The 72,089-nt window shown below is 39.4% G+C and overlaps 2 long non-coding RNA genes across 2 annotated transcripts; both read right to left on the bottom strand.

Moving 5' to 3' along the window:
- Positions 1-17,367: 17,367 nt before the first annotated feature.
- LOC122000183 lies at positions 17,368-18,173 on the bottom strand. Its single transcript, XR_006117006.1, has 3 exons — positions 18,032-18,173; positions 17,740-17,962; positions 17,368-17,427 (listed from the first exon to the last, which is right to left on the bottom strand). It is a non-coding gene; the product is annotated as an uncharacterized LOC122000183 (long non-coding RNA).
- Positions 18,174-24,394: 6,221 nt separating this feature from the next.
- On the bottom strand, positions 24,395-25,448 carry LOC122000184. The gene is made up of 3 exons (XR_006117007.1): positions 25,059-25,448; positions 24,767-24,989; positions 24,395-24,454 (listed from the first exon to the last, which is right to left on the bottom strand). It is a non-coding gene; the product is annotated as an uncharacterized LOC122000184 (long non-coding RNA).
- Positions 25,449-72,089: the final 46,641 nt, after the last annotated feature.

Raw genomic sequence — 72,089 nt, forward strand, 5'->3', positions numbered from 1 at the left:
TGATGAAGAACGACCCGAGCTCCCAAAGTGAAACATATCCATCAGCTCAATATGGTGAGTCTTCTCCTTCTCTCGAAGATTAGAGAGGTTTTGTCGAAGATCGGAGACCTCCTGTCGAAGATTCATCATAGACTCCTCAAGTCTGGTAACTCTATCGTCTAGAGTAGAGCTGGAGGTGTAGGTAGTCCTAAAAGATCAGCAATGATATCAAGTATCTCTACCTCCTTTCCTAGAGTTAGGTTAGGCTAAGGCTGGGCAGTGAGGTTAGGCTGAGGCTAGGCTGCAGGGTTAGGCTGATGCTAAGCCCCTCTCCTCTAAGATAGGACACTCTGATCATCTATATGGATACCAGCTAAGGAGTACAGGTTCCTAGTTCCTACTATGTCAAACTCATTTAGGACTCTAACATCACTCGTGGTGACATCAATACCTAATGATACTAAGAAGGAGGTCAAAATATGACAATAAGGCATATGGACCCGTTGGGTAGTGGTAATACCTCTAACTAGGGCAGTGGGGTCAAAATGATGGTATGAAATATATGCAAACTAATGTATAGGTCCAGCCTCTGACATAATACATAAAGAAGGAATGAATGAAATGAGCGCATCATGGCTACATCCCGGGTAGTCAAAGGTAGAATGCACATGACTAGGACCCTATAGAGGACATAGTCCTGGATCCTAAGGGTGACAGATCTAAACTGGGTCAGCATTGTCTCCCAAACAATATGAATATATCATACTGAGAGTGGTATGTAAACAAGGATCACCAAATAGTAGATCCTAGGGGTAGCACAAACAAGGACATGGAGAGGGTCGTAATCCTAAAAAGTCTCTAATGATAGTAGGAGATAGCGTAATGTCCATACTGGTGACCCTAGAAGTGTATGTAAAATTATTAACTTTAACTAAGTTGGTATATAGTTCAGCACACAGACTAATGTTTATGGAACTAGAATAGTACACTAAATTATGCAGCCTATAGTAGTCAATAACCTCTACCCTGTTGGTGCAATTTCCCCTAGGTCAAGGTTGACCAGGTTGACTAACCTTGATTGGCTCAAGCCCGAGTCTTGATGTTTGAATTTTGATATTTGATAATGTATGGAGATTTCAGGTGCAATTATCTGTTTGGGGAGATTATTGGTGTAATTCTCCTCTGGTCAAGGTTTAACTAGTTTGATGTGAAGAAGAGTCAAATATGTCAAGGTTGACCATATATTTGACTAGGAAGTCCTAACTGGAGGTTAGGCAAGGATAAGTCGAACGGGAAGGTTGGAAAAAGATGAAAATCCAAGTGGGTCAGTGTTGACTGAAAACTTGGTGTGGAAAATCTTGGTGAATGAAGACAGGTAGTTGTGAAACCCCTAGTGAGTGAAGCTAGGTAGATGGAAAATCCTGATGAGTGAAGTCAGGTGAAAAGTTCTGGTGAGTGAAGCCAGGTGAAAAGCCCTGGTGAGTGAAACCAGGTGAAAAGTCCCAGTGAGTGAAGCTAGGTAGAAGGGAAGCCCTAGTGAGTAAAGCTAGATAGAAGGGATGTCCTGGTGAGTGAAGTCAGGCAGTGAAAATCTAGGGGGGTCAAGATTGATTAGACACCTAGTATTTGGAAGTCCAAGTGGGTCATGGAGGACCAAATACTTGGCATGAGATGAAAAGTCCAAGTGAGTCAAGGTTGACCAGATACTTGGCACAAGGAGAAAAGTCTAAGTGGATCAAAGGATTGACCAGACACTTGGTGACAAATTCCTAGCAGGTCAAGGTTGACCAGATGATAGGCAATGAGAAGTTCCAACAGATCATGGTTGACCGGATGTTGAAAACAAGAATAATAAGCTTGAGTGAAGCTAGTTAGGGTTGGTCAATCAATTAGGTGATCGATTAAACCAAAGCCCAATCGATCAGTAGATCAATTAGGAAAGTCTTGTGAGCAAGGGCAATCCAATCAATCAGTTGATCAATTGGGAACCATTCTCACGAGAGCATAGTGTGCTCCCCGCTACTCTAATCGATCAGGCGATCAATTTGGGAGGTTTTCTCGTGATGGATGTGAGGCACCCAAAATCGATTGGTCAATCGATTCTGGAGAAATCTACCAGAGCACAAAGGATCTCTGAATTGATCAGTCGATCGATCAAAGACTCCTGAATCTATTGGTCAATCGATCGGGATATGACCATTGAGTAGGTTGCGAGGTTTGGATGGTTGGGATCACACAGATCTGGCATGGCAATCAATTGGGAGGATGCCCAATCGATTGGGAGCCCTAGAAGCGTAGATATAAAGGCGATGGTGAGGTTCAAACAATATAGTGCTTACACTATTTCATCTCCACTACTGTTTGCCAGACTTCAAGCTTGGAAGATAAGTGTTGTTGTATTTTCCAACTGATCCAGAGGCATCTTCATCAACAAGAGATCAAGCAAGAGGAGGTTTTTTATTTGTATTCCTTTACTTCTTGTTTCGAATTATATCTTGTTGTTTGAGTTGTACAAGGTTTCTCCACCTCTGGATTGTTCCGAGAAGGGGTGTTTTTGATAGTAGAGAGTGTGCTCATGTATGGATCTTTAGATTAGTCACCTCATCTTGAGGTGGATAATTCTCTTGTTAGTATTGGAAGCTTACTTGGAGTTTATCCACTGCAAAATCAACATCTACAAAGCAAGTGAGTGAGAGAGATGAGCTATTCATCCCCCTCCCCTCTAGCTCCGAAGTGTCCCAACAAGTGGTATCAGAGTGATGCCACTCTTCACTAGACACATTGTCAGAAGGGCAATGAGCTAGAGGAAGAAGAAGAAGTTGAAGTCCTAATTTCAACAAGATAAAGGCTATCATCAAAAGGGAGCTCAACTTCAAGATAGAATTCCGAGTGTGACTCAGATTCGACACAAGGATAACTTCGCCATTCACATCAACAAGTTTCAATCTTTAGAAATCAAGCATAAAAAATTTCTTCATAATGGAGATAGAGCAATGGTTTGCTCTAATGGAGGGATTTGAGGCTCCAACAGATAGCAAAGGCAAAATCCTCAAGAAAAACAAATGGAGTGAGGAACAAATTCAAAGAAGCGAGGCAAATAATAAAGTGACCAAATTGTTGGTCAATCTATTGTCAGGCAACATCTTGATTCAAATTGGGGAATATCAAGATGCTAAGGAGTTTTTGGAGTAAATTGGCGAAGATCCATGAAGAGCCCTCCACTACAACAAATCAAGAAGAATCCAAAGAGGGCAACTCGTTGGATCAAGAAGAAGAGGACTCCGAAGTTGCGAGGTGTTCAACATCGAAAGAAAGTGAAGAAGAGTCATCCTCAAGAGGGCATGAAGATAAAGGCAAGGGAGTGTACTTGTTGTTTCATGTGCATGAGGATGAAGATGAAGAAGCCTCCACCTCTAGGATTGAGGGAGAGCTTTATTCATTGACCCCGAAGCAAGAAGAGACCTCTACCTTCAGATCAAATGAAGAGGAAGATGATGCGACCTCCAAAAATCAAGAAAAATCAAACAAAGGATCATGTGTCACCCCTACAAGCAAAGGTATAAAATTTTCAAATTTCAAAAATAAAGATCATATCATTTATTTTGAGTGTAGGGAAAAAGGGCACTACAAGAGTAAGTGCCTCAAATTGGCCAAGAAAAAGGATCAAGTGGCACCAAAAGGTAAGGAAAAGCCCAAGAAAGTTTACCCCGCAGTACGCAAAGGCAAGGGACACATCGTGTGTTTCTTATGCAATCAAAAAGGACATTATCAAAGTCAATTCCCTAAGGGGAAGAAATCAACTAATAGCCAAGGAGGAAGTTTCATTCATGGAGGAGCCTCCAAGAACAAATTTAAGGTACCACCAGTTAGTGGTAATTCTTTTAATCATAATAAAAAGCATGTTAGCTCTAATTTGTATCATTTTAATGCAATTTATCATGAAAACATAAAGCATGATAATTAAAGAAAAATATGTAGTGTATCATGCTAAAAGTACTGTACCTAAGGCTAGGAAGGTAGATAATAATTTAGGCAAGAACTCTAAGGATTTTAAATATTTACCTAAAATAAAAATACTCAAGAAAAATCTAAATCTAAGGATTTAAGGAATGAAAACCAAGCCTTGAGGTCAAGACTTGATAGATTGGAGAAGACCCTAAAAAGAATTGAAAATATTCTTAAGGGATCAAATGAGCATAACCTAGGTTTAAGAAGACAAGAGTCATCCAATGGCCATAGAGGTTTGGGTTACAAACCTAAAGATAAGAAGGATGTACCTTCTTATCATAGAGTTCAACATAGCTATGGAACTAACCCTAGGTCTACGAGTCATGTCAAGGTTTCAAGGGAGGTCATCCCTAGAAGCAACCTTGAAAAGACCAATGTGGCTAAGACTGTCACAAGGGATGCTATCCCTAGAGTTGACCTAGAGGAGTCAACCATGACTAAGGCTTCTAAGAAGCCTAGGAAGGTCATTAGGAAGGTATTAAGTGAAGCTATCCCTAGTGAATCCTAGAACACCCAAGGAGCATCAATCAGTTTTGGATTCCCAAGAGTGTGTTCTCTACATTCTATATAGGTCTAGAGAGTGTCAACTTTAATTGGAATGGTAGTTAACATAACATTAAAGAAGTTGACATTTTCAAGGTAGTTGTATTCCTTGAAAATGAGAAAGATTAAGTGTTTACTCTTTGGAAGAATAAAATGTGACAAAATTTAAGGATAAAGCCAAAAGAAATACCAAGTCAGGATTGTGGTATTTTCTTGGGTGATTAGGGCAACCTAGGATTAGGTTTAATTTAGCAAATAATTAGGGATACTTAGATAAATAATCTAGGTATATCATTTATGCTAAATTGTCGTGATTGTTTGCCATCATATGCCATGATATCATATTTGCATCCATACTTATTATAAAAAATAAAAATACCATGTCATGTAATACATATATCATATAGCAATAGTATACTTTCTTTTGAAAATTATTCATTTTGATGTATGTCATAAATTATCATACATCATTTTAAAATTATTTATAACTAAAAACAATGACATTAATCAACAAGTGACATCCTAGCAATTTTATCCCTTAGTTTATGGTAAAATCAATATTTACATCTCACAAGGACTATAGGTTGACTTGTATATGTTTTAGTGCACATTAGATACAAGTGAGATGTTAGGATGGTAAATAAAACTTAAGATGTTGAGATAGTGTATCTTTTTGAGTTATAGTTTTATTTAAACACATAGATTATGTGTTATCTAATCATTAGGAAAGCTAGTGTACAAGTCATGTGTATTTAGACCAAAGAACATGGTTGGAAATTGATTTTAAAAATCTTTTTAAAATACTTTTGGAAAACCTTGGTGAAGATTATTTTTTAATAGGAATTATCATTGTATAGTTAGACATAAACTAGAGCAAAATATTAAAGTTTTCAAGTTTACTACAGTTTTTAAAAATAGGATGTATTTTCATAGAAAACTATTTTTTTTCCTGATACAATATGACATAAGTCTACATGAATTTTCATAATTTTTAAAATTTTATAAAATTATTTAGGAATTTTTAAATTTTAGCTAAAATTTAATTTTAGGAAATTAGAAACCCAATCAATCGGTCGATCGATTGGGGGAGTTCAATCGATCAAGCGATCGATTGAACTAGATTTTTTCACGAACAGAAGCTCGTGGAATTGATCAGTCGATCGATTAACCCTTGCCTTGATCGATCAGTTGATCGATTCAAGAGCATTTTCCACGAACAGAAACTCGCTGAATCGATCAGTTAATCGATTGAAGCAGATTTGATCGATTGAGTCCCAACTTCAATCGATTGGAAAAGCTGATTTTAGATTAGAATGTTTGATTTCAACCATTTAAGTCATTTTTAGTCATGTTAACCATTTCTAACCATATGAAATTTATTTATGAACATTTATGGGTAGTTTTCATGATAAAAACAAGATTGGAATGATTAAGAAAGACTAACTTAGAGTTTAGGATGAGGTTTAACATTCAATATTGATTTTTGAACCATAAAACTTTAAATTTTGGTTTTCCTAAATCTTTAGGAATTCCAAGTCATTGTTGGTGTAATGATAGAAAATTAGAGCACATTTTGAGAGGGAGCTACTCCTTAAAGACATGTTTTAAATTTATTTCCAAACATGATGAATGTATGTTCTAGGATGAGTATTTGAATACAATGAAGGGTATGTGACCTTCATTGTGATGTTGTGAACAATAAGTATGGTTGCGACCAGGATGGAGATAACTCTTAGGGAGAAGGGTTTTTGATATGTGTCAAAGGGGGAGAATGCAAGATTTAAGTTAGAAAATTTTTCATATTCACGGGAGGAGATTGTAAAACCCTTATGTTAAGGGGAAGAATGAGGGAAATCCTCATTCATGCTTTGACATGAAGAAGAAGTTGAGGCTATAGCATTAGTCTAACTTAAATATATTATCAAATATAAAAAGGGGAGAGATTCTTGTTGCAATTTCTCCTAGGTCAAGGTTGACCAGGTTGACTAAGCTTGAGTTGGCTCAAGCCTGAGTCTTGATGTTTGAGTTTTGATGTTTGACAATGTATAGAGACTGCAGGTGCATTTGTCTATTTGAGGAGATTATTGGTGTAATTTTCTTCTGATCAAGGTTTGATCAGTTTGATGTGAAGATTCAAATATGTCAAGGTTGGTCAGATATTTGACTGAAAAGTCCTAACTGGAGATTAGGCAAGGGCAAGTCCAATGGGAAAGTTAGCAGAAGATGGAAATATAAGCGAGTCAGTGTTGATCGGATACTTGGTGTGGAAAGTCTTGGTGAGTAAAGCCAGGTAGTTGTGAAAGCCCTAGTAAGTAAAGCTAGGCATATAGAAAATCCTGGTTAGTGAAGCTAGGTGAAAAGTCCTAGTGAGTGAAGCCAGGTGAAAAGTCCTATTGAGTGAAAATAGGCAAGAAGGGAAGCCCTAGTGAGTAAAGCTAAGCAAAAGGGATGTCCTAGTGAGTGAAGCCAAGCAATGGAAATCTAGGTGGGTCAAGGTTGACTGAACACCTAGTGTTTGGAAGTCCAAGTAGGTCATGAAGGACCGGACACTTGGTATGAGATGATAAATCCAAGTGGGTCAAGGTTGATTAGACACTTGGCACGAGGAGAAAAGTCTAAGTGGGCCATAGAATTGACCGGACACTTGGTGACGAAGTCTCAGTAGGTTAAAGTTGACCAGATGCTAGGCAATGAGAAGTTTTAACAGGTCACAATTGACTGGATGTTGGAAATGGGAACCCTAAGCTTGAGTGAAGCTAGGTAAGGTTGGTTAATCGATCAGGTGGTTGATTGAACCAGAGCCTAATCGATCAGTCTATCGATTGGGAAAGTCCCGTGAGCAAGGGCAATCTAATCGATTAGTCAATCAATTGGGAGCCATTCTCATGAGAACACAGTGTGCTCCCTAATAGATCGATCGATCAATTGGACCACTCCAATCGATTAGGTGATCGATTGGGGAGGTTTTCTCGAGATGGATGCGAGGCACCTGAAATTGATTGGTCAATCGATTGGGATATGACCAATGAGTAGGTTGCAAGATTTGGACGGCTGGGATCATCCGGATCTAACGTGGCAATTGATTAGGATGATGTCCAATCGATTGGGAGCCCTAGAAGCGCAAATCTAAAGGTGACGACGAGATTTAAATAATATAGCGCTTACACAATTTCTTCTCCACTACTGTTCGCCGAACTTTGAGCTTGGAAGATAAATGTTGTTGCATTTTCCAACTGGTCTAGAGGCATCTTCATCAACAAGAGATCAAGCAAGAAGAGGTTTCTCATTTGTATTCCTTTACTTCTTATTTCGAGTTGTATCTTGTTGTTTCAATTGTATGAGGTTTTTCCACCTCTAGATTATTCTGAGAAGGAGTGTTTTTGATAGTGGAGAGTGTACTCATGTGTGGATCCTTGGATTAGTCATCTCATCTTGAGGTAGATTCAAAGTAACTCCTCTTATTAGCATTAGAAGCTTGCTTGGAGTTTATCCGCTGCAAAATCAACATCTACGAAGCAAGTGAGTGAGCAAGATGAGCTATTCCCCCCCCCCCCCCCCCTAGCTCCGAAGTGTCCCAACATACACAAGGAATGCATGCCCGCCTAAAGAAACTCCTATCAAGAAATCTAGAATGCAATGGAATATATAAAATGGAAAAAAAATTTAATCCTAAGTTCTTTTATTGGAAACTTATGATTCGTACTAAGAGTTTGAGAAGGACCAGCACTAGTATTGTAAGATCGTAACGAAGCGATAGAAGGGGAGGTGAATATCGCTCGTCAAAAACAATTTTCTTTTACTCATAAAAATAGAAGTAGTGTAACGGAAAATAAAGAACTCGTGTGGTTACTTGGTTCGGAGCCTACGTCGACTCCTACTCCAAGACCCTACGATCCTTGATCGCACCATTGGGCAATCCACTAATATTCTTCTTTCCAAAACCTTTGAAAAGAAGTAATGCATACAGTATGCAAGAATATAAGATAGTAACAACCTACTATCTTATGTGAATTTAAGTACAATGCAAGCTTTAAAGTAAATGTATACCGACACTATGTGGGAGATGAAGCTTGGTCGGCACTTGAATGAAGTAGACGCTTGCTTGAAGACGGGTTGTAGAGCAGTAGCACGAACAGAGAGTTTCCACTGAGATGAACAGACCACTTCGTTCACAGCCTCAAACATCGAGCTCCACTTTTATAAGAATCGGTGTCATTCGATCGACCGATCCTCAGGTTCGGTCGACTGAGCCCACTCCCTGCCTTCTTCACTGAGATCCGATCCTCGGGCATTAATGATATTTAATGGTTCAGTCGACCGATCACCATGTTCGGTCGATCGAACGGTGAGCTTTCCCCGTTCGTCGAGATTCTTCATTAATATGCCTTTAATGCGATGATCGTTTGGTAGATCGATCCCCTAGTTCAGTCGACCGACCAACCAATCTTCCGTATGTGCTTTTGATCAATCTGGTAGGTTCTACATCATTAAGATGTGACTGACCTATCATCTAGTTCGGTTGACCAATCAGGCCTTGATCGGATGTTGCTCTGCTTTGGTCTGAACTTGTCTCTGATTCGTGTTAGCCTTGTTCAGTCGATCGATCCTCTTGTTCGGTCGACCAATCAAGGCAGACCTACAAAATAGATTTATACAAAATATTTCTACAAAACAAAGATTAGCATAGTAATATTATATTTGATGCATGAGTAGTATTAGACAGTAGAACTGTCTTGATCTCAACTTGGAAACCTTCTAAGTTTTTTCAGTTGGATCAGTGACCTTAGGTTGTTCCTTTCAGGAACATGACCTCACTGTCACTCCTCCAATGCATTTCAAGGAAAAGAGTTCAAGGTATACTTGATTACATCCATGTTCCCTAGTTGGTGATCGATTAAGTGGAGCCCGTTTAGAATATCTTTGATTCTTGCATGTAGCTGAATAGCTTTTTCTCCATCCTACATTTTAATATTAAATAAACTATTTAAAAGTAAATCCCTCTTGGTTACCTTTGAATTGGTTGTTCCCTTATGTAGTTGAACCAACTTGTCTCACAGCTCCTTCGCATTCTCATACAAGTCGACGCGGTTTAGTTCTTCCTTTGTAATTCTGCACTGCATTGTGTTCATTGCCTTCGAGTCGATCTGGGCCTTCTTTTTGTCCTCCAGATTCCATCTTTCTGGGTCAAGAGGTACTGTCATTGTTTCGTCTACTGGCACCTTGTATTCTCGTCAGATGGTGAATCATTGATCGATGTTGGTCTTTAAGTACAGTTCCATCTGCTTCTTTCAATATGGGAAGTCATACCCATTAAAGAGGAAGGACGAACGGTATTGTATTCCTCATTTTGGGCCATTAATTTCTAAAAGAGAAACTTGAAAATATTGCCAAGACTTGGTCTTAGGGTAAATAGTATGGGAGAAAAAGAAAGGACCTAATTGATGTTGCACCAATTCAAGATATTGTAGAAAGAGATGAGAAGATTTGTCCAAAGAGGTAATTGTACCAATTTGGATTATAACAAAAAGCTCAAAAATTGAAAATAAAAATCAAAAGAAAGTTTTGAAAGTCACCCTCTGCTGGATTGATGGTTGCACCAATTCAGAGCCAACTTAGCTCTGATATCAATTGTAGGACCATAAATACGCTAGAAGGGGGGGGAGGGGGATAGCATTCGTCAGTTTTTAAAAGCTCGAGAATACGTAGTGGAAAAGAAACACGAAAGTACAAATGCTAACACAAGTAATTTTTTACTTAGTTCGGAACATTCAACAACTCCTACTCCAAGACTTGAACGTGAGAGTATTTTCGATGGGCAATCACTATCAGTTTGAAAATAGGTTACAAGGATTTGATTACAAGAACTAAAATGTAAATGTTACCGACAAACAGAAAGGAAATTTGAAGAAGTCTTTGTTCTTCGAACTTCGGAGCAACCTTTAAGTGTCATCGGAGCCTTTTTAAAGCAGCGCACGAATATGAAACTTGTAGTAGTTATTGTGCTAAAATTTCTAGTCGAAGGCTACTTTTATAGGCCTTCCCTAGTGCCTGGATCATGCTAACATGGTGAGCTCTCATTGAAACTTTATCGGCGAAGTTTATCCACCTCCGAGCACCCAGACCCCCTCCGGGCACCTGGACCATTGACGTGGGTTCAGCCAATTGACATGCTCCAACTCAGCTTTTAGATGACCTTTCTGGTCTGGGTGCCTGGACCAACTCTGGCCGCTCGGATTGCCTGGGTGCCTGGCCAGGCACCGACTCGACAAAGCTGGTCCGAGTGCCCGAACCAACTCTGAGCGTCCGGAGTCCGAGCTCCTGGATACTCTTTTTTCAACCTCTTCTTTCTTGCAAAAAAGAGTTAATCCAAGAAACAAAAAATATGTTTATCTTGTAAAATAAAGTTAATACAATACTGTAAAATAGTAGTAGTAATTAGATCCTATCTCCCTGAAACCAGGATCTAGTCAAGGTCTCATCTTAGATTTTCCAAATGGATCTAAGTTGGACTGACACCTACTGTTTCCTCTATCGGGAACACACCCTCACTGGATCTCTCCTCCAGTTGCTTACCTTTTACTTACCAACTATAGTTGCTTGACTTGCATTTGAACAACTAGGTCTTCCTGCAAGTTGTCAGGTTCGCAGACCCAACTAGGCTTCTGCCGGTTGTCAAGTCCCATGAACCCAACCAAACTTCCTGCCAGATATCGGGTCCCGTCGGCCTATCAAGACTTTGCACCAACTTCGGGTCCCGCGGACCTAGCTGGATTTCAGCCTAGTGTCAAGTCCTCCAAATCCATCAACTCCTGCACACTTGGTAAAGTAATTAGATCACAAACACTCTAACTTTAATCCACTTGTCATTCATCAAAACCTGAGTTAGATCATTAGTACAAATTGCACTAACAGTTTTGATGTATGAAAAGTTTATATGAGCTGTTGATCGAAACCTTCTTTTATAGCCTTATCCAAGCGCATCAATCAAAGCCTATCCAATCTGCTACCATCACAACTTATCTACTTCTAGGCCCCTCGATCACTGACGTGGAGAGTTCTAAATGAATATCGATCCTGGTCGAGTCTATCTTGTCCCAAGCACCTGGATTCTGACGTGAGCTAACCAATCAGTGGTTACCACCTCATCCTATCGCGATCCCAGGTGATTAGGGTGCTTGGATCCCTTCTAGCCATTTGTATCAACTTAGGGCGCCTGGATCCCTTCCAGACGGTTGGATCAGCTCTTCCAGACTTTTGACTTCTACATCACAGAGTTAACACAAAAAACACAATAATATGAAATAAAATGATTTGCCAGTCTTTGGATTGTCTAGTTATAACTTTCAGATTTCCAGTGAAACCCTAAATCAGACTGACACCTAGTGTTCCCTCAATGGGGAAAGCATCCTTACCTACTCCTCCTAAGAGAGTTTACATATTGTCAAACATCTAGTCCTCCAGATCTGTTTAGACTTTTGCTCAATATCCGATCTTGACCTTCAAGACTTCCTGCTAGATGTCTGATCCTCGACCCACATAGACTTCTACTTGGTGTTCATGACCCTCAAGACTTTTCGCTTAGTGTTTTCGACCCCTAGGACTTCTGTTTAACATCCTCGATCTGTCAAGACTTCTGCCTAGTCAACTCGATCGACCAGAACTTCCTTGCCCAGTTCTCTTGACTAGGACTTCCTTGCTCAGTCTACTTGACTAGGACTTCTCTACCCAGTCCACTCGACCAAGACTTGATTGCCTAGTCTTAACTAGGACTTTCTTGCACACTTAGTCAAGCTCATTAGATAATAATTAATCTTAACTTTGAACCTTTGTCAACATCAAAACTATGTTCGATTATCTAATACTCGCTGCACCAACAATCGTTTCAGGCACTGTCCCATCGATTTCAATATCAATCTCATATTCAATGGAGCCTGCCTCTGGTGGATCGGACATCAATCAATAACTAGGAAATGGCTAGGAAATCACAAACCAGGTTACATAGGCAGGACAGGGAAAGTCAGGTCTTGAAACAGTCCTCTACAAGTTCTGCAAAACCAATTTCAGAGACCTTTTTTGGCACGGCTTCGTAATTTTCTATTTCAGGGTTTGCTGGTTTAGGTTTAGGCAAGGCTCCAGCAGCTCCAACCCCCAGTATATGGTTCACTTGTAAATGGAACCAAATGCAACCCATAGGCAAGCAGCTGAGCTAACACAAAATCGAGCAGCACGTAAAACAGTTTGAAACACAGTCGCAGGCTCAAAGACAGACACAATATCAAGAAGGGAAACTGTGCTTACTCAGCAGCAACAAATCTCTGGGAAAATGGCAATGGAAACCTCAGGATCAGATAGACCAATGCAAAACCAAATCAATTAACAAAAATTCATCACTCAATTGCCCATCATACGTTCCAGAATTAGAAATTGATACAGTCCTCAGGGTTAACAGATTCTGCTCCAATTTTAGATTCATTTGCAAAGGAAGCAAAAATACCTAAACAGGAGAGGCCCAACCTATACCCAAAACAAAATAACAATGTTTCAGCAAGGTCAGATTTATGTTCAGTACAAGGTAACACTATATCAGATTAACCAGTTTCCTAAACTTGAACACTTTCAGCAAGGTCAGATTTAAATTCAGTTGCATTGCCAGGGATAAGAAATGCCTTTGATGTATAGCAGCAATGTTTTGAGCAATCAGCTGAGAAGGCACAAACCTAAGCAACCTGGCAAAAGAGGAGAAATCAGACTACATCCCTAGCAAACACAGTTTCAGAACTGGGTACTGTCTCAGCCAAATCAGTTCAGAAACTGCTGTTCCAATAGCACCAATTTCAACAGGCCAGATGAGTAAACAAATAAGGAATATAGAGGTAGTCCTCCCTGGGTTATCAGCTTCAGTCTCAGATGTATCAGATTTAGCTGGCTTGGTCTCCGCTTCTGGTCCAGCATAAAAGATATCAGAAACTGGTTCTGTACCAACAAGTTCTGAAGTAATATCAGTTTCAATACCGGTTAAGAGAAGTGGCTCTAATGGACATCTGGATATTAGTGACCAATCAACTAGACAAAATCAAACCGAACTACTGGTCAGAGGACAAGAAGTCAAGCCCTGATTCAAACCCGGGTTTAGAAAAGGATATTGACTCTCAGGAAATACAATTTCAAGTTTGCTGACTGTAGCAGGGGATTCTCTACTTTCTTAGAGCCAGGGAGCAGATCACAAGTGTATGCACCAGAGGGGCAGCACCAAATAGCTAAACCTACAACTAGGGAAGACTTCATCAAGCCCCTAAAGGCAAAGACATGAGATTAGGCTGTATGGAAGGGTTTCATACACAAATCAGTGGATTGTAGCCTCTGATTCAGTTCCAATTGCAATGCTAAGCCCCACTTTCAAATCACTATCTGAAGGGACCAAGGTACCAAATGAACAGCAACCTATCTCAGAAGCAATGGCAAAGCAGAACCCAGGAAGTCACCAAAAATGTAATCAACCCAGAATTCATCAGACTGCAGTTTCAGAATCAGATGCACTCTTCCACATAGATGAGGCTACTGATTCAAAGTCACAAACTAAAATATCAGAACAAATAACAGGACAACAGAAATTACAGCCTCATGTGGTTAATTCTGATACACTACCATCACAAATTCTGGGAAGAACAGATCAAAATTTAGCACTGAATAAAATTCAGAATCAAGGGAGCAAATGAATAGTTACAACAATGTCACAGATGGGGAAATTATTGACCAGCAAATTGAAGAGGGTAGCCCATGGAAGGTTCAAACAAGATCTATAGTTCAAAGGAGAAAACTAGCACTAGAAGCAAGGGCACAAGCTAATGCAATAACGAGCATACAGCAAGGTCAAAACCCAGAAGCAATGCAAACATACCATATATTGAAGAAGGGGAAATAATTATATTGGATCGAGTCGCACGTGAGGGGGGAGGTCAATCACGTGATTTTGAAAAACTTTTATTTTCATTTTGAGATCAAAGTAAATGCAACGGAAAAACACAAAAAATTAAAGCAATTAAGAAAACAGAAACAAGCACGGTTGGTTTTACTTGGTTCAGAGCCTTCGGCGACTCATACTCCAAGACCCAGGTCCCATGCACCTATCGATGGGTAATACACTAAAAAACCTCTTCCAAAACTGTCGGAAGAGGGAATCTGGTATAAAGAAAGTTGGAACAAGTGCAATACACTGCACTTATCCTTTTGCAATAATCAGGTACAGAATTTTAAAGTTACCAAACACTTTTTCAGAAACGGTAGGCTGGAGCTCAGTGTTTGGGCAGCTTCTTAACGATAGATGGGCGTTGCAGCGTCGTAGTAGAGTCATAGCAGGAAGCCGGAGCAGTTAAAACCTCAATCGGACTCGTAGAAGCTTGAATCTGAGTTGTGTTTTGAAGCTTAGTCAAGATGCCCTTACAAAGGGTGTGGAAGGCGCCTTTCATAGGCTTGAAGGCACCTCCTGTTGGCGCTGGAATTCCATTCTGTGTAAAACTACTGTACAAAAATTTGTACAAGCACAGAACTTTTCCTAGCAACCTACATACTCGATCAGACATGTGTTTAATCAATCAAGCAAGTTTTGATTGATCAAAACACACCTTGATCGAAGCACAAGATCGTACCCTCTTGTGTTGGTATTTCAAGATCCATACAAAGAAAAACAAACTAATTTCGCTGCGGAATAAAGAACTAGTTGTACCTTTCTTCGTAAACAAAGACCTCTTAATCTTCTGCTGTATTCCTCTCCTCTTCTTGGACGTCGTGTGGGCGATGATCTACCAAGACAAACCACCCGAATCTTCTTTTTTTTCCAAGTCGCCTACCACCAAAAGATGCAAAGAAAAGGGGCGCCTACTTCTTCTTCTCCTCCAAACCGCCTACCACCTAGGGTGGTTCTTCTCTTCTTCTTCGTCTTCTCCAAGCTCCGACCACCAAAAGAGATATGCATCGGCCCTAGAGGGAGGAAAGGGAGGAAGAGATAAGAAGGTGGGGCGCCGGCCCTAGGAGGAAGAGAGGAGCTGGGCGCCAGCCCTAGGGGAAAAGAAAAGAGAGAAAAGAAGAGATGAGGTGTCGACTACAAGCAAGGAAAAACAACTCAAGAGAGATTAGGTTATGATGGCATGGCCTCTTCCCTTTTTATAACCTTTGGCACCAGAAAAAAGAGGAGAAATATTAACATAATTTTTGTTTAGAAAAAATCTCTAGAAAATAATTGACATAATTCATTTTAGAAAAATTTCTTAGGAAAGAATTAATATAATTCTTTTTAGAAAATTTCTAAGAAAGAATTAACATAATTCTTTTTAGAAAAATCTCTAATTCGGTTGAGAAAAAATCTCCCTTTTTTTTTCTTTCTTTCTTTTCTTTTCTCTTCCTTTTCTTTTGGTTTGACCGGCCCCTTACTTGGCCACCAAGCAAGGCTTGGCCGACCCCTTGTCACGCCCCCAGAGGAGTCCCTGTCCGAGAAAATTTCGGCAGCATCTCCCCTGTACGGCGGACAATCAAAAATTTCTACAAGCACTAAATACTCAGCCACAGGCGGCTGGAATCATAACAATAAATAAAATCAATCACCACGCAGTTTATATATATATTCAGCCTCTGGCTGACACAACCACGCAGTAATAATACTCTGACTCGAAATCCACCCTACTCCACTACACTCGTAAAGCTCAAATCCGACAAACTTACCTCTTTTGCCGTCCAGGCAGGCATGTAGTAGAATAAAATCAAATTCAATTTCATCGACATCATAAAATCCATACAACGTCCATAGGTGGAATAAATCTAAAACATAACAAGTTTTAAATAGTCTAGAACAGAAAAGAAACCAAAACGGAAACCAAATCCTATCCTCGAGGTCTGCAGGGACCAGCAACTGGAACTCTCTCCAGACAGATCAACCTGAAAATATCAACAATGGAGGCGGGTGAGTCCAACACTCAGCAGTACAATTGATATGCAAAGTAAAGAAATAACACCTAACACTAATCATGCGTCTCCTGATATAAGAAAGATATAAATATGCATCCAAGTAAACAGGAGAATCGTGCACTAACCAGTCCCGAGTTTAAGGTCAAAGCAACGAGTGGTATAGAACTCAGATCGTCAAACATAGCATCCAAACAATACGATCATATAAACGCAAGACCACAAACACAGCAATAAACGATCGCGACATGCGATGATGCGTCTGGTCACCCCGACGCGGTCGATCGTCATACAAAAGTGAGGCCGAGTGGGTGACAACCGCACTCTGTCGTCACTACCCGATGGTGAGCGACCGGTGGACGGGATCGAGTACACCTATCCTCCTACCCCAAATCATATGGGGAGCCGATGCCTCAACTCCCAGACACAACGACGGGAGGAATCCTCACGGATAACACAGGTCACACTACCCAGGCGGACAGCGGTGCAGAGTCGAGTCCTCACAACACACTGAATCAACCCACGAGTGGTGGTGTGTGCAGATCCACGTATAGCGGCGATGTACTCAATAATGGGCGGACTCGACGCAATCACTGAAATGATGAGCGACAACCTATATAAACATCCCGACCTAATCCATATATATAAAATGCATCATAAGTCAACGAATCCAAAACAATCCAAAGGTATATGAAGGTATAAAACCTAGGTCCTGAACATGAAGCATGGTATATCACTACCCTATAAGCATGTATAAACAAAATATACCGAGATGCAAAACCAATCAATCAATCAAGCATGTAAGATCTGGGTAGTGATAAATCAAACAAGAAACACAATTCCGTTAATTATTATCAATCAAACGACATAAGTCAAAAGTACCCGCCTCCGAAAATAGAAAGGTCCAATCCGATATCGAGATACTCGTCTCGCGACCAGGTCCTGTAATAACCACATTTAATTTAGCTACATATATATCACATAGCTAAAGAAAATTCCTTATTTACCAGAACCCTAATTCGTTCCACTATAAAATTTGATTTAGGTCTAAACCTAAATCAACTTAAACTCTTCCAAATACGAACCTGATACCAGAACAAATTTATACACCTTACCTCTAAACAAACCATTAGATAGAAATCCAAAAACCTAAATCCAAGTACACCTGAATCTAAAACATGATTAACCACATGTTCCATTCTAAATTTATAGACCTCATCAATTACAAAATGTATTAAGATTCCTACATCATACCTCAAGTTCACAGCCAATAGGGTTACTGGTTGAAGTGCTGCCGGCAAAGAAACCCTACTGGAATTTACCTCTCTGCCCTGTTCAAACATGTTGTCCACCACCCGAATACCCCAGTGCACAGAACCTCACCTCTTGGAATTCTTCCTCTGTTCAATTCTCAACCGCAGATGGTTGCTGCCGGAAGAAAATTCCACAACCAATTTACTTCAACAACCTAATGTCGCTGGTGAGCAAGGGAAAAATATGAATCGATCCCATACATCTCAACCATCAAATGAAACATAATGCCTACCATCTTGATACACTTCTTCGTCTCTGCCGGCTTCTGATGGCGAAAAAAATAAGATCCGGTGGTGAGGACTAAGGCACGGTGAAGAACTAGGGCTCGCCGTCGGCTGTGGCAACTTCGCCGGGAAGGCTCGGGTGGCATCATCGGCAGAGAAAAATCACGGCCGGTGCTAGGTAGAGAAGAAGAAGAAGAACAGTGGTGTCGCTTCGGCCAGAGGATAGGAAGAGAGGGGGGTCTCGGTGGCTGGCGGCTAGGGTGGCTCTCGTCGTCGGCGGCCTGGCTTCGGCGAAGGAGAGGGGAGAAGAGGAGAAAAGCACCGCGGCCGGCGGTTAGGGCAAGGAGAGGGTGCGGCTCGGCGTCGGGGAGAGGAATAAAAGAGAAAAGAAAAACAAATAAAAAGGAAAGGAAAAGAAAATAAATAACTTTTCCTCGCCTAAATGGGGTAGCCTAAACAGGCTTTCCCGGGCCCCGTTCTTGTCTCCGTTAACTCGTCCATACGAGCTCCGAAAAATTCCCGAAAAATATCCTAAAATTCCAGAAAATTCCCTTATTAATATTCGCCTAAATTTCGTTATCTACCATCAGCAAGTACTAACAACAGATATAGAGTATAAATGCTGAACGGTAAATAAATCACATACCTCCAGTAAAAAGATGGGGATATCGAGCTCGGATCGCATCCTCGAGCTCCCAAGTAATCTCCTCGTCTGAATGATGCTGTCATCCGACTTTAACCAGCCGGATAGTCTTGTTCCACAACTTACACTCTTTCCGATCCAAAATTCTTACCGGAACCTCCTCATAAATAATGTCAGGCTGAACTGGAACTGGAATATCAACCAGCACATGCGTCGGATCAGGTGGACGCCTGACAGGGACGGTGGTAGTGCCAATCGGTAAGCTACTGCTCCGATCCTCTCCAAAATCTCGAAAGGGCCAATATACCGCGGAGCTAGCTTACCTCTGAGGCCAAATCTCTTCACCCCTTTCGTGGGTGAAACTCGCAGAAATACCTGGTCGCAAATGGAGAACTCTAAAGGTCTCCGACTCCGGTCAGCATAACACTTCTGGCAGTCTTATGCCTCTGACATCCTCTGTCTGATAATATGGACCAACTCTGCCTCATGAACTAGGTCTCTCGGATTCTCTTCCTGATCGACAACTGAGCAACCATCGTAACAAGAATACCCTGCTCTGTCTGTCTCTGCTCCTCAATGTCTAACTCAGAGAAATCCTGAATCAAATCTGTGACTACAACTCGGTGGCAAGCTAAAGTCCCTCTGGACCTCTAGCTAAGTGCATCGGTAACCACATTAGTTTTTCCCAGGTGATAGCTAATGGTACAATCATAATTCTTCAGGAACTCCATCTATCTCCTCGGTCGAAGATTAAGTTCCTTCTGAGTGAACAGATATTTGAGACTCAGTGAGAATCTCAATGTAATATCATACAGGTACTGCCGCCAAATCTTCAGGACAAAAATAATAGCAGCCAACTCCAGATTATGAATTGAGTATTTTCTTCTCAGGCTCCCTCAACTATCGAGAAGCATATGAGAATACTCTACCGTGCTACATCAGAACAGCACCTATACCCTGTATAGACGCGTCGGTGTAGAGGACAAAATTCGTCCTCTTCCGAAGGTAAAAATCAAAAATCAAAGCCGACACTAGTCTCCGCTTCAGCTCCTAGAAGCTGGTCTTGCAATCCTTAGTCCAAGTAAACTTCACGTCTTTCATGGTCACGCGTGAAAGTAGCATAGCTATGCGGAAGAAACCCTCGACGAAAGGTCTGTAATATCCTGCGAGTCACAAAAGACTGCGGATCTCCTACACTGATTTCGGCTGCTCCCAACGGTAACAACCTCTATCTCCTGTGGAACCACGGTACACTCCTACTGGTGACCGTGTGTCCCAAACATCATAACAAAAGACAATCCAAACCAACACTACTGATAATCACATATAGATGTTCTCATCGAATCATCTCTAGATCTATACAAAGATAGTGTACGTGACTCACCTCGGATCCGTAATAAATCACAACATCGTCCACAAAGATAATGGACACCTATCCAAAAATCCTCGACATACCGGATCATCGAGTCCCTGAAAATATCTAAGGCAAAAACCAATACACATAATGTCCGTATCACGGTCATTCCTATCCATAAGATCTCCAATAATAAATCAAAAAAAATCTGATCATCAATAACATAAATCACCAAAGAATAAATCCTCCAGGTGAGAGCAACGCCCATCACAGGAAATACCACATATGTGGGAGCAACGCTCCACCACAAATAATCTGAAATATGTATCGCAATAAATATAGGGCAATGCTTCGCTACAAGCAATCTGTAATATGTGGGAGCAACTCTCCGCCACAAAACAATACCTAAGTACCCCAAGGCACCTAACTATCAAGCTAGAGACTGTACAAGATCTCTCTACCACAATTCGCTGTGGTTAGCCTAGGATATAACAACCTAGTAACTAATCAAATCCATCATCAACTCTATCAGCATCCTAGTGGGTCATCCATCGATAGGAAAATTAGTTGATGGGTTAATTCAACAAATGACATAATGCAGTCACTCCGCATTCTGCATTCAGTATAAGTAGAATCATCATACTGCTACCAATAATACACCTAGCACACATGCTCACACAACATATGTATGATCAACAAAATCCTCCAATTATTATACACCAAACATACTCACAACTCAGGTATATTCAGTATGATACCTCCAACAATACATACCGAACACGTGTGCAAAATCAATGTAGGTAAAATTAACAATACACCTCAAACAACACTCACATGACATATCTTCACCTATGCCAAGAGTATAACCAACATATACTTCCAATAAAACATACTAAACCCAGGTGCACTCACATATCAAACATAATCAAAAAGATACCTCAGATACCACACCAAACACATATGTATATATCACAACTCAGATTAAATCGACAAAATGCCTCCATCAAAACACCACCGATGTACTTATACTACATCTCGGATTTAATCAACAAGATATCTTCAATAATACCTCCAGATACATACACCCAACTACATATCTATGATCCACAAGGAACCTTCAAACCATATCAGAACATGGATACATATACTACTTGCAAATGGACAGTCTACCACAGGACTCCTACAACCCAAAACAATCATGATATACATGCAAAATCAGCATACCAGCTCAATCAAAGAGACCAACCTTATGCTACCAACACTCATGGGTTACCGGTATATCTAAACAAAATTCATGCATATGTATCAAGCATGAATACCTCAATCAAAGGCAACCCAAAATAAAGCAACCTAATTATCCAGTAATAACCCTGCTCTAGGTTCAAAGGAACTGTATCGGACAAGAAAATATACACACCGTGGTATAACATTGCCATCAATGTCATACACTACCAAGACTATATCCAATGGGAAAAATTTTATCATCATAAATCCAAATATACTCTCCCAGTTTACACTAGTAGCGATTGTATCCCATAAGTGTTAAGCTTACATCATCGGGGTCACATATCCCAAAGCACCCTCTAAGTTATCCCACGGTATATACAATCCATGGTCAAAATCTTCATGGAATAGGATACATCGATCCTTTATAACCTATCCAAGCCGATAATGATATATGGCTAAATCAGTCATTGTTCACGTCAAGACAAAACATGTACTCAAATGTGCTCTAGATACATAACTAAGCACAAATAACCTAAAGGTTCGAAACTCTAAAATAGAATATGGCAATCCTCTACCGATCACCCAACAAACTAAATCATTCATCTACTAACTAATCAAGAATACCTTAATCCTCCACAAGCAACTAAGGTATATCCAACCACATAATATCATATTTATAAATGTGTACAACCCAAAAGAAAAAGTCAATATTTAGGAACATCAAGACACTCTCATTTTCATCCTAAAAAATATCAGCCCACATAATATCAGATGAATCAGTCTCTACTCCCCATGAGGGCAAGTTAGCATTCAAAACATCAAATCATTATTTATCCACATAGTCCCATATCAGAGGAAGCAATTATCCATTTTATCATCCTTTTAACTAACCACAACTAACCAGATTATTAAAATCTCATAGGCACACTCAACCATAAACTCTCTAGCACCCAATTTATAATCTGATCACCAACCATAATCATCAAACCTGTGAATATTATAAATGACACTAACTATGTCACCATCAATGACAACCCAAATATAAATCATCAAAATAGTTATCCACTAATAGATCATCAAAACAAATATCTAGTAATTGATCATCAAACAACCACATAACATTTACTCTCATAAACCAATAGAAATCAATATATCACAATATCTGATCTCACAATATCCATCAACCTCAAACCATTCTCAACAATGATCAAACATGGTAACCCCCAATGACCAATTTCCATCGTACCTGGTACCCTAATATCCAAAAGATATGATTATAAAACTCCCTTGGCTAAGTCCACAGGAATATATGGGTATCATCCATTACCCAGCTAACAATAGCAGAGGCTAGTATGTGCCTCCATCTCCTAATCAACTAGTAGTAACAAAAGCTAAAACTACTGGTGGTAAGATATATAAAATCACCAGAGACTATAATCCTTGATCTCTATTAGAGTCGAGCAAGATCAGTGGCTAACCCATCACATGTAATATGGGCTACAGCAATCAGACAGGTACTAAAGATAAAGTGCTAATACATGTCATAACTATCATAAAATAAACATCATACCTATATGTCGTCTGGAGATGTTCTCCGGCCCCCAACTGACCTCAAATTCGAATGAGAATATCAAAATCCAAATAACCAAACGAAACCAAACATAACCATATCGAACCAAATACAAAATCCAACAAGTATCGCTAAACTTGGCGCTCAAATTGGTATCAGTTATCTCAAATGTTCCAAATACGAAAACAAAGATCCTGCTCCGATACCAAATAAATTGGTATCGATAAATCTCGAAAATCCAAAACATATAGCAAGTATCGTATAACCGCTCCGATACCACTAAATTGTCACGCCCCAGGAGAGTCCCTGTCCGAAGAAATCTCCCCTGTACGGCGGACAATCAAAAATTTCTACAAGCACTAAATACTCAGCCACAAGCTACTGGAATCATAACAATAAATAAAATCAATCACCACGCAGTTTATATATATATTCACCTCTGGCTGACACAACCACGCAGAATAATACCCTAGCTCAAATCCGACAAACTTACCTCTTTTCCGTCCAGGCAGCATGTAGTAGAATAAAATCAAATTCAATTTCATCGACATCATAAAATCCATACAACGTCCATAGGTGGAATAAATCTAAAACATAACAAGTTTTAAATAGTCTGTAACAGAAAAGAAACCAAACGGAAACCAAATCCTATCCTCGAGGTCTGCAGGACCAGAACTCGAACTCTCGACAGATCAACCTGAAATATCAACAATGGAGGCGGGGTGAGTCCAACACCCAGCAATTGATATGCAAAGTAAAGAAATAACACCTAACACTAATCATGCATCCTGATATAAGAAAGATATAAATACGATCCAAGTAAAGAGAACGCAGAACTGTGTCCCGAGTATAAGGTCAAACAACCGAGTGGTATAGGAATCCAGATGACGTCAAACATAGGCATCCAAACAATACGCAGATATAAACGCAACCACAAACACAGCAATAAACGATCATGACATGATGGGGTCACCCCCGACGCGCCGATCGTCTCATACAAAAGTGAGGCCGAGTGGGTAGGACTGCATCACTACTCCCGATGAGTGACCGAGTGGACGGGATGTCGGAGTACACCATCCTCCTACCCCAAATCAGGGGAGCGAATGCCTCAACTCCCAGACACAACGACGGGAGGAATCACGGATAACACGTTGTGTCACACTACCCACGGCGGCTAACAGAGTCCCTCAGAACACACTCATGAATCGACCACTAACCCACGAAAGTGCAGATCCATCACTCAACAATAACGGAGCTGACTATCGACAAAGATGCAATCACGCAAACGATAATAACCATATAAACATCCCGACCTAATCCATACATATATAAAAATGCATCATAGGTCAACGAATCCAAAACAATCCAAAGGTATACAGAAGGTATAAAACCTAGGTCCTGAACATGGTAAAGCATGGTATATCACTACCCCTATAAGCATGTATAAACAGGTAAAATATACGAGATGCAAAACCAATCAATCAAGCAAGCATGTAACTGAAACAGATAAGAAACACAATTAATGCAACCTGTTAATTTAATTACTAAGCATATCAAATGACATAAGTCAAAAGTACCCGCCTCCGAAAATAGAAAGGTCCAATCCGATATCGAGATACTCGTCTCGCGACCAGGTCCTGTAATAACCACATTTAATTTAGCTACATATATATCACATAGCTAAAGAAAATTCCTTATTTACCAGAACCCTAATTCGTTCCACTATAAAATTTGATTTAGGTCTAAACCTAAATCAACTTAAACTCTTCCAAATACGAACCTGATACCAGAACAAATTTATACACCTTACCTCTAAACAAACCATTAGATAGAAATCCAAAAACCTAAATCCAAGTACACCTGAATCTAAAACATGATTAACCACATGTTCCATTCTAAATTTATAGACCTCATCAATTACAAAATGTATTAAGATTCCTACATCATACCTCAAGTTCACAGCCAATAGGGTTACTGGTTGAAGTGCTGCCGGCAAAGAAACCCTACTGGAATTTACCTCTCTGCCCTGTTCAAACATGTTGTCCACCACCCGAATACCCCAGTGCACAGAACCTCACCTCTTGGAATTCTTCCTCTGTTCAATTCTCAACCGCAGATGGTTGCTGCCGGAAGAAAATTCCACAACCAATTTACTTCAACAACCTAATGTCGCTGGTGAGCAAGGGAAAAATATGAATCGATCCCATACATCTCAACCATCAAATGAAACATAATGCCTACCATCTTGATACACTTCTTCGTCTCTGCCGGCTTCTGATGGCGAAAAAAATAAGATCCGGTGGTGAGGACTAAGGCACGGTGAAGAACTAGGGCTCGCCGTCGGCTGTGGCAACTTCGCCGGGAAGGCTCGGGTGGCATCATCGGCAGAGAAAAATCACGGCCGGTGCTAGGTAGAGAAGAAGAAGAAGAAGAAGAACAGTGGTGTCGCTTCGGCCAGAGGATAGGAAGAGAGGGGGGTCTCGGTGGCTGGCGGCTAGGGTGGCTCTCGTCGTCGGCGGCCTGGCTTCGGCGAAGGAGAGGGGAGAAGAGGAGAAAAGCACCGCGGCCGGCGGTTAGGGCAAGGAGAGGGTGCGGCTCGGCGTCGGGGGAGAAGAAAAGAACGGCGTCGGGGAGAGGAATAAAAGAGAAAAGAAAAACAAATAAAAAGGAAAAGAAAATAAATAACTTTTCCTCGCCTAAATGGGGTAGCCTAAACAGGCTTTCCCGGGCCCCATTCTTGTCCCCATTAACTCATCCATACGAGCTCTGAAAAATTCCTGAAAAATGACCTAAAATTCCAGAAAATTCCCTTATTAATATTCGCCTATTTTCTTGTATTTTACACCCCTTTCTTGGGTAGGAAACAAAATCAAACGAGTGAATGCAAGGCTATGTAGAGGCTACAACAGGGACTGAGAGGAGGAATTGGCTTTGGCCTTCTGATGGACTTGAGCTTCCTGTGTTCGACCCGAACACTCAACTCAAATTCATCAATAATAACTCATATCACTAAAGAGTTATTATTGAACTACCGCACCAATCCCATATTACAATATGAGCTTTTTCTTATCATGAGTACGTTAATTAAATGAGTTACTGGCAACTCACTTAATTAACATCTTACTCCAAGAGTAGTACCACTCAACTTAATTATCATGTCGGAATAAGTCCACCTGCAGGGTTTACATGATAATCCTTATGAGCTCCTCAAGGGGGCATCATCAACCTAAATAAATAGGACACAATTTCTTTTATAATCAACAACACACCATATAAATAATATTATCTCCCAACTCATCGGGCTTATTGATTTAACGAATAAATCTCACCCATTGATAAGTCAAAGAAATAAATACTAAATATACGTGCTTGTTATTATATCGGGATTAAGAAAACGCACATCCATAATAACAGAGGTTCTATTCTTTTATACAGTCAGTATAAATCGAACAACCTCAAATGGTCCTGCTCAATACACACATAGTGTACTAGTGTAATTTTATAGTCAAAACAGACTAATACTAAATTACACTACAACCGTTCCAATGGTTGTCCCTAACCATCTCGGTCGTGAGCTACTATTTATAATTTATAAGGAACTGATAACATGATCTTCTGTGTGGCACCACACACCATGTTATCTATAATATAAATTAAATAGACAACTGCATTAACATATAAATATAAAATGCAACATTTGACCAAAGTGATTCTTATTTCAAAATATAAATGTTCATACAAAAATCTAGACTTTTAGTATACATTCTAACAATCTTCCACTTATACTAAAAGACTATGCGATTATATATGTAACGCCCACCCTTCTTACCCAACCAAAGGTGGCGCTACGTTCTTATACTACTTACGTACATGCTTTAGTTATAACAGCGGAAGAATAAAAACTTTAAAGAATTTAATTTATTAAGCATAATATCACATATTCTGATTTGTTCAAATGTGCATATATTGAACTTATAAAAAATATTAATTTGTCCGAATCGTCCTAGCCGAGCCACCACCACACACATCATTATCTGCTCCTCCTGCTGCTCCGTTTTATCTGCGGTACAAGGAAAGTAAGCTATGAGCACTCATGGCTCAGTAAGTTCCTTTCCTACTCACTAAAACCGAGAATCATCGTATATCAAGAATGGATCAACATATCATCGTCTCAACTAATCATAACATAACATATCATTCTATTCAAACATATCATGCATATTTCTTATTCACATATCATTTCATAGAAGCATGAATATCATATCATAAAACAAATAAATCACAAGCATGAGACATACAAGGACATCATATTCATATCATAATATCACATGACATTATATCATATCATCATATAATTCAATCACATATGAATGTAGGCAATGCATCGTGAATTTGAAAACTTATACTTAATAGTACTTGAAATTAATATCATCATCATTTGGGATCCCGGTTTGTACCACATACTTAATGCGTAGGTCCAAGGTAGCAAGTCTTGAGCCCTACCATGCATACATACTAGGCCCGAGTCTTACTCCATCGACCTAGGGCACTCAAAGGCCCATTACTGATGAGGCCCGAGTCTTACTCCATCGACCCCGGGGCGTTTACGGAGCCCACCCTTGGTACAAACCATAAAAATAACTTATCATGCATAACTATCATATCATGTCCTTAACAATCTTTCATGCATTTATTCTTTTTCATTTCTTTTCATTATGTATAGCATTTTCTATGCTATAACACATCATGGCATATTTCATAATATAACTTCATTATGCATATCATTTCATAACTAAAGCAATCATGCATTCTAACTTATTATCATATCATTTTCATACAGCATGGCATAGACATATTTAATTTTTGTTCTAGGGTTTCTAGGGCATCTATCCCTTCATGGCCGAACACATAATGATTCATTTAGGTCATACAAACATGTATCACATTCACACATTATTAAGTTTTCATAAGAAGTACTTTTAACCCCTTAGGTTTCATTTCCAAGGCCTCTAGGTCCTTTAAACCTTACTTGGCCGAAATTCATAGAATATAAACTTCCATTAAGTGGCCTAAAGCATGGGAAACCTAAGTAATTTCATAGCAAGATTTACTAAGAACATCATACACAAGGTTGGATCATAAACAAGCTCGGACTCTTGTGATCTTACATGTCATAAATCATGTAACTAATTTTCTACATTCCAATTAAACATGAGAGCATTAATCATCTTTCATAACATAATATCACAGAGGTCATTGAGCATATTAGAATTTTGTTTAAGCTTCTCTAAACTATCACCTTACCATGGCCGAAATATTAAGAGTAAGGTTCATGAGTTTCTTTCAACATATAAGTATACAACTCTTAAGAACTTTATATCATGTCATATAAGCATAGTTATTTTAAATTCAAGGTCCTCCTAACCCTAAATTCTTTCTTGGCCGAAACATGAGAGTGGGGTTCTTTTGGTTCCAATCAACTTCCAAGCAAGAAAACCATAGGAAGGTCCTTAGCATTTCATAGAGGGAAACTTGCACTAGTTTGGTTAGACAATAATTTTCCTAACCTATTTACAATATTTTTGATTGAAATTCTAGGGTTACATACACCTCTGATCATGCATCATATATGTATACAAACATAGGGGAAAACTTTCTTTCAAGGCATAGAAAAAGAATCCGAAAATCACATGAAAGCCTTGTACCGCAGGTGAGGGGAAGCTTACCTTCTTTGCTTAAGTTTTCTAGAGTTGAAAACTTGCTTGTGGACCTTCCTTCCTTGCTTGCTTTGCTCGGCACCAATGGAGGAAGAAGTGGCTAGGTCTTTTGGTGGAGAGGAGGAGGAAGAAGAGGAGGCTTCTTCCTCTTGTGTTGCTCGGCAACAAAAAGAAAGAAAGAAGGGGGAGAGTTGTTGCTCTCGGCAACAAGAGGAAAGAGGGAGGGAGAGTGCTCGGCACAAATGGAGGAGAGGAGGAGAGTGAGTTGAGGATGAAGCTCCCCCCCCCTCCATGCCTATTTATACTAAAGTGAGGGGAGGAAAACTTGACTTGATTCATCCTCCTCATTTACTTCTCCTCTTAATGAGAAAGAATATGCTAGAGAAATGCTTCTTGAGTTTCTCTCTTTTCTTTCTCTTAATTTCTCTCCTTTCTTTCCTTTAATTATAATTCCCATCTCTCCTCTTACAATATTCACTCCTATCACACTTGGTTAACATATGCATGCATCCACAAGAGAACCAAGGATCAAATCCTTCTCCTAACATATTTTTGTACAAAATAATTCATGTATATGCATTATGCATAAATATTTCATACATGCATATATAATATCTCATATCTCTTTTGTTTACATTAATTCCTTGCATTATAAATCATGTATAGAACTTTATATTCTCAACTTTATTTTCTTTCATAAAGTTTTTAATCATCTAAATCCTTCCCATCGTAACATTCAACGTAGACTATCTACACATTCTTTTCATTACATTCGTACTCTCATTGCCCTTACTTTATCTAGGCTTTCTAGGGGTGTTACAAACTCCCCTACTTATTGAAAGTTCGTCCCCGAACTTAGAATAACAATTTCTCGAGATTTTAGAACTTGGTGGAGCTTCCAATCTCCTCCTTAACTTATTGAAGGTCCCTTATCCTAGTAGCTGGTATAACCTGGGACCACCTTGGTTTCGGCATACCGTGGTGCTTTAGTGTTTTGGTAGGGCGCTCTGAGACAGATGTCCTTCCACCACAAGTAAGTATTAATTTGGCTCATGGCCAGTCTTTTGCTTTATGACCTCTATCTGTTACACTTATTAGTACCCATGGATGTTTCCTCCCACATGCGCCGGAGAAACTTCTTTGTTGGACGAACCACTCTCTCGTTAATCGCTTCCGCCGCTCCTCCTTTCCTTGGCCTTGATATTTTTCTTCCTTCGGTTCCTTGTCCTTGCCTTGTGTCTAGGTTTAGTGTAGTCTCACTCCTCGGTCCGCTAATTACCTCCTCCGTATCCGTCCATGGCCCTATTAACTGCCATTAAGTGCTATCTCCGAGTAGCATTTTCGATAAGCCCCCTTTCTCCTTCCGTCCTAACTAGTTTCGCATAGTCGTGCCAGGCGATTGAATCTTCTCACCGCTTTTCCCGTTAGGTCACCTTGTCGAAATTCGGTGAATTCATCATAGCCTACTTGTTACGGTGGAAGAATTCTTGAATTCCGCCTCAAAATCTGAACTCATTTGGTTCATGGTTTTCACTTTCACTGTCCCACCACATTCGGCCTCAGCTGGAGATGTAACGATTGACCTTTTGCCGCCCACCCATTCTAATTCTATCGTTTCTCCGTAACCAAGCTTCAGTCCCATCTTCACAATTACGTAGTTGAATCGGGCTCCATCGATGACATACGACTCTTGGCGCAACCACGCGTGCCGGATTCATCGGGTGGTACCGTGCTACTTCTCCGGTTCAACTACCGTATGGTTGGATGGCTATCCGATTTGGGGTGATTCCCTTGTTGATTCATCATGGTAGCATCATCTGTCCATTTGCCGTCATAGCTCGAACTACATGTGCCCAATCGTGTGGAGGTGTGGTCCTCTCGTCTCGTATTTTCTTCTAGCCATACTTATTTTTCCTAAATGATAACAAGATTAGTCTAAGTTATCATTTATGCATGAATATCTTAACATATCATGTCTAGGTTTCATGCCATGTTTGGGTTATCGTTGAGGTATTCTTTCTTAGGTTGTCATATCATCTTTAGATTACCTTACCATTCATACGCGTCAAGATCTAGCCGATGGTATTATCATTCTTTCTTGACTCATGCTTAAATTGATACCATTTCTACTCTTTTTATTCATCAAAAGCTTTTATTACATTTTTTTTGTTCATAACTCCTTCTCTTAAAAGGCAAGGTAGGTTGTGACTACTCGCCATAAATGACATGATAGCGAGTCATCATCAACCCAACTTGACCGCATCGATTATCATTCCGGTGAGATGCATTCTCGGGAAGTTGAATCTCCGATGCCTCTTCCGGTCGATTATTGTCTCTTCATCCATTCCTCCCTCGCCCTTAACATGTTCTTCCATCGGGTCTTCGGTTTAGTTCCCGAGGTTGTTCAGTCCCACTCAAGTCTATTATATCCGTTAGTTGAAACCCATTTCCATGTATTCAAGGTTAAATTCATCGCCCATCTCAGAAACTCGTTCTCTCCTTCATAATATTCCATAATTTCTGAATCTTCATCTTCATTATCGCCCGAATTCCCTTCCTCGATTTCCTCGAGATCTTCCTCTCCGAACTCGCCGTGTTCCGGAGATTCCGAGTCACTCACATAGTTATCGAAGTATTCCAGCATATCGGGTTCATCCGCGAACTCGAGGTATTCGTCAGAATATTCCACATCCTCGGAATCGTATTTAAACGGGATATAGTCCATTTCTACAAGATTTTAAAGATTCATTATTCCTCTTATGTTATAGCCTAAGGTTCTTGTATCTAGGCTACCATTCATGCATCCTACTTATCATCATGCACCATTCTCTAGGGTATAGCTTAAGGTATCCTTCCTAGGCTACCATTCATGTATCTTAGAGTATCATACTATTTTGCATACAAATAAATTATGCAACTGTACTTACTTGGAGCGGCAGGAAGGAGCTTGATGTGTGTGTAGTGAGCTGGCTAACTTGGCTCTGATACCACCTGTGACGCCCACCCTTCTTACCCAACCAAAGGTGGCGCTACGTTCTTATACTACTTACGTACATGCTTTAGTTATAACAGCGGAAGAATAAAAATTTTAAAGAATTTAATTTATTAAGCATAATATCACATATTCTGATTTGTTCAAATGTGCATATATTGAACTTATAAAAAATATTAATTTGTCTGAATCGTCCTAGCCGAGCCACCACCACACACATCATTATCTGCTCCTCCTGCTGCTCCGTTGTACATCCAGCTTTCTCTTTTATCTGCGGTACAAGGAAAGTAAGCTATGAGCACTCATGGCTCAGTAAGTTCCTTTCCTACTCACTAAAACCGAGAATCATCGTATATCAAGAATGGATCAACATATCATCGTCTCAACTAATCATAACATAACATATCATTCTATTCAAACATATCATGCATATTTCTTATTCACATATCATTTCATAGAAGCATGAATATCATATCATAAAACAAATAAATCACAAGCATGAGACATACAAGGGCATTATATTCATATCATAATATCACATGACATTATATCATATCATCATATAATTCAAGCACATATGAATGTAGGCAATGCATCGTGAATTTGAAAACTTATACTTAATAGTACTTGAAATTAATATCATCATCATTTGGGATCCCGGTTTGTACCACATACTTAATGCGTAGGTCCAAGGTAGCAAGTCTTGAGCCCTACCATGCATACATACTAGGCCCGAGTCTTACTCCATCGACCCCGGGGCGTTTACGGAGCCCACCCTTGGTACAAACCATAAAAATAACTTATCATGCATAACTATCATATCATGTCCTTAACAATCTTTCATGCATTTATTCTTTTCATTTCTTTTCATTATGTATAGCATTTTCTATGCTATCACATATCATAACATAACTTCATTTCTTTTCATTATGTATAGCATTTTCTATGCTATAACACATCATGGCATATTTCATAATATAACTTCATTATGCATATCATTTCGTAACTAAAGCAATCATGCATTCTAACTTATTATCATATCATTTTCATACAGCATGACATAGACATATTTAATTTTTGTTCTAGGGTTTCTAGGGCATCTATCCCTTCATGGCCGAACACATAATGATTCATTTAGGTCATACAAACATGTATCACATTCACACATTATCAAGTTTTCATAAGAAGTACTTTTAACCCCTTAGGTTTCATTTCCAAGGCCTCTAGGTCCTTTAAACCTTACTTGGCCGAAATTCATAGAATATAAACTTCCTTTAAGTGGCCTAAAGCATGGGAAACCTAAGTAATTTCATAGCAAGATTTACTAAGAACATCATACACAAGGTTGGATCATAAACAAGCTAGGACTCTTGTGATCTTACATGTCATAAATCATGTAACTAATTTTCTACATTCCAATTAAACATGAGAGCATTAATCATCTTTCATAACATAATATCACAGAGGTCATTGAGCATATTAGAATTTTGTTTAAGCTTCTCTAAACTATCACCTTACCATGGCCGAAATATTAAGAGTAAGGTTCATGAGTTTCTTTCAACATACAAGTATACAACTCTTAAGAACTTTATATCATGTCATATAAGCATAGTTATTTTAAATTCAAGGTCCTCCTAACCCTAAATTCTTTCTTGGCCGAAACATGAGAGTGGGGTTCTTTTGGTTCCAATCAACTTCCAAGCAAGAAAACCATAGGAAGGTCCTTAGCATTTCATAGGGGAAAACTTGCACTAATTTGGTTAGACAATAATTTTCCTAACCTATTTACAATATTTTTGATTGAAATTCTAGGGTTACATACACCTCTGATCATGCATCATATATGTATACAAACATAGGGGAAAACTTTCTTTCAAGGCATAGAAAAAGAATCCGAAAATCACATGAAAGCCTTGTACCGCAGGTGAGGGGAAGCTTACCTTCTTTGCTTAAGTTTTCTAGAGTTGAGAACTTGCTTGTGGACCTTCCTTCCTTGCTTGCTTTGCTCGGCACCAATGGAGGAAGAAGTGGCTAGGTCTTTTGGTGGAGAGGAGGAGGAAGAAGAGGAGGCTTCTTCCTCTTGTGTTGCTCGGCAAAAGAAAGAAAGAAGGGGAGAGTTGTTGCTCTCGGCAACAAGAGGAAAGAGGGAGGGAGAGTGCTCGGCACAAATGGAGGAGAGGAGGAGAGTGAGTTGAGGATGAAGCTCCCTCCATGCCTATTTATACTAAAGTGAGGGGAGGAAAACTTGACTTGATTCATCCTCCTCATTTACTTCTCCTCTTAATGAGAAAGAATATGCTAGAGAAATGCTTCTTGAGTTTCTCTCTTTTCTTTCTCTTAATTTCTCTCCTTTCTTTCCTTTAATTATAATTCCCATCTCTCCTCTTACAATATTCACTCCTATCACACTTGGTTAACACATGCATGCATCCACAAGAGAACCAAGGATCAAATCCTTCTTCTAACATATTTTTGTACAAAATAATTCATGTATATGCATTATGCATAAATATTTCATACATGCATATATAATATCTCATATCTCTTTTGTTTACATTAATTCCTTGCATTATAAATCATGTATGGAACTTTATATTCTCAACTTTATTTTCTTTCATAAAGTTTTTAATCATCTAAATCCTTCCCATCGTAACATTCAACGTAGACTATCTACACATTCTTTTCATTACATTCATACTCTCATTGCCCTTACTTTATCTAGGCTTTCTAGGGGTGTTACAATATATGCTGTCATACATCTGATTCTCATCCCCTCAACATGCCCATCAAAAGCTCTCGCCGAAAGGGCCTTAGTGAAAGGATCTGCCAGGTTATCTGCTAATGCAATTTTTTGCGACAACAACTTCTCCTCGCTTTACGATGTCTCGTATCAGGTGGTACTTGCGTTCAATGTGTTTACTTGCCTTATGGGCTCGTGGTTTCTTCGAGTTTGTTACTGCACCACTATTATCACAATAAATTGTGATAATTTTGGAAAAACCAAGAATCACATCTAAGTCCATCAAGAAGTTTCTGAGCCATACTACTTCTTTGGCTACCTCAGAGGCTGCTACATACTCGGCTTCCATGGTGGAGTCCGAAATGCACTTCTTCTTAACACTCCTCCATGTTATGGCTCCACCTCCCAAAGTAAAGATATACCCTGAGGTTGACTTACTATTGTCCCTATCTGATTGAAAGTCAGAATCCGTGTAACCCACAGGGAGCAAATCATCTGCCTTGTAAACTAGCATATAATCTCTAGTCATTCTCAGGTACTTCAATATATGCTTTACGGCAGTCCAATGTCCCTGTCCTGGATTACTTTGATATCTGCTAACCATGCCCACGGCAAAACAGATATTCGGTCTCGTACATAACATTGCATATATTAGGCTTCCTACAGCCGAAGCATAAGGAACTGCCTTCATGTCCTCTATCTCCTTTGATGTCTTAGGACACATCTCTTTAGATAAAGGTACTCCATGCCGAAAAGGTAGAAAACCTTTCTTGGAGTTTTGCATGCTAAAACGAGCTAGGATAGTATCGATGTACGAAGCTTGGGATAAGCAGAACATCCTTTTCTCGCGATCCCTTATTACTTTGATCCCAAGAATATGTCCACATTCTCCCAAGTCCTTCATATCAAACTGCTTGGATAACCATACCCTTACGTCTGACAACACTTTGACATTATTGTCAATCAGCAAAATATCATCTACGTATAGTACAAGAAATACCACCACGTTTTCGTCACTCTTCTTATATACACAAGACTCATCCAGACACTGAGTGAATCCATAAGACTGGATCACTTCATCAAATCGGATGTTCCAAGATCTCGAAGCTTACTTCAGTCCATAAATGGACTGATTGAGCTTACAAACAAGATGTTCTTTGCCCTTTGCAATGAATCTCTCTGGTTGCTTCATATGAATATTTACTTCAAGACTTCCATTAAGGAAAGTTGTCTTGCATCCATTTGCCAAACCTCATAATCTATATGAGCAACAATATATAAAAGAATCCGGATAGACTTAAGCATGGCTACCAGCGAAAAGGTTTCCTCATAATCGATTCCCTCTTTCTGAGTATACCCCTTCGCAACAAGCCTTGCTTCAAAGGTTTCCACCTTTCCATCTGTTCCAATTTTTCTTTTGTAGACTCATTTACATCCAATGATTTTTACACCATTGGGTAGTTCTACAAGCTCCCAGACTTGATTAGAATACATGGATTCTATTTCAGAGTTCATTGCACTTTGCCAAGATGTTGCATCTTTATCTTGGATTGCTTCATCATATGTCCAGGGATCAGGTTCATGTTCACCAGGGATCATGTCCGAAGACTCTCCCAAAAATATGAATCTATCAAGTTGCCTAACAACCCTCCCACTACGACGAGACACTACCTGTAATTGTGCATCATTTGTGACACGTGTTGCAGTTTCTTGTGGTATCTCATCTTGTACCGTTGGTACTAAATTAGACGTGTCCTCTCTTATTTCCTCAAGAATAATTTTACTCATGATCTTGTGGTTCATTACATAGTCTTCTTCTAAAATCGGACATTGGTGCTAACAATGACTTTCTGATCTTTGGGATTATAAAACAAACCACCTTTCATTTCTTTAGGATAACCCACAAACAAGCGAACTTCTGTACGTGATTCTAACTTATCAGCATCTCCCTTCAGCACATGTGCTGGACTACCCAAATCCGAATGTGTTTTAGACTAGGCGTACGCTCATTCCACAATTCTGTGGGAGTAGAGGGTACTGACTTAGAAGGTACCAAGTTCAGAATGTATGCTGTCATTTCCAAAGCATATCCCTAAAACGAATTTGGTAATTCTGAATAACTCATCATCGATCTAACCATTTCCATAAGAGTCCTATTCCTTCGTTCCGCCACACCATTCTGTTGGGGTGTTCTAGATGCAGACAATTGGGATTGAATCCCCCTCTGATATGTAATTCCTAAACTTTCCTAAGAGGTACTCTCCACCACGATCAGATCATAGTGTCTTGATACTTTTACCATGACGTTTCTCCATATCAACCTTGTACTCTTTGAACTTATCAAAGCACTCAGACTTACGGCGCATCAAGTAAATGTACCCATATCTCGAATAGTTATCTATAAAAGAGATAAAATATTCGAAATCACCTCTCGCCTGGATAGTCATAGGTCCACACAAATCAGAATGAACCGATTCCAACACTTCTTTGGCTCTATACCCCTGTGCCTTAAAAGGTCTCTTGGTCCTTTTTCCTTCCAAGCAAGATTCGCAGGTTGGAAAGTTTTCCACCACCAATGAACCCAAAGGTCCTTCGCCTATTAACCTTTGAATTCTGCTCAAGTTAATATGACCTATCCTTAGATGCCAATGATATGTTTGGTTCATTTCTGAAGGCTGCTTTCTTTTTTTAGATTTAGAAGATGTGTTATTAATTTCCATTTGTTGTATCATGAGAGTTATTGGATTAAAAGTGTACAAATTGCCAACCAACGTACCAGAATAGATAACCACCCTATTTTTCTTGATAACTACTTTGTCATAAAAAGAAACAGAATATTCATCCATAAATAATTTAGAAACTGAAATCAAGTTCTTTCTAAAACATGGTACTTAAAGATAATTTCTCAAAATCAATGTTTTATTCCTATCAAAAGATAAATAAACATCTCCTACTACAACAGTCGCCACTTTCGTAGCATTGCCCATGTAGACGGTGATCTCCCCTTCATGTAGTCGTCGAGTTTCCTAGAACCCCTGCAATGAATTGCAGACATGATTAGTGACTCCCGTATCTACACACCATGTGTTGGTAGATAACACCGCTAAACATGTTTCAACAACTAATGAATGAGATATACCTTTATTGTTTTTCTTTCTACGAGGATAGTCCACCTTCCAATGTCCAGACTGCTTGCATGTGAAGCACTTGCCCTTCGGCTTCTTCATGCCTTCTTGCGGTCCAGTCCCTTGAGATCGAATCACTTTTTTTGCTGAACCAACTTGTTTCTTCTTCTTCTTTTTGCCCTTCGGCTTAGAAGTAAAAATGTTTTCAGCAATGTGAATTTGAGAACTTTGACAAAATAACCCTTTTGCTACTTGGAGTTCTGTCAGAAGTTCTGCCAACAAATATATCCTTTTGTTCATATTATAGTTCATGCGGAACTGCTCAAAACCTTGGGTAGCGTTTGGAGAATGATATCGACCTGGGTTTCCTCATCGATTTCGGCTCCAAGGATTTGTATTTAGTTCAAATGAGCCATCATCTTAAGGATATGATCCCTCATGGGTGTCCCCTCAGTCATGGTGGTTGTCATCAAGTTTCTCATAACCTCCTGCTTGGCAGCCCGATTCTGTTGTCCAAAGAGTTCTTTGAGATTGTACATCATGTCATAAGCAGTAGGCATGGCATGATGCTGATGTTGCAGCACATTTAACATAGAAGCCAAAATGTAACACCGCACCATCTCATCTGCCTTGAGCCATTTCCTATGCCTGTCAGTCTCCTCTTCACTAGAATTGCTATCAAGCACATTAGGACAGACCTCAAAAAGTACGAACTTATACCCTTCAGCCGTTAAGACAATGTCCAAGTTTCGTTTCCAATCAATATAATTGGGACCAGTAAGTTTGTTTTCTTTTAAAATAATAGCAAGATGATTGAAAGCCATTTTAAAATCCTGAGAATCACAAAATAAGATATTTGGTCAAAACTTTAGAATTTAAAATAATATTGATCCCTCAAATAATATAATTTAAATTCACCGACACCTCAAAACACCATGAATTTAGTATGCCACGATAGTGTGGACGTATACTAATTCAAACATTTGTAAGAGGAGGTTTTACCCATTAATTTTATTATCTTGTCAGCCTAACTTTATGACAAATAAAATTAATATTTGGTTTGTCTTCTGTCACACAAAATAATAGCAGTGACTCCGATGGGGAGGATACTATTAAATGCGCCTAAGTGTATACCATTACTTGATACTTAGTCTATTAATTAGGATTGTGCCTCTTCTGATGGAGAAGATCACACAAAAATAAATAATTTCCTATCATCATCTATAGAGGAAGTTTGATCTAGTGATCTGCAAACAAACTCATCCGATGTGGAGGAAAGCACTTAAAGCCAACGCGCAAGTTTGAATGCATTACTTACAAACCAATAATGGAGACCGTGAAATTTAAATAAATAAACCCTCTCCCACTTAGTTATTTAAACAAGGAATTTTAACATGCACACATATCACACATGCACACAAAAGCATACACATCACATCACATAAAGGCAATAAATATAAAAAAATAATTTTTCAACTATTATGGCATCATCCATAGTTGTCCTCCGTATGCCGCTAACCCTAGCCACCACCAACCCTAACCGCCAGCCCTAGGGTTTATGTCGTTGCGTCCTTCTTGCTTCCTCTTCTGCCGCGCCTCCGGTCCTCAAGGTAGCACCACGCATAGCAAGGAGACGAGCCGCAATAAAATAAAGTTTTACATTTATCGATCCTATATTCCACGAAGGAATGTACATGTAATCTAGATCGAACAAAAATAAAAATTTACATTTATCGATCCTATATTCCACAGAAATGTACATGTAATCTAGATCAAAATGTAAAATAAACTAATACAGCACCTGCTGTATTTAATAATTACAATCATGCACACACAAAATGCCCTCGACATGCCCGAGGGTGCAAATCACATACAAACACAATAGGCCATAATAGTTGGAACTAGGATGCCTGCAACCACAGAGTTAATCTATTTTGCATATCCTACTATTATCCTGCCTAAATTATATATGACTAGTGCATAATTTAACCGAAAATCAAACACACAAAGGCAGAAACCTTGCTCTAATACCAATTGTTGGCTCTGGAATTCTGTTCTATGTAAAACCCCTGTACAAAAATTTGTACAAGCACAGAACTTTTCCTAGCAACCTACATGCTCGATCAGACATGTGTTTAATCAATCAAGCAAGTTCTTGATTGATCAAAACACACCTTGATCGAAGCACAAGATCGTAGCATCTTGTGTTGGTATTTCAAGATCCATACAAAGAAAAACAAACTAATTTCGCTGCGGAATAAAGAACTAGTTGTACCTTTCTTCGTAGACAAAGACCTCTTGATCTTCTGCTATATTCCTCTCCTCTTCTTGGATGTCATGTGGGCGACGATCTACCAAGACAAACCACCCAAATCTTCTTTTGTTTCCAAGCCGCCTACCACCAAAAGATGCAATGAAAAGGGGTGCCTCCTTCTTCTTCTCCTCCAAACCGCCTACCACCTAGGGTGGTTCTTTTCTTCTTCTTCTTCTTCTCCTCCAAGCTCCAACCACTAAAGGAGATATGCATCGGCCCTAGAGGGAGGAAGAGATAAGAAGGTGGGGCGCCGACCCTAGGAGGAAGAGAGGAGGTGGGCACCGGCCCTAGGGGGAAAGAAAAGAGAGAAAAGAAGAGATGAGGTGCCGACCACAGGCAAGGGAAAACAACTCAAGAGAGATTAGGTTATGGTGGCATGGCCTCTTCCCTTTTTACAACCTTTGGCACTAGATAAAAGAGAAAAACTATTAATAGAATTTTTGTTTAGAAAAAATCTCTAGAAAATAATTGATATAATTCTTTTTAGAAAACTTTCTTAGGAAAGAATTAATATAATTCTTTTTAGAAAGTTTCTAATAAAGAATTAACATAATTCCTTTTAGAAAAATCTCTAATTCTATTGAGAAAAAATCTCCCCTTTTTTCTTTCTTTTTTTCTTTTCTTTTCTCTTCCTTTTCTTTTCTTTTTCTTTTGGTTTGGTCGACCCCTTACTTGGCCACCAAGCAAGGCTTGGCCGCCCCCTTTCTTGGGTAGGAAACAAAATCAAACGAGTGAATGTGAGGCTATGTAGAGGCTACAACAGGGACCGAGAGGAGGAATTAGTTTTGGCCTCCTGATGGACTTGAGCTCCTTGTGTTCGACCCGAACACCCAACTCAAGTTCACCAATAATAACTCATACCACTAAAGAGTTATTATTGAACTACCGCACCAATCCTATATTACAATATGGGCTCCTTCTTATCAAGAGTGTGTTAATCTCCTATGTTTAAGATATCTTATGTCCGTTAATTAAATGAGTTACTGACAACTCACTTAATTAACACCCAACTCCAAGAGTAGTACCACTCAACCTTATTATCATGTCGGAATAAGTCCACCTGCAGGGTTTACATGATAATCCTTATAAGCTCCTCAAGGGGACATCATCAACCTAAATAAAAAAGACATAATTTCTTTTATAATCAACAACACTCCATATAAATAATATTATCTCCTAACTCATCGAGCCTATTGATTTAATGAATAAATCTCACCCATTGATAAGTCAAAGAAATAAATACTAAGTATACGTGGTTGTTATTATATCGGGATTAAGAAAATGCACATCCATAATAATAGAGGTTCTGTTCTTTTATACAGTTAGTATAAATCGAACGACCTCAAATGGTCCTGCTCAATACACACATAGTGTACTAGTGTAATTTTATAGTCAAAACAGACTAATACCAAATCACACTACAACCATTCCAATGGTTATCTCTATCCATCTCAGTCGTGAGCTACTATTTATAATTTATAAGAAACTGATAACATGATCTTCTGTGTGGCACCACACACTATGTTATCTACAATATAAATTAAATGGACAACTGCATTAACATATAAATATAAAATGCAACATTTGACCAAAGTGATTCTTATTTCAAAATATAAATGTTCATACAAAAACCTAGGCTTTTAGTGTACATTCTAACACCTCCAACATGAGAAATCTGATCCCGAGTTTGTTGCTCCTTATCGTCGATGAGTTATGAACTTTATCCTGCGGAAGGCGCCTTCCCTACACTAAAGGCGCCTTCCATGAATAGTGCAAAGGCGTCTTCCTTCACTTGGAAGGCACCTCGAGCATTGTTTACCCAAGGCCTTTTGTGCTCCCTTTTCCTTGTAAAATGTGTTAGTCAAAAACTAAAGCACGGTAATAATAAGCAGTAATAATTAGCTCCTGCCCTCTCTGGATTAGGAACTAGTCAAGGTTTTAGTTTAAGGATCCAAAATGGACCTAAACTGGACCGACGCCTACTGTCCCTCAACCAGGATGCGTCCTCACCGAGTCACTCTCCTCCAGTGACTTACCTTCACTTACTAACTTGTAGTCGGTTGACTAGTCTCTTGACCCACCAGGTCTTCATGCCAGTTGATAGGTCCGCAGACCTAACTGGACTTCTGGCAATTATCAGGTCTCGTGGATCCAACCGGACTTCCCATCAGATATTAAGTCGGCCCTTTGACATATCTAAGTTTCGCACCAACTATTGAGTCCTCAGCCCTAGTTATATTTTAGCCTGGTGTTAGGTCCTCTAGACCCGTCAACTCCTGCACGCTTGGTAAAGCAATTAGATCACATAAAGACCTAACTTAACTCACTTGTCATTCATCAAAACCTAAGTTAGACCGTTAGTGCAAATTACACTAATAATCTCCCGTTTTTGATACAATGACAATCTAGGTTAAAGTTAGGAAAATATATACATAAAATAAAAATAGCAATAACTTTATTTAGGAGAAAAGATTCTTGAGTAAGATCAATTGTTTGTTTAATTCTCTTGATTGGTTTTAGAGTTAAGATTTGTCACGATTTAGTGTCTTTTTCTTACTTAACCCTTACCATCCCCCTTTGCAATCATCAAAAAATACACAGAGGAACTCAAAAAAACTATAGAGTAAACATGGAAGGTAGGCATGGAATGTAATAAAATTTTGATAAGGAATGCAGAAACTAACTGAAAGCTTAAAAAAAATTTGTAAGTCTAAGTCAAAAATTTGTAAGTAAAGTTTTGATTAATCTTTAAAAATTTCTACGTAACATTAGAAAACTTTTGTCAATGATTTCTCAATAAACATTTTCAATAATTTAATCAAAAATAAAGCTTTGCAAAATTATTGAAATATAGTTTTGCAAGAATATTTTTCAAAAGGATTTTTATCAATAATTTAAAAGGAGATATTTTCCAATAACTTTTTGAGTCATAGTAAGTTTGAAAAATGTTCAAAGGAAAATAATTTTAAAGAAAAGAATTTCTTAAGTAAGAATTTCAAAGTGATTTTCACAAAACTCTTCTCAGAGAAATGCTTTAAGAATTGTCCAAGAACTTGTTTGAAAATGTTTTAAAGTACTTTTAAAGAGAGATACCTTTCTAAGATAGATGTGAAATGCTGTCAAAAAAATTTTAAACTCAATCTTCGGTTTTAAAAGTGAAAGTTAAAAAAATATTTTTGAAGGAATTTTTCACAATATTCTCCTCTGAAACTGGTATTATTTATGGAAAATATTCATATAGAAATTGTCTTTAAATGTCTAACCGTTAGCTACTAAATAACTATCAGAAGATAGTAGTGTTCACTTAGTTAGCCATGTTAAGTAAATGTATCCAGTTAGTGTTTAACTAAGATGGATTACTTAACCTGATCATTGTAATTTAGTATTTCTCTCACATACTTGTGATGATGCACTGATATAAGCATCTTAAGTCCAGGTAATTTGCATATGCATCTCACGTCATTCTAGGTTTTTTGAATACACAATCAAGGGAGGCCTAGTGTGTTTGTGAGAAGCTTGATACCTAGAACTATAGGAGCATGCTTTCTATGAATTTTATTTAGACTAAGGTTAAAGTAAATTTTGAAAGATTGAGAAAATGGGAATTAAAAAAAATCAAAGCAAAGACTTTTTCCTAGAATTTGTAAATCATTTTAAAAAATTATTTTAAAAGTAGTAGTCCTAGTCTATAACACACATTCCTAATTGTCAACATAAATTACTAAATTCACTTTCAGGGAGGGGTTTGGTAAATATGTCGGCTAAGTTTGACTTGGACTTAATGTAGTTGAGTTCACTGTCTCCTTTAGTTATATAATCCCTGATAAAGTAGTGTTTGATTTTAATGTGTTTAGTTCTTGAATAATACACTGGATTTTTTGTTAAGTTGATTGAGCTAATATTATCAATTAGTACTTTTGTATTTTTAAAGTTTAGATTGAAGTCTTTTAGGGTGCACATCATCCATAATAGTTATGCAACACATTCTCCTATTGCGATATGTTTTGCCTAGTAGTAGATAAAGTAACACAGTGTTGCTTTCTACTAAACCAGCTGACAAGTGATGGTCCAAGTAGTTGACAACAATCATTTGTACTTTTTCTATCTAGTTTACAGCCGGCATAATCTAAGTCAGAGAAACTTATAAGTTCAAAATTGGTTGTTCTAGGGTACCACATTCCTATGTTGGATGTTCCTTTTAAGTATCTAAAAATTCTTTTAATATTATCCAAGTGTGACTCCTTAGCGCATGTTTGGTACCTAGCACTTATACTGACTGCAAATAAAATGTCAGGTTAACTGGCAGTCAGATACAGTAAGCTTCCTATGACACTTCTGTAATATTTGAGGTCTATGGGTTTTCCACTTGGATCACTATCTAGGGTCATATTGGTGGCCATTTGAGTTTTAATTTCCTTGGAATTTTCCATACCAAATTTAAGTAATTCAAGTGTATATTTTTATTGATAAACGTAAGTTCCTTCATTTGTTTGTTTGATTTGAAGCCCTAGGAAGAATGTTAATTGTCCTACTAAACTCATTGTAAATTCTTGTTCCATCAGTGTTATAAATTCTTATAAGAGTTTTGAATTAGTTGACCCAAATATTATATCATTTATATAAATTTGAGCTATAAAGAAATCTTGATTAATTATTTTAACGAATAGAGTTGGGTCTATTTGACCTTGTTTGAAGCTTTTTGAGATTAAGTATGTGGTCAACCTCTCATACCAAGCTCTAGTAGCCTGTTTTAGACCATAGAGAGCTTTCTTTAATTTAAACATATGGTTAGAGTGTTCTAAGTTCTCAAACCCTGTGGGTTGACCTACATATACCTTTTTTTAATTAATCTATTGAGAAAGACTGATTTAACATCTATTTGATATAATTTGAAACCCTTATGGGTTGCATAGCTCAACAACATTCTAATTGATTCGAGTCTAGTAACAGGGGCATAGGTTTCATCATAGTCAAGTTTCTCGACCTGACTAAATCCTTTGGCTACTAATCTGGCTTTGTTTCTAATGGCTTTCCCTTTTTCATTTAGTTTGTTTCTAAAGACCCATTTCATTTCTATTAATTTTTTATGTTCTGGTAATGGAACTAGATCTCATACTTCATTTCTTTCAAATTGGGACAATTCCTCTTACATGGCTAAGATCCAATCTGGGTCATTTAATGATTCTTCTATTATTTTGGGTTCGATGTTAGAGATTAATACTATTTGGCTTAGGTTTCTAAAAGTTGTTCTAGTTTAGACTCTTAGGTCTGGATCACCAATTATTTGTTCAAGTAGATGATTTAGGTTAAACCTTGTGGTTCTAGTTTGTTTGTTTTCTTATGGTTGATGTTCTTCTTTATGTTCTTAACTTAAGTTTTCACTTGCTCCCCCTTGACTAGTGCTACCTCCAATAAAATCAATTGGTTGAATCTGAGTGTGTTCTAGGATATGGTTAAATTCTTCAAATTTACATTTATGATCTTTGATCCTTAGTATATTTTTATTATATACTCTGTAACATCTACTATTTAATGAGTAACCTACAAAAATTTGTTGGTGAAATCGACCTCTAAGGTTTTGATGTTTGACAATATACCTTAGTTTGGTTAGTTTAACCAAGGGTTGATCCAAACAGGACTTGATATTTGGAAGAGAAAAGTCTAGTCAGGACTAGCAAGGTAAGTCCTAACCAAAGGATAGGCAAGTGAGAAGTCTACTGAGTGACTAGTCCTAACTGCAGGTTAGGCAAGGTGAAGTCCTGGTGAGTGAAGTCAGGCCCTAGTGGGTGAAGCTAGGTAGTGGAAGTCCTAGTGAGTGGAGCGGGTCCTAGTGAGTGAAGCTAGGTAGGGGAAGTCCTGGTGAATGAAGTCGGGCCCTAATGAGCAAAGTTAGGTAGTGGAAGTCCTGAGTAAAATCGGACCCTAGTGAGTAAAGGTAGGTAGTGGAAGTCTTGGTGAGTGAAGTCGAGCCCTAGTGAGTGAAGCTAGGTGGTGGAAGTCTTGGTGAGTGAAGTCGGGCCAGGCAATGGAAGTCCTAGTGAGTGAAGCTGGGCATCCCTAAGGGAAGGCAACCCTAGGTAATATGTGATCGACTGGTTTTCGGTCGATCGCATATTTATGGTGCTAACTCAATGTTATAGGCAAGTCTTAGTAGATCAGCTTAGTCTGATACTAAGCAAGGCTAGAGAAAGTCCAAACATGTCTAAAGAACTAGATGTTTGGCAGGTAAGTAAAGGTAAGTCACTGGAGGAGAGTGACTCGGTGAGGACACATCCTGGTTGAGGGACAGTAGACGTCAGTCCAGGTTAGCTCTATTTTGGATCCCTAATATGAGATATTAACTAGTTCCTAGTCCTAGGAGGACATGAGCTAATTATTACTTCTTATTATCATTGTGCTAACTTTATTTTGCAGGTTAGATATTTTAGATTTGGACTAACACAACTTTTAAGGTAAAAGGAGCAAAAAGCTTTTGAATGAACAATACTCGAAGGCACCTTCAAGCATTGGAAGGTGCCTTCGCACTGTTCATGGAAGGCGCCTTCAATGGCTTGAAGGTGCCTTTCAATGGATAAATTTTATACCTCGTCGTAGATAAGGCACAGTGAAGTCGGGATTAGATTTACCATGTTGAAGGTGCCTTTCATACCCTTTATAAGCCAATCTCGACCAAGCATCAATACACAACTGATATACGAGCTACTACGCATCCATTTAAGGTTCCAACTACTCTAACTTCCTGCTATGACTCTGTTTTGAAGCTGCTGCACCCGACTACTGCTTGAAGGACTTCTTATCGTAATCAGTAGACCGACACTGACACACGAGTATTTTTCACTTCGACCCCTACGTGTCCGTAACGAAGTTATTTCCTTGTACTTAATTACTGAAAAAGGAAAGTGTAGCATGTTACACTTCGTCTATCTTCTTTGCACTTGATCCTCTCTTCCAGAGGTACCGGAAGAGGTATTTTAGTGGATTACCCATCGATAGGTCCGCGGGACTTGGGTCTTAGAGTAGGAGTCACCGAAGGCTTCGAACCAAGTAAAACCGAACGTGTTTTATTGTGTCCATTTTCTTACTTAGTTTTATATTACGTACTCATCTTTTAAAATTTAAAAAGAATAAGTTTTCAAAACCATGTGATTCACCCCCCCCCCCCTCTCACGTGCGACTCGATCCAACAAAATTCCCTTTTATACTTTTGAGGTAAATTTTTTTAAGTTTTCTCTTGTATTTAGTATGTAAATTGGGCACCCAAATACTTTAAAGTATTTGATATTGAGTATTTTATTATAATAGAGTTCAAATGAAGTCTTGTTATAATTTTTATTTATTATATTTCTATTTTGTACATAGCAAGTTGTACTAACAGCTTTTGCCCAAAAGTATTTAGGAAGTTGATATTCATTTAGCATTATTTTAAAGGATTCAACTAGGGTTCTATTCTTTCTTTTAACTGTTCTATTTTGTTGGGGTATTTTAAGACATGAAAATTTATGATGATAGTCATTTTCTAGGCAAAATATATTGAAATTATGATTCCTAAATTCACCTCGATTATCACTTCTAATTTGTTTGATTTTTTGTCTTTTTCAGTTTCAGTTTGTTTGGAAAAATTTCTAAAGACTTCAAATATTTTCTCTTTACTTTTTAAGAATTTCACCCAAGTGAATTTCGAGTAATCATCTATTATTACTAGACAATAGAGACTCATATTTATTGATTTGATTCCATGGGAGTCAAATAGGTCCAGGTACAACAGTTCTAGTATAAAATTTGTTTTAGTTTGATTTGTTGATTTGTGAGTTGATTTGGTTTGCTTTCTTTGTTGATAAGCATTACAGATTATTGAATCTAAGTTAGATAATTTTGGTAAGCCTCTAACTAAGCTATTTAATTTTATTTGGATTCTAAAGTTTGCGTGTGATATTATTCTATGTCATAACTAGGTTTCTTCTTTTAATGTCAAGTGACACTTAAGTGAAGAGATGGTTAGGTTAATTGCATAGATATTGTCCTTCCTAAACCCTTTTAGGTTTAGGTTAGGGTTATCTATGTGCTTAATTGAGCATTCAAAAGATAAAAACCTGACCATATATCCAAAAACACACAACTGACTAATGATCAGTAGATTGTATTTAGAATTATCAATAAGTAATATCTTTTTAACAATAAAGTTACTTTTGAGTTCGATATTATCTATCCTAATTACCTTAAGTTTGTCGTTGTTTCCAAAGGCAACGGTTACTAGGCTTTTGTATGTTAGTTGAGTAAACTTGGTGTAATCTCCAGTCATGTATCTGGAATAACCACTATCTAATATCCACTTGACTTCCTAAAAAAGGTGAGAGTCATTATTAACTACATTGATTTAAGTCAAGAATTTAAGTTAAGTTATTTAAAAGTTAAAAAATTAGTTAAAAATCGATTAATGTTAAGAAATTAATTTAAGTTAAAATTAATTTGGGAATTGATTAAGTTAAGAGATTAGTTTAAGTTACAAATTAATTTAAGTTAATAATTAATTAGGTTAAGTTAGAAATTAAATTAGGAGGTTAATTTAACTTTAATTTAAATTTTAAATTTAAATTTAAATTTTTATTCAAATTTTGAATTTGTATTTTAATTTGATCCTTAGTCATCTCACATAATCTATATTTTCAATCAGAGAATTCTATGATTTTGTGAGATAAGTTAGATTAAAATTTAGGGTTTGATTTAACTTTGTGTTAGATTCAAGTTTAGCATTGGGTTCAATAAATAGGTATTCTTTAGATAAACTTCTAAGATGTGGCGAGTCACTTGGACATCATTAAAGTAACCATGCCTTCAAAATTATTTAAATAGTCATATCCACTTAACTTAATACAAAACTCTAGTCTAGCTAGTTAGAATTCGTAAGAGGTAGCTTCAATTAGTTCCACTAAACCAAATGCACCAGGTTGAAGTCATATCTTCCTAGGCATGCATAGGCAGAGTTCCTCTAACCTAGTATCATCCAAAACTTCACCAGTATCATTTATCGAGTTAAACTTTTATCCCTTTTTAGACTAGTCTTAATTACCCACTTGAGTAAGTTATTGATTTTAGAGGTGACAACTAGTTTGGAGCCTCCCCTTGAATTATTGGACTTGAGTTTTAGATTTTGGATTTGTGTCAATTTGCTTTATAGTTATAATAGACTATTGGTGTAGCGGAGGCCGACAAGGGAGGGGGGGGGCTGAATTGCCTGCAAGTAAAAACTAAACCCTCCTCAACCAATTTAAACTCAAGTAGATGCAATAGCTATAAGATTAAACAAAACTAAAGTATGAACAGAAAAAAGAAGACTTAGCTTTTTTAACCTGGTTACAACCAAGAGGGTTGTTAATCCAGGGCAATGAAAGGCACAGTAAGAAACTCCTTCTCTGAAGGCGGAGAAACCTTTTACACTTTGAAGAGAACAGAGCTATTGCTTAACTAGAGAGTACAAGAGTCGAATTTCGTTCACTTTTTCATTCTTCTCTACAGCTGCTCGAGACCCTCTTTATATAGGGGTTCGAGCTTATCAGATTACATGATCCTTCGGGATCAGGTTTGACTCGAGAGGGATCGGTCGGCCGATCCCCAAGTTCGGTCGACCGAACCTGCTATACCTGCCCAGTCTTCCGTCCAGGTGTAGTCTCTGAGGATGAGCTTTTGTTCGGTCGACCGATCCTTATGTTCGGTCGACCGATCGGCCAACGGTCTTCCAGCTGAGTTGGCCTGATCATCTTGCTCGACTAAGTCTCTGGATTTACTTCGGTTCGGTGGACCGATCAGGAAGTTCGGTCGACCGATCAGCTTCACCAACGGTCAGCTTCTGACGTGGCATTCGACGTGTCTGCTGCGGTTGGCTTCGGTTAATGAAGGGTTCGGTCGACCGATCAATAGGTTCGGTCGACCGAACTCTTAACAAGTCAACTTCCAGTTGACTTGCTCCGGTTCGGCTCCTTGGCTGATTGCGGCCATCCGGAATAGGGCTCACCCGAACCCAATTCTCGGCCTTCTCCTCGAGCAGTCTTCCGTCCGGCTTCTCGTCCCTCGAACGTCGCGCACGTTCTTCTCGCTCCACCGGAGTACTCTTCCGCAGCTCTCTCGTCCTTCGGACGCACCGAGCCTGTCGGCTCCTTTCTCGTGCCGACCTTCTCACTAGCTGCGTCTTCCGTTCGACTTCCTGCGCTCCTAAGCTCCTGTACACTTAGACATAGGGATCAGACAAACAGGACCTAACCTAAACTTGGTTGATCACATCAAAACTACCACGGGGTTCAACATAGACTTGGTTATAGTTTGGCTTTAGATTAATTTTATTTTTATTTAATTTAGGTTTAGTTATTTCTTTGTTTGATTTTACTGAATTTAGGTTAGAGGGTTTAACTTTTGAGATTAAGTTTGAGTTATTTGGTTTATTTAGTTTTAGATGGTGTATTTTTTTTTTAGATACGTAGTATTGATTAATTCCTACTTGTGTGGTTATGCACACTTTTGAAACTCAGGCCTTAGTTTGATTTTTATTTTCATTGACTAGAGATATAAAGGTTTTGTTAGTCGAGCTAGAATTATATCCGAGTCCGGACTTATTATAAATAGCTCTTTGTGATCCAAGTATCATATCAAGATACTTAAATGTAGTTGTAAATTTTTCTAGTAGTTGTTTTAGTTCAACTACTTCGCTTTTCAATCTAGAATTGTCCTCCTCAAGTTTTATAACTTGAGTTGGGATTTCAGGTTGAATCAGCTCAGTTGTTGAGTTTGATTTTAGTTGTTCGTTAAGTATTTTATTTTCTAAACTTAGTTTGCTTATTTGATTTTCAGGTTCAGACCTGTCTTCCAATTCACTTTCTGATTTTGGTACGTATGTTATCAATGCGAGGTAGTTGGTGTGCTTCAGTTCGTCACTATCTGATTCCTCCGTAGATGATTCGTCCTAAGTCTACTTGAGCACTTTTTTCTTCTTGAGATTCGGGCAGTCGTTCTTGTAATGTCCCTTCTTATTGCATCCAAAGCATGTCACATTTGTCTTGTTGTTATTGGAAGTAGTCTTAATCTTTTGCAAATCCCTTTTGGTGAAGTCTTTCTTTCTCCTAGTGAACATTGTTAGGACCGATGCGGCCGACAAGAGGAGGTGAATTGCCTGCACAATAATAACAAACAAACTTTCTCGATCTTTTGAAATAATAATATACTTGTATAAATAGAATTAATAAACCAAAAAAAAGAAAGAGACTATCAATTTTTTACTTGGTTACAACCGGGAAGGTTGTTAATCCAAGACTCTGAAGCACTACTCAAATTCTCCTTTCGTCATAGGTGAAGAAGCATCTTACAAGCGTTGGAAGCACACAAGGTAGTAGAACACTTAAAGAAACTCGTATACAAGTCATTCTAGACTATTGGGATTAGAGCTATATTTATAGCTCTGTTCGGGATGTCTGAAAGGGTTCCAAGTGCTTGGAGAGGGATAAGATTTTATTCCCCTCACAACGACTTACGCCATGTAGAGTTTGCCTAAGTTTTCAACTCCTGATGCCTGGAGGGGTTCGAGGCGCCTGAAACCAAAAAGTCAACCTCTATTGACTTTTTGGTTCAAGTCTTCTGGTTCGGTTCCGCTCGCTTGGGTCTGGGTCTTTCGCTCATGCTCTGATCGCTTGGGTGATCTCGGCCATTCGGAATAGGGCTCACCCCAATCCAACTTTCGACCTTCGAGCAATCTTTTGCTCTGGCTTCTCGTCCCTTGGAAACGCTGCATGCCTTTTTTTCTTCCGCCCGCGTACTCTTCCGCAGCACTTCATCCCTCAGACACACCTATCCCGTCGACTCTCTTCCGTGTCGTCTTTCTCACTAGCTATGTCTTTCGCTCGACTTCATGTGCTCCTAAGTTCCTGCACACTTAGACGTAGGGGTTAAATATCAACAGGATCTAATCTGACTTGGTTGATCATATCAAAACTATCTTAGGATACTAACACATGCTAGGGAAGAAATTGATCAAAATGGCAAGGAGAGGAATCAGATCATTGACAAGGAAATGCAAAATAAAGATAGGGAAGTAGTAGATAAGGGTAAAGTGCAGTTAGGGCATGATCATATATAGGATGGCAAAAGACAACAAGAAAAGAAGGAAGGAAAAAGCATTGTTAGACAACAATTTCCGCTTAAACCAATATAATGATAGGAGGCCTAAACAAAGGCCTCAAACAGAAGGAGGTGACAAATCTCCTGAAGTGCAAGTTGAGCGCATTATGTATCATGGAGCCCAATCTCACACATCAAAGACATCAACATTTGAAGACCCATGGTTTCCAACAATGGTCCTCTGAGCAGCGAGTATGTATTAATAATCGGAGTAGGATGCTCCTCTTCTGGGATTCACAACTCATTACCTTGGAGATCAAAGAGTGGAAGGATCAATACATACATACACTAATTCAGAGCAAGGTTGCAGGGACCTTTTATGCAGTGACTTTTATATATGGACAGTTGTCAGTTACTAGCCGCCGAAGCATGTGGGAAGATCTACACCGAATTGCTACATCTATGGAATTACCTTGGCTCATCATGGGAGATTTTAATTCCCCCTTATCCCCTATGGACAAATGTGGAGGAATGGATGTTACATCATATGCCACAGCGGATTTCCTAGACTTTGTGATTAGAGCTGGGATGGAGGACCTACATGCTACCGGCTGTCAGTTTACATGGACAAATGGACGAGTGGTTTGCAAGTTAGATAGAGCAATGGTGAACAAGATCTGGTTAGAACAGGACAGAAGCAGTGTGGCAGAGTTCAGACCTCCCGGGATTTTCTCAGATCATGTTTCATGTATTGTCTCTCATTTGGAACTCAGAAGACACCAAATCAAAGCTTTCAAGGTCTATAACATGAAGACGACACATCCTACTTTCACCCAACTTATGCAAGACAATTGGGAACATGCAAGCACAAGGGTTACAAATTGTACAACTCAATGTAAGCTAAAATAGAAACTCTCGTTACTCAAAAGGTTCCTTCGGCAACTCAACCATCAGAATTACCAACACATCCAAGAGAGAGCAAAAATGCACAGATACACCCAGAGAAAGTGCAACAAAGAGTCCTAACTTAGAGATGTGTGGATGAAAAATATCAGGAAGCAAGGAAAGCTATTGATTTGCTTGCCCATGATGAATATGTGGTTGGCTCGGCGTTGGTGCGCCAGAGCGGCTCTAAGCAATAGCTCATGTACTTTCTAAGTCATATATTAAAGATGCAAAATCCCGCTACACCAGTCTCAAAAAATTGGCATACACCCTCGTACTCGCCTCTCGAAGGATTTGTCCATACTTTTTCTCATATCCAATTATGGTGATGACCAATAGCGCACTGGGAAGAGTTCTCCTTAACCCAGAAGCCTCCAGACGACTAATCAAATAAACTACCGAGCTTAGTGAATTCGACATATAGTATCAACCACAAACGATGATCAAGGCCCAGGCCTTAGTTGATTTGTGATCGAGGTCCAGAACACCAAGCTGGATACTACTTGGAAGATCTACGTAGATGGTTCAGCCACCAGGCAAGGAAGCGGGATCGGCAACCTCTTGATTTTGCCTCGAGAGGACAGGATGCAGTTGTCCGTAAGGCTGGATTATCAGTTGACAAATAATGAAGCCAAGTATGAGGCCCTGATAACTGGCTTATATGCAGCTTGCCATGTAGGAGCCACGAGAGTTTTCATCCACTAGGATTCTTAGTTGGCGACTCAGCAGCTATTGGGGATGTTTGAGATAGGCAGCTCCTGACTCAAGCTATATGCAGAAGTTTTTGAGAAGTTGAAGGCAAACTTCCAAGAAGTGGTTATACAGAAGATTCCCTAGTCGGACAACCAGGCTGCGGATGAGCTGGCTAAGTTAGCCAGTTCATTATCTCCGATTGTGATAGATCAACCGATCGAATAGGTCTCACTGGTGGCACACATTGATAAGATGGATGGAATAACCTTCCTGAGCAACTAGAGGACAGAACTAATAGAGTTCCTCCGATCGGGTGTCACATTAATCGATCAAGACGAAGCTCGCTTGTTGAAAAGGAGGGTCGAGTGGCTTACCTTGATCGGGGATCAGCTATATAAAAGAGCTTTTTCAAGGCTGTTACTCAAGTGTGTTAAATCGGAGGACATTGAATACATCTTACAAGAGGTGCATCAAGGCTCCAACAGAAGTCACTCGGGCGTTAGATCACTGGCTCGAAAGATCCTATTGGTGGGATTTTTTGGTCCACCTTGCAGGATAACACCGCTTGGATAGTAGCCACCTGCTTTTCATGTCAAAAATATAATAGCATCCCGCACCGACCCACCGAGGAGATGAAGGCATCCACAGTATCTTGTCCATTCAACCAATGGAGCATGGACATTGTTGGACCATTTCTTATGGCGACCAATCAGCGAAGATTTCTACTCGTCACAGTAGATTATTTCTCAAAGTGAGTGGAGACCAGGCCACTAGTCAAGATAACCAAGCATATGGTCATCAAGTTTATATGAAAAAATAGCTTATGTCGTTTCGGCATCCCTCGTCAGATCGTCTCGAACAATGGACGACGGTTTGTAGGGCGGAGGCTCAGGGAGTGGTGTAAAGGTTATGGCATTGTGAAGGCTTTCACCTCGATGGCCTAGCTCCAGAGAAACGACCAGGTGGAAGTCACCAACCGAGAAATCCTCAGAGGGTTACGTGCTCGGCTCGACCACACTAGAGGCAGCTGGGTCGATGAACTCCCTAGTATCTTATGGACCCATCACACCATGCTAAGAGAACCAACCGACGTTACACCGTTCCATTTAGTGTATGGAGGTGAAGTAATGGTTCCAGTGGAGGTTAGAGTAGAGTCTGATCGAGTGCAGCTCTACGACGATGGGAATGCTGAACAAAGATTCATGGAGTTTGACCTGGTAGACGAAGCCCGTGATAAGGCTGCCATTTGGCTCATGGAGTACAGGCAGCATATGAAGCAGAACTACAACTGGAGAGCAATCCCAAGGTCATTCTAGGTCAGCGACCTGGTGTGGAAAAGAGTGAAGTCGGTCGACGACGTCACCAAGATGGAGGCTCCATGGGGAGGACCTTATAGAGTTATTCAGAAGCTCTGTTCGGGAGCTTGCTACCTGTAGGACGTGGATGGGAGAAAACTTAAACGACCTTGGAGCGTGAACCATCTCCAATCCTATAGGGTCAGGTGAGAGATGCGTAGTTGAATCTAGATAAAATTATAACAACGTATGTCCTATAAATCTAGGTGAACCTTGAATAAAATTCACAAGTGTCCCAAACTCTTACATTGATCGACCAAGTTAAAAGTCGAGCGATGACTATAAACCCTTGTTTACGTCAACAGTCGAGTGACGACTATAAACACTTGTCTACACCTTCAATAGTCGAGTGGCGACTATAAACCCTCATCAACGTCTTCAATAGTGGAGCGACCATTATAAACCCTCGTTTATGCCTTTAACAGTGAAATGGTGACTATAAACTCTCGTCTACGTCAACAGTCAAGCGGTGACTATAAACCCTTGTCTATGCCCTCAACAATAGAGCGACAACTATAACCCTTGTCTAGACCTTTAACACTCGAGCGGTGACTATAAACCCTCGTCTATACCTTCAACAATCAAGCGGCGGCTATAAACCCGAGCCTACGACAAATAAAGTCAAGCGGTGACTATAAACCCTTATTTATGTCAACAGTCAAGCGACGACTATAAACCCTCATCTACACCTTCAACAGTCGAGTGACAACTATAAACCCTCGTTTACACCTTCAATAGTCGAACGATAACTATAAACCCTTGTCTACACCCTCAGCAGTCGAGAGACAACTATAAACCCTTGTCTATACCTTCAACAGTTGAGCGGCGACTATGAACCCTCATCTACGCCTTCAACAGTCAAGCAGCGATTATAAAGAGCCTACGACGAATAAATTCGAGCAGCGGCTATAGAGTCTACACTAACAATAGTCGAGCGGTGGTTATAAACCCTAGCCTACGACGAATAAAATCGAGTGGCTTCCATAAAGCCCAAAAGTAAAGTTAATAGGTCAAGTAATGGCCAAAAGTAGAGACGCTCCACCGAAATAGAGTTGTGCGGCTTATGTCAGAATGGGTACTCAGACGTCTCAGCGACTGCTTACATATACAATTGGGAAAGCAAGGAATCATACTTAGAAAATTTTTACAAGATGCTAAAACAGTATATAGCGCCATGGGGGTTGAACAGTGATGCAAGAAGGAACACTTGTAAAATTTAACAAAAGAAAGAGGCACCGGACAAGTGATCATGCATTGACATTTAGTAAGTTTTTACACAGCATCAGGAGATAGTACAAACAGAGGCTTGCAAAGTAGAGATGGGGGTCACTCAAGATAATCCAGTATGTCATCTGGCAGCTATAGGACCGTTGCGGCCGGCTAGAAGGGGAGTTGAATAGCCTGTAAAATCAAAAACAAAACAACCCTTCTCGAACTCTTAAACTAACACTTGCATAAAATTAACTTAAACAAGAAAAAGCAAGAAAAGGAAGAGGCACCGGATTTGACTTGGTTACAACCGGGGTGGTTGTTAATCTAAGAAAGATGATCACACTATCAATCTCCTTCAGGCAGAGAAGCCTCTTACAGCAGTGAAAGCACAAAAGACAGAAGCTAAACTAGAACAGAAGTGCACAAGTGTTTGGATTGTTAATTTTTGAGTGTTTTAAAGCTTCTGGACCAAGGCTATATTTATAGCATTGGTTGGGGTGCCTGGAAGGGTTCCGGGTGCCCTAGGGGGGGATAAATTTTATCTCCCAACATTCAGATCGAGTCAAAGCTTGATTCGGTCAAAATTCAGGTTCCAGGCGCCCGGAAGGGTTCCGGGCACCCCGTGGCGCTCAGGGCGCCCTGGACTGCTCCGGGCGCCCTGGGCTGGTCCGGGCACCCCGGATGCTGAGTCAACTCTAGTTGACTTTCGTCCGAGTCCTCTGCTCCAGATCTGCTTGATTGGGTGATCTCTGCCATCCGGAATAGAGCTCACCCGAACCCAACTTCCGATTTTCTCGAGCGGGCTTCCCTCCGGCTTCTCGTCCCTCGAAACCGCCACGTGTTCCCTTCACGTCCGTCGGCGTACTCATCCGCAGTCTTCATCCCTCGGATGCACCGTGTGTCATCCTTCTCGCTAGCTGTGTCTCTTGCTCCCCGAGCAATCTTCCGCTTCGGCTTTCGTCCCTCGGAACCACCGCACGCTTCCTTCTCGTTCGCCGGTGTACTCTTCCGTAGCACCTCGTCCCTCGGACTGCCGTCCTTCTCGCTAGCTGCGTCTTCTACTTGACTACCTATGCTCCTAAGCTCCTGCACACTTAGACACAAGGTTAGAAACACACAGTACCTAACTTAACTTGTTGATCACACCAAAACAACCTTGGGGTTACAACAGTAGCGACTTGGTTAGCTTCTCCCGATTGATGATCTTTTTGGTCAGTGCAATAGAGTGATAGTCACCATCCTTCAGCTAGTCGAGGGTCCCATCAATACCGAAGTTGAAGAGACGGAGCGCTCGGTCTGTGAGCCGATCGTTGAAGGGGTCCGAACGGAGATAATCACACTTAAAGACCTTAAACTAGCCCCTCTTGATAGATCTTGAAGGCTGATCGGGATGCCTCCAACTCTTTCCTTAACGAGGACAACTCAGTATCCTTGGCAGTGAGCTAGAGCTTCACTGAGGCTTGTTCAGTTGATCGGTTGTCCCGTTCAGTGATCAAAGAGGCCTCAGCCTCTTTCAAATTTTGAGCCAAGACCCGAGCCTCTTTATTCTTGATCTCCAAATCTTCGATGGCTTGGAGCTTCCTAGTGTTGGTAGAGTTGATTTTAAATTCAAAGCTATTGGCCTGCTTTTGAGCCACTCCAACTGTGAGTCAATCGTTGAAGGGGACTGAGCGGAGATAATCACACTTTAAGACCTTAAACCAACCCCTATTGATAGATCTTAAAGGTTGATCAGGATGCCTCCAACTCTTTCCTTAACGAGGCCAGCTCATTATCCTTGGCAGCGAGCTGGAGCTTCACTGAGGCTTGTTTAGTGAATCGGTTGTCCCGTTAAGTGATCAAAGATGCCTCAGCCTCTTTCAAATTTTGAGCCAAGATCCGAGCCTCTTTGTTCTTGATCTCCAAGTCTTCGATGGCTTGGAGCTTCCTAGTGTTGGCGGAGTTGATTTTAAACTCAAAGCTACCGGCCTGCTGTTTGAGTCACTCCAACTGTGAGGCCTACTCGGCACTCTTGCTCCTCTCTGCTTGCAGTAGCTCAGAGTTCTTCTGTAGATTGCCCTTTAGCTGAGCTGCCTCAGCGGTTAGCTGTTAAAATTGAGCATGGGAGGCCTCAAAGATGCCGCTCAAGGCGCACAGTTGCTGGACCTCATGCTCCAAAAATGCTGGCCTTTGGCACATGGCTAAGCTCTCGACCTAGTATTGTGGAGAAAATAAGATTGTAAGTGTCGAGCGAGGTATAAGCAAGTAAATCCAGAAGCAATATACATACCCTAGTGGTCATTTGGGTGTGGCTATCTACAAGCTCCCCCGGGGAGATGATCGCCGCGCGAGCCCAAGCATCAGCTCATACATGTGCTAGTAGCCCTTGGATCTGAATTTGGTGCTCGAGGGAAAGGGCCTTGGCATCGTCCAGTTGATGCCATTTAGTGGTGGCCAAGTGGATGATGGTCATTATGTGCCTCTGGCCACTCAGAGGAAGGGCGTGAACTGGTACAGATGGGAGTGTTCAAGGTGGAGGTGGTCGACCAGAAGGAAGCTTCCCTACGGTGCCTCTTGCATTATATCAAAGGTTTGCTAGAGGTAGCTAACTCCGAGGGCACTGCGATTAGCAAATGGAAGGTCATTCGGGAGGCAGGTCAGTTGTAGCAGCTACGGCTCCGCTAGCCACTGTCTGACTCGTTCCACCCTCTCTAGTCAGCGCATGTGTCCCTTCAACCTCGTCGAGAGGATCATCGGAGTGGGTGACCGGCTATAGGCCATGACTCTTTAGATCAGCCATGCTTGTAGCATTGATTTCGGCATTTGCAAGCCTGCTCTTGCCAATCAGACGTGCCCTTAGCATGATTTGGGTTGTAAAAAATGAAGAAAAATTAGTTAGATTCAAAGATGAGAAGAAGAAAGAGCATACCTAGGCTAGATGGCAGCCGCGTGCAGATTGGGCTCAGTCTGAACACGTATAGGATGCCCTCCAACAGCAGCCAATGGATGTGATACTTCTGATCGGCCAAACTAGAGGCTGCTTGGAGATAGTCCGACCGGCTTTGGTATCTTTCGAGTGGCAGAAGCTGCATCACTTCCATCTACCAACTGGTCAGGAAGTCTGACCGAACGAGAAAGCGAATGAAAAAATAGTGCTCCCTCCAGTGCTTATTGGAGGAAGACATCTTATCAAAAAAGATGGAGCTGACTCGGGCTTGGAACACAAAGGTCCCCGACTCGGAAAACTTGGGATAATAAAAATAATGAAATACCCGAGGCGTTAAGGGAATGTCGTGTAAACGAAATAACACGACCACCTTGTAAAACAACCTAAAGGAGTTTGGGACTAGTTGGTGTAGGGAAATATAAAAGTATTTACGCATGGATGAGAAAAAAGGATGAACGGGGAATCGGAGGCCAACACAGAATTGGTCCTTAAAGAAGGGTAGGAAGCTGACGGGAGGTTCATGGGGTCGGTCATAGGTAGAAGAGATGGTGATTTGATAATCAAGGGGGAAACGATAGGTAAGTTTCATCTGATCGATTTCGTCACCATTAAATTTGGACTCAGTGGAAGTGTACCAGAGTCCGAAAATAGATGGAGGAGGTTGTGAAGAATCGGCCATCGAAAACAAGGAAATCGAGAAGAAGCGATGCACAGATTCAACGAAAGAAAGAAAGAAGAACCTTACTGAGAAAGGTCGCCGACAAAGATGAGGAGGAGAAGCGTCATAAAACGTGCTTGAAGATGAAAATGAAAGCGCAAGGCAATCTGCAAGAGGCAGCGAGCAGATGAAGGTTTATAAACCTCACAGTCGATCGCTCCAAGTCATCCGATCAAGGGTTTCGCAAAACTAGGATGAGATCTGGCCATGGAATTTAAAAAGGCATCTATCACATCATCAATGGATATCCGCTTGTCATGTCAAATGTGTGGTGGAAGAAGGTGGGGCATGTGGAGTCAGCTACCGGAAGGCATTAATGGGACTTAATTAAAAGGCATGTCGCGTGCTCGGCCATAATGATCAAAGATTTGCACAGTCTTCTAGAAAGTTAGATGACATCAACTACTATTAAAGGGTGCTCATTCGAGAAAGTACAGAGAAATGGAAAAATTTGCCAAGTGTTGTCATCAACTATCCCGATCGGCACAGATATCTGATTATTTAAAAGCCGAGTAGCATTGATATCTGACTATATGATAGCCAAGCGACGGATCCACCCCTGGGCTTATGAAGTAGGATCCGAGCGGTGGCTACAAACCCTGGTCAACAAGATAAAGTAGAACGGCGAAGATTATGTGAACCGATTATGAGCTCGAGAACAGAGAAGGTCTAATCAGACATGAAGGTCACCAGAGATACTACTTGTCCAGTCAGTCGGACATGCACCCTCCTTCAACTAGACTTGAGGGGAAGGCTTATGATGTGGTGATAAAGGGAGGCCCACCAAGTGTGAGTCAAAAGACAGAGATAGCATCCAACGTGTAAGTCAAAGTCAAGGAGGTCAACGCTAGAGAACCAACGGAGAAGAACCAGTTCTGATACGATTGTAAGGGTGTAGATGAATTCCGGAGAAGAACCAAGCTCGAAGCCCTATCAGAGAACCGCTGCCTTCTTCACCACGCCGCGCAGAAGCTCACTCAATGGGGGTTGCGAGGGGGATGAGAACCTCGCTAGAGAAACCTCTCCGAAAAGGCCCAATGATAGCGGTCTTCTTCCTCAGTGGTTTTATTAGTGACAGACAAATTACTTCTCGTGTTTGATTGTGGAGAATTGGATTGGTTAATTAGGTTTTATTTATTGTTCATGTTTGGTTTTGTAGTTAAGTTCTTATTCTTGTTTGATTGTTTCTCTTTAGTTGTTAGTTTACTTTTGTGTTTGACTTTATAGTTATGTTATGATGCATGTTAGATTATGTAGTTTTGGTACTTTGTTTAGTAATTAGGTTTAGTTCATCACTGATTAAGTTTGTTTAGTTTAATTGCACTTATTTTACTATTATTTTTCTTTTATGCATGTTTGTTTGTATTCTGTTATGTTCGTTTATCATGCCTATTAATGTTGATGCTTACGTCGTATAGTGACAATGCGGAGTAGGTTCAACGTTGATAGTTAGATAGGATTGTTGGTTATTTTCATTCATGCTTGTATGTTATACTTGTTTATGGTGTTATCCATAGTGTAGAGTCACACTGTGCTATGGATTCATCTTTGTTGGTTAATTAGAATTTCATTTATTGCATTAGGTTTAGAAAACCCCTACAACAACCCCATTGTTCAATTTAGTATAAAAATAAATGTCTTGTCCCTGGTTTCTGTTAGCTAGAACCCTAGAGTCAATCATTTGATGATTGTATTTTAGACTTGTTGTATCATATTCTATAAATAAATAAAGGCATTTGGTTTTTGGTTATTATACTTACTTGTATTGGTGCCAAATAAACTAAGTATAATAACGTCCTTGAGTAGAGTAGACGGTTCTCACCTATATCAATCGGTTAGTTGAACCGATAGTGAGATGATATAGGGAACACTACTCTTAATCATTCCTAGTCGAGTATTAACATTCAGGGACAATGTTAATACAATAAGACTAGCATGTAGGTCTACTCGATGACTTGATCTCACAAGTCATGGATATAGAGATATCAAGTTGACACATGGGTATGCATTGGAGAATGTATACTGAATGACCCGCCATGAGAAAGTATCATAGATCGTTATATGAGTGTCAAATACTTTCTCATGTGGCTATTAGTATGACTACTACTCCTTAGACTTGAAGTCACCATGGTTCCCTACATAAGGAGTTATGTACTTTGGTTTCGTCAAACGTCACCCGTAACTGGGTGGATTATAAAGGCGATTACTGGGTATGTAACAAATTATGCGGAGGGATGTGAGTGATGTAGATGGGATCTATCCCTCCTATATGACGGGAGAGACATCGATATTCTTGATAGAGTGAGACCACGAAGTGCATGATCATGCCCAAATGAGTCAATATGATATATTGAGCTTATTTGATTTAGTGAGTCTACTTGGAGTTCAAGATTTAGATTGATTAGAGGATGCCACGGTCTATGCCTCATATTGATCAATCTAGATGTGTAGGATAGAAGGACATTTGTCATAAATTGTGAGGAGTCACAATTAGTAGTCACAAGGTGATGTTGGATCTCAATATTCTTGTAACTTGGGTAGTAATGATGTGTTGCTAGATACCGCTCATTACTTATGCTCCTAAATGAGTTTAGAGCCATTGCCAATGTTACAAGAACCTATAGGGTCACACACTAAGGACAATTAGATGGAGATTAGGTTCATATGATGAACCAAGAGGATTAGATTCATTTGATGAATCAAATTGGATTAAGAGTAATCCTAATTGGGCTAACTTGAGTTGGACTCAAGTTGATTCATGTATTCAATGAGTCTAATTTAGATTATGACTTATTAGATCAACTTAATTTAATGAATTAGATTCATTATATTAAGTTGGCTTGAATCAAATGGTTAGATTAGATCAACCATGGAAGAGATTTGGTCAAGTTTGACTTGACTTGAGAGGAAGATAAAAGTCAAGTTTGACTTGACTTTATGCCACCTCATTGGTGAGTTGGCATTGATGTGGACTAATGATGTTACTCCACATCATCATGGGGTGCCACCTCATAGAAGTTACAAAGCCATTCTCTTTAATGGCTTCACATTAATTGCACTTAATGCAAAATTTGGGAGTTACACTTGGGAAGTGGCCGGCCACTTTTGAATGGGAAGAGAATTCATTTTTTCTCATTCAAGTGCATTCACATCTTCTTCCTCTTGGAGCTCCTTCTTCTCCCTCTCCTCCTCTCTTGGCCGAACAAGACAAGGTGCTAGCACACCTTTGTTTGGTCTTCTCCATCAAGGATTGTTCGTGTGGATACTTCTAGAGGACCGTACGCTTGACGGTCTAGAGATCCGGCACCTTGGACGAGCGGGATTCGCGAAGGGCGCGCTTCAAAGGTATAACCTTTTCTTCATGTAGATCTAGAAGTAGATCAAAGTAGAAACTCATACATGTAAAATTTTGAAATCTATCCTTCACACGAGATCCAGTGGGATGGGTGATTCGGGGGTTCCGCGACGTGAAAATGCGGTTTTTGCGGCCCGAAAAATCCAACAGTGGTATCAGAGCCACATGCGAAGGCGTGTATGAGTTTGTTTTTGATTTTATGAAAAAAATAGCTTATGTGATTTTCTGTAAATTTAGGTTTTTTATAGTTTTTATGGGTAATTTTCTTGTAGAAGCGAAGCACAAGTGTTTCGGCACTTGTAGGCTTCCGCTACCGGGAAGATTTTTCCAAAACGGCTTGGTTTCACCCCAAATCTTTTTGGGACAGCGGGCTAAGGCGCTGTTAGATCGTAAAGGAACCCTCGCAATGGTTAGATCGCGGGTAGGGGCGCTCCCCCTGGCCCCGCAAGGGGATTCGTTCCGCGATTGCGCCCGAAAACCGCTAAACGGAACCGACGGGAAATTGTACCCGCAAAAATTGTAAAATTATAAAAAAAATTACAGAAAATTATAGAAATATATAATTTTGAATTATATATTAATTTTATAATAGTCATACCCCAAACGACCCAAATTGGATTTGGAAATGTGTTGTAATTCATAATACGGCCTGCGTGTCGTTATGTGATGTGCGTGTTGTATTTATTTTTATTTATTTTATTTTCATGACCTGCGCGTCGTGCCTTTCTCTTATATTCTGGTTGTAAATTAGATTTAGACTCGAATGTAACTCGAGTTTCAAAAATTGTAATGTAATTTTGAAGCGGTGGAAGGTCCACACGAGACAGAGTTACGAGGAGGGCACGAGCAACACAAGGTGGTCAAAGGAAGAAGCTTGAGAAGCTGTTGACCTTAGGTTGACCATCCGATCTTCTCATTGGCTTGAGAAGATCGTAGTAGAGCCATGACACAATCACAAAATAATTTAATTAATTACTTATATGTATGTGATGCATGTTTAATTAAGTAGTTAATTAGTGCCTAGCGATTAGATTAGATCTAAATCGTGCACATGATGCACCCCACGATTAGATTAGATCTAAATCAAGTATTCGATACGCATCATCATTTAGATTAGATCTAAATCACATCAACTCGTAATGCCTACCATGTCGTGATACCTACCACTACCTCGATCGCATGTTGTTGTTGAATCTGCCAAAGCAGAGCAACACATACTATCTTGGTAGGGTACGGAGGGACAATTTTGGTCCTGCCTATCAACGCATGGGTGAGTACAACTCAATTAGATTGAGTAACTAGTTAACTCAATTGGATCGAGTTTAACTATAGGCATTATCCAATGGTTGGTAGATAGGTCAAAATCATGTTTATATTAACTTTTGGGCGTATTAGCCAAAGCTAACTCGAGTTTTAATATAAATGCGGATTTTGATCCTATAAACAAGAGTTGCATAGAGATGTAATTGGTAATCGTTACCTACCGATTATACTAAGTCTTGGGCGTATTAGCCAAAGCTAACTCAAGGGTTAGTATGATGTGGATCTTGTCTCACATGAATTATAGAATTCAGTGGGAGCATCATTTAGTTAAAGGCCTAATTAAATGATTAAGAATATGATATTTATTTCTTCTTTTATCTCTGTTGTAGATTACCATGACGTCGAACACGAACACCTTCTCCCTGTGATCTGTCCTCGAGAAGGACAAGCTCAATGGAGAAAACTTCCTATACTGGTACAGGAACCTGAGAATAGTTCTCACCCAAGAACGTAAACTGTACGTTCTGGAGCAGCCCATTCCGGAGGCTCCTCCTGCCACTGCCCCGCGAGCTGATCGAGATGCTTTCAAGAAGCATCAAGATGACGCATTAGATGTGTCTTGTCTAATGCTCGCGACCATGAACTCTGAGCTTCAGAAGCAACACGAGTTAATGGGCGCTTATGATATGGTTGAACATCTTCGTCAACTGTGTCAAGGACAAGCGAGGCACGAGAGATTTGAGATCTCAAGGGCACTGTTTCACTGCAAGATGTCAGACAGGGCTCCAGTGGGCCCATATGTACTCAAAATGATTGGGTACATAGAGAACCTACAAAGGTTGGGGTTCCCTCTTGGCCAAGAGCTGGCTACTGACCTGATCTTGCAATCCTTGCCGGATAGCTACAGTCAATTCGTTCTAAACTACAATATGAACGAGATTGACAAGCCACTACCCGAGCTGCTTAGCATGTTAAGAACTGCTAAGCTGAACCTTAAGAAGGCAAAGCTCCACTCTGTTCTGATGGTTCAGAAACACAAGGGCAAGAGCAAGCCCAAAGGTAAGGGAAAGTCCCAAACCAAGGGCAAAGGAAAGACAATGAAGCCTAAAGGAGGGGTCGTCAAGGATGCTACCTGCTTCCACTGCGGTCAGACCGGGCACTAGAAGAGGAACTGCAAGGTATACTTGGAGGATCTTAAGAAGAAGCGAAGTGAGACTTCCACATCAGGTATATATGTTATAGAAGTCAATCTATCTATTTCTACATCATGGGTATTAGATACTGGATGTGCTTCTCACATTTGTACTGATGTGCAGGCGATGAGAAATAGCAGGGCATTGACAAAGGGCGCGGTGGACCTATGAGTAGGCAATGCAGCACGGGTTGCTGCTGTTGCTGTAGGGACTTACTTTCTATCTCTACCCTCTGGGCTTGTACTAGAGTTAGTCGATTATTGTTATGTGTATACTAAAAGCCTAGCTTTTGGTATAAACATTTATCTAGAAATAAGAATCACATTGGTCAAATGTCTACATTTATGATAAATGTAGTTGTTCAATTAATTTATATTGTAGATAACATGGTGTGTGGTGTCACACACAGAGGATCATGTTATCAGTATCTTATAAATTATAAACAGTAGCTCACGACCATAATGGAAAGGAACAAATCATTGGAAGGTCGTAGTGTAATTAGGTATCAGTTTATCTTGACTGTATAATTACACTAGTACACTCAGAGTGTATTGAGTAGGACCATATGAGGTCGTTTCTTTTATACTGACTTTATAAAGAAACAAAGACCTCGGTTATTATGGAAGTGTGTGCTCTTAATCCTAATATAATAACAAGCACATATATTTGATATTTATTTCTTTAATTTATCAATGGGTGAGATTTAGTTCGATAAATCAATAAGCCCGATAAATTGGGAAATGATATCACTTATAGTGTGTGTTGTTGATTATAGAAGGAAACTGTGTCCTAGAGATACTAGGTTGATAATGTCCTCAAGAGGAGCTCATAAGGATTGTCATGTTAAACCCTGCAGGTGGACTTAGTCCGACATGATAATAAGGTTGAGTGGTACTACTCTTGGACTAAGATATTAATTAAATGAGTTGTCAGTAACTCACTTAATTAGTGGACATTCGATATCTTAAACACAGGGAGACTAACACACTCATAATAAGAAGGAGCCCAAAAATGTAATTTGGGATTGGTGCGGTAGTTCAATAATAGTTCTCTAGTGGAATGAATTATTATTGATAAAATTAAGTTGTGTGTTCGGGGCGAACACGGGATGCTTAATTTTATCGGGAGACCAAAACCAATTCCTCCTCTCAGTCCCTATCGTAGCCTCTTATTTATAGAGTTCTATACCCACCTATACCCACCTTCTATACCCACCAATAAGGGGCCGGCCAAGCTAGCTTGGGAACCAAGCTAGGGTCGGCCTAGGTATAAAATTGGGTGGCCGGCCCTAGCTTGAACCCAAGCTAGTGGGGGCCGGCCAAATTAAATTAAAAAGGAATTTTAATTTTAGTTTTTATTATGTGGAAGAAATAATTTATTAAAGAGAATTAAAATTAAAATATCTCTCTTGTAAAAGATCTACAAAAGATTAAAGAAAGAGATTAGATCTCTTTCCTTATTTGTAGATTGGTGAGTTATTTTATTTTCTCTTTAAAAATTATCCACATGTTGATAAAATTAAAATTATAAAAATTTCCTTTTATCAACCATGAAGAGATTTTTAAAGAGAAATTTTATTTTTAAAATTTCCGGAAACAAATTAGGAAGTTTTAATTGTTGATTAAAATTTGTCTAATTTTTTCCTTCATTGATGTGGCCGGCCATTAGAGTTTATTTGGGAAATTTTATTTTATTTTTCTCAAATAAATCATGTCAAGGAAATTAAGGAAATTTTATTGTAAATAAATTTCCTAATTTGCCTAGGCCAAGGAATATAAAAGAAGGGGTAGGGGTGCCTTCATGAGATACAACCTCTATTCTTTTCTCTCCCTCTTTTGTTCCTTGGTGTGGCTGGCCATCCTCTCTTTCTCTTTCTCTTCCTCTTGTGGTGGCCGAATCTCCTTCTTCCATTGGAGCTCTTGTGGTGGCCGGATACTACTCGGAGAAGAAGAAGAAGAAGGAGAGAAAGCTAGCATCTCTTGGAGCTTGGTTAGTATTTTGGTTTTTCTCCTTGGTGAAGTTTTCCTTTGTGGCCGAACCTTGCTTGGAGGAGAAGAAGGTGGTTGGTGGTTTCTCATCTCGGTAGATCGTTGCCCACACAACGTCTGAGGTTAGAAGAGGAATACGGTAGAAGATCAAGAGGTTTTTCTACAAGGTATAACTAGTAATTTTTCCTTTCCGCATCATACTAGTTATTTATGGAAATAATACCAAATACAAGAGGCTTACGTTCTAGAATTTCGAATATGTTTTTCGATGTTGTGTTCTTTCGATTTTTCTTTTCCTTGTGATTTGATTGTTCTTTTCGGTTAACCTAAAGTTATTTTAGGAAATTAAATATTATATTTCTATAAAAGGTTTTGTCTAGTCGGTGGTGGTTGCTCCCATATCCAAGAAGGCCGTGTGCCTCGCCACGTCAGTACTGGGAACCGATTATGGAAATTAATATTTAATGGAATTAATAACTTAAGGTGACTTGGGTCGAACGTGTTAAGTTCCGCAGGAGATCCAAGTCAAAACCTAAAAGAACAAATAGATTAAGTTTTGGATCAAACGTGTTAAGTTCCGCAGGCGATCCAAAATTTAATTTAAAAGAACACATGGTAGCTAGGAAAAGGTTCAGACCTTTGTACAAAATTTTTGTACAGTGGAACCTCTAGGCTTTCCGAGTAGCAACCAACAATTGGTATCAGAGCTAGGGTTTTGCCTCTGTGTATTTGGTATTAGTTTAATTATGCACATGTCATACATAATTTAGGCAGGATAATAGTAGGATGTGCTAACTTTGTGGATGCAGGATCCAACTATTATGGCTTATAGTTTTATGTGTGTGATTGGACCCTTGGACATGTCAAGGGCATTTATATGTATGTGCATGATTGTATTATAAAATACAGCAGGAGCTGTATTTAGTTTTATTAGGATTTTATTTTTGATCTAGATACATGTACATTCCTTTTATGGAATATAGGATCAAAATTGTAAAATTCTATTTATGTCGCGGATCGAATCTTGCAAAGCGTGGAACCTTCTAAGGACCAGGCGCGGAACAAGGAGCAAGATGGATGCGACAGCTAGACCCGGTGGCGGTGGCCAAATATGGCAGCAGCTTGGGATGACAACACACGGAGGACAACTAGAGATAAAAGTCATAATAGTTGAAAATTAGATTTTCTATTTATTGCTTTTATATTGTGCTGTGTGTGCATGTTAGTTTACAAGTTTAGTAGGCTAGCATAGTTAAAATTCCTCATTAATAAATAACTAAGTGAGAGAGGGATTTTTAAGTAAATCCCATGGTCTCCATTACTGGTTTGTAAGTGATACAAACAAGCTTGCGCGTTGGCTCTGAGTGCCTTCCTCCATAACGGATGAGCTAGTTTGCAGATCACTAGAACAGACTTCCATTTTTGGATGACTATAGGAAGTTAATTAAGAGCGTGTGATCTTCCCCAACGGAAGGGGCATAATCTTATTAATGGACTTAGTGTCAAGTAATGGTATACACTTAGACACATCTAATAGTATTCTCCCCATCGGAGTCACTGTTATTATTTGTGTGACCAAATGAAACCAACTATTAATTTGTCATAAAACTAGGTTGACAAGATAATAAAATTAAAGGGTTAAAACCCCTCTTACAAATGATTGATTTTGTATACGTCCACACTAACGTGGCATACAAAATTAACGATGTTTGAGATAATTTTATTTGTCATAAAGTTACGTTGACAAGATAGTTAATGGGTAAAACCCTCCTCTTACAAATGTTGATTTTGTATACGTCCACACTAACGTGGCATGCAAAATTTACGGTGTTTTGAGGTGTTGGTAAATTTAAATAGTATTGTTAGAGGAATCAATATTATTTTAAATTTAGAAGTCTTGACCAAATATTTGATTAAAGATAGACCAACTATTAATTTTATTCGTCATAAAGTAAGGTTGACGAGATAATAAAATTAAATGATAAAATTTCCTCTTTGAATTTGTATACGTCCACACTAACGTGGCATACAAAATTCATGGGATTTTTAAGGAGTTGGTCTTAACCAAATATTTTTGTGATTCTTAGGATGATGGTCAATCCCTAGCTGATATACTTTAGGATAGACTTAGTGGTCCCAATTATAATTGATTGGAAATAGGATTTGGACATTAAGGTAGACTGTCCTCTTAGAACTAAGAACAATATAGGTGTATTTTATTCATTAGTTGAAACATGTTTAGTGGTGTTATCTACGTAACCTGGGTGTAGATACAGATGCCATTAATCATGTCCGCAATTCATTGCAGGGTTCCAGGAAACCCGACAACTAAATGAAAATAATAACACCGCCCACATGGGCACTGCTGTAAAAGTGGCAGCTGTTGCAGTGGGAGATGTTTATCTTTTGATAAAAACAAAATATGGATTTTTAAGTAATTGTCTTTACGCACCAAGTTTAGAAAGAACTAGTTTTCAGTTTCTAAACTATTCAAAGAACATGATATTCTGTCTCTTTTAATAACAAAGTTGTTATTAAGAAAAAGAGGGAAGTTATCTGTTCTGGTACGTTGGTTGGCAATTTATAAATCCAATAACTCTCACGATGCAACAAATGGAAATTAGTAACACATCTTCTAACTTTAAGAGAAAGTAACTTCGGAAATGAACCAATTATATCTTTGGCATCTAAGGCTAGGTTATATTAACTTGAGTATGATTCATTGGTAGCTGATGAACTTTTGGGTTCATTAGTAGTGGAAATCTTTCCAACCTGCGAGTCTTACTTGGAAGGAAAAATAACCAAGAAGCTTTCAAGTCTAAGGGGTATGGAGTCAAAGATATGTTGAAATTGGTTCATTCTGATTTGTGTGATCCTATGACTATCCAAGCGAGAGTTTGTTTCAAATATTTCGTCTATTTTATAGACAACTATTTGATATATGGATACATTTACTTGATGTGCCACAAGTCTAAGTGCTTTGATTAGTTCAAAGAGTATAAGGCTGATGTGGATAAATGTCAAGGTAAAAGTATCAAGACACTACGGTGAGATCGTAGTGGCAAGTATCTCTTGGGAGAATTTAGGAGTCAATTATCAGAAGTAGGGATTCAATCCCAACTAACTACACCTAGGTATATCCCAACAGAATGGTGTAGAAAAGGAAGGACTCTTATGGAAATAAGTAGATTGATGATGAGTTATTTAGAAAATTACCAAATTCATTTTAAGGATATACTCTGGAAACGGAAGTGAACATAGTACCTTCCAAATTCATAACTCTCTACTCATATAGAATTGCTGAATAAGCGTAAGCCTATTCTGAAGCATATTCGGATTCAGGTAGTCCAGCACATATGCCGAAGAGAGACAATGAAAAGTTGGACAGGAATTCACTTGTTTGTGGGTTATCCTAGAGAAATGAAAGTAGGTTTATAGTCTTAAAAATCAGAAGGTCATTATTAGCATCAATGATCGATTTTTAGAAAAGAACTATGTAATAAACCTCATGCCCATAAGAAAATTTGTTCTTAAGGAAATAATAAAAGACATGTCTAATCTAGTACCAACTGTACAAGATGAGATACCACAAGGAAACTGCAACACGTATCACAAATGATACACAATTGCAGAAAGTGCCTCATCGTAGTGGGAGGGTTGTTAGGCAACCTAAAAAGATTTATGTTTTGGGAGAGTTTTTGGACTCGATCCCTGGAGGACATGAATCTGATCTCCGGACATATGACGAAGCACTCCAAGATAAAGATGCAATATCTTGGCAAAGAGTAATGAATAACAGAATTAGAATATATGTATTCTAATAAAATCTAGAAGCTTATAGAACCACCAAATGGTATAAAAGCCTTTGGGTGTAAAAAGGTCTATATTAGGAAAAGATGGATAGACAGGAAGGTAGAAACTCTCAAAGCAAGGCTAGATGAAAAAGGAAACTTTTTCACTGGTAGCCATGCTTAAGTCTATCCGGATTCTTTTATCTATTTGGCAAGTGGATGTCAAGACAGCATTCCTTAATGGAAGTCTAGAAGAAAACATCCATATAAAGCAACCAGAAGGGTTCATTGCAAAGGGCTAAGAGCATCTTGTGTGTAAGCTCAATCAGTCTATGGACTGAGGCAAAGCTTCAAGGTCTTGGAACATCCGGTTTATCAAAGTAATCCAGATCTATGGATTTAGTAACCGGATAAGTTTTGTGTATACAAAAGGTGTGATGGAAGTGTGGTGGTATTTCTTGTACTATATGTATATAACATTTTTGGTAGTTGGAAACAATATCAAGAAGTAAGGGTATGGTTGTCCAAATAATTGGATATAAAAGACTTGGGAGAATGAATATATTCTTGAGATCAAAGTAATAAGGGATCGCAAGAAAAGAATATTTTACTTATCCCAAGCTTCATACATCGGAAAAATCCTTGCTCGTTTTAAGCATACAAAACTCCAAGAAAGGTTTCTTACCTTTTCAGGATGGAGTAACTTTATCTAAAGATATGTCTCTGTAGACATCAAAGGAGATAAAGGAAATAAAGACAGTTCTTTATGCTACGGCTGTTGGAAGCCTAATGTATGCTATGCACGAGATCAGAAAGGCATAGTTAGCAGATATCAAAGTAACCCTG

Source organism: Zingiber officinale, chromosome 7A, assembly GCF_018446385.1.
Source record: "Zingiber officinale cultivar Zhangliang chromosome 7A, Zo_v1.1, whole genome shotgun sequence".
NCBI classification, from domain to species: domain Eukaryota; kingdom Viridiplantae; phylum Streptophyta; class Magnoliopsida; order Zingiberales; family Zingiberaceae; genus Zingiber; species Zingiber officinale.